Source organism: Ictalurus punctatus, unplaced genomic scaffold (assembly GCF_001660625.3).
Source record: "Ictalurus punctatus breed USDA103 unplaced genomic scaffold, Coco_2.0 Super-Scaffold_100046, whole genome shotgun sequence".
Lineage (NCBI taxonomy): Eukaryota > Metazoa > Chordata > Actinopteri > Siluriformes > Ictaluridae > Ictalurus > Ictalurus punctatus.
This window is the reverse complement of record NW_026521087.1, coordinates 670338-741283: the sequence shown is the minus strand read 5'-3', so window position 1 is coordinate 741283 and position 70946 is coordinate 670338. Positions and strand designations below refer to the sequence as shown.

The 70946-nt window shown below is 40.3% G+C and overlaps 5 protein-coding genes, 4 long non-coding RNA genes and 2 other non-coding genes across 12 annotated transcripts; 4 read left to right on the top strand and 7 right to left on the bottom strand.

Annotated features, from left to right (window-relative positions):
* The first annotated feature begins 6495 nt into the window (after positions 1 to 6495).
* LOC128630069 (uncharacterized) lies at positions 6496 to 13262 on the top strand. 2 transcript variants are annotated; one of them, XR_008394308.1, is made up of 5 exons: positions 6496 to 6671; positions 11229 to 11293; positions 11386 to 11768; positions 12731 to 12811; positions 12942 to 13262. It is a non-coding gene; the product is annotated as an uncharacterized LOC128630069 (long non-coding RNA). The 2 variants fall into 2 exon arrangements; XR_008394307.1 differs by lacking the exon at positions 6496 to 6671 and having other exon boundaries at positions 11103 to 11293.
* Positions 13263 to 13993: 731 nt separating this feature from the next.
* Positions 13994 to 15023, top strand: LOC128630021 (E3 ubiquitin-protein ligase UBR2-like). The gene is made up of 3 exons (XM_053678601.1): positions 13994 to 14387; positions 14475 to 14544; positions 14624 to 15023. The coding sequence occupies exons 1-3, from the start codon at positions 14273 to 14275 to the stop codon at positions 14814 to 14816; spliced, it is 378 nt and encodes a 125-aa protein (XP_053534576.1). The 5' UTR covers positions 13994 to 14272; the 3' UTR covers positions 14817 to 15023.
* Positions 15024 to 25624: 10601 nt separating this feature from the next.
* LOC128630079 (uncharacterized) lies at positions 25625 to 28186 on the top strand. The gene is made up of 2 exons (XR_008394319.1): positions 25625 to 25945; positions 27803 to 28186. It is a non-coding gene; the product is annotated as an uncharacterized LOC128630079 (long non-coding RNA).
* Positions 28187 to 45513: 17327 nt separating this feature from the next.
* On the top strand, positions 45514 to 45584 carry trnag-gcc (transfer RNA glycine (anticodon GCC)). Its single transcript has one exon. It is a non-coding gene; the product is annotated as a tRNA-Gly (tRNA).
* An 885-nt stretch (positions 45585 to 46469) lies between these two features.
* On the bottom strand, positions 46470 to 46551 carry trnas-acu (transfer RNA serine (anticodon ACU)). Its single transcript has one exon. It is a non-coding gene; the product is annotated as a tRNA-Ser (tRNA).
* A 247-nt stretch (positions 46552 to 46798) lies between these two features.
* Positions 46799 to 50747, bottom strand: LOC128630055 (uncharacterized). The gene is made up of 5 exons (XR_008394286.1): positions 50659 to 50747; positions 50105 to 50418; positions 49673 to 49835; positions 49451 to 49579; positions 46799 to 49250 (listed from the first exon to the last, which is right to left on the bottom strand). It is a non-coding gene; the product is annotated as an uncharacterized LOC128630055 (long non-coding RNA).
* A 2248-nt stretch (positions 50748 to 52995) lies between these two features.
* LOC128630074 (uncharacterized) lies at positions 52996 to 54877 on the bottom strand. The gene is made up of 3 exons (XR_008394314.1): positions 53914 to 54877; positions 53359 to 53514; positions 52996 to 53193 (listed from the first exon to the last, which is right to left on the bottom strand). It is a non-coding gene; the product is annotated as an uncharacterized LOC128630074 (long non-coding RNA).
* A 335-nt stretch (positions 54878 to 55212) lies between these two features.
* Positions 55213 to 55925, bottom strand: LOC128630009 (histone H3). The gene has a single exon (XM_053678589.1). The coding sequence runs from the start codon at positions 55718 to 55720 to the stop codon at positions 55310 to 55312; it is 411 nt and encodes a 136-aa protein (XP_053534564.1). The 5' UTR covers positions 55721 to 55925; the 3' UTR covers positions 55213 to 55309.
* A 226-nt stretch (positions 55926 to 56151) lies between these two features.
* Positions 56152 to 56846, bottom strand: LOC128630013 (histone H2A). Its single transcript, XM_053678593.1, has one exon. It carries the CDS (start codon positions 56761 to 56763, stop codon positions 56377 to 56379), a length of 387 nt encoding a protein of 128 aa, XP_053534568.1. The 5' UTR covers positions 56764 to 56846; the 3' UTR covers positions 56152 to 56376.
* Positions 56847 to 57139: 293 nt separating this feature from the next.
* Positions 57140 to 58686, bottom strand: LOC128629999 (histone H1-like). The gene has a single exon (XM_053678577.1). It carries the CDS (start codon positions 57943 to 57945, stop codon positions 57355 to 57357), a length of 591 nt encoding a protein of 196 aa, XP_053534552.1. The 5' UTR covers positions 57946 to 58686; the 3' UTR covers positions 57140 to 57354.
* An 859-nt stretch (positions 58687 to 59545) lies between these two features.
* On the bottom strand, positions 59546 to 61149 carry LOC128630025 (histone H2B-like). The gene has a single exon (XM_053678606.1). The coding sequence runs from the start codon at positions 60911 to 60913 to the stop codon at positions 60539 to 60541; it is 375 nt and encodes a 124-aa protein (XP_053534581.1). The 5' UTR covers positions 60914 to 61149; the 3' UTR covers positions 59546 to 60538.
* Between the last annotated feature and the right edge of the window lie 9797 nt (positions 61150 to 70946).

The following is a 70946-nucleotide window of genomic DNA, read 5'->3' as shown; positions in this document are numbered from 1 at the left end:
ACAGATTGGTCCAGTAGTAATTGAACCACTTCTAAATATAATCAATTCTTCCCTAAGCACTGGCTATGTACCTAAATCACTTAAATTAGCAGTTATTAAACCCTTGATTAAAAAACCTGATCTTGACCCGTCTCAATTTTCCAACTATAGACCAACATCAAATCTCCCCTTCATCTCTAAGATTTTAGAAAAGGTTGTAGCAAAGCAGTTATGCTCGTACTTAGATAGGAATAACATTCATGAAATGTATCAGTCAGGATTTAGACCTCATCATAGCACAGAGACAGCGTTAGTTAAAGTAGTAAATGACCTGCTACTGACTTACGATCAGGGTTGTGTCTCGCTGCTTGTGTTACTCGACCTTAGTGCAGCTTTTTATACTATAGATCACACTATTCTACTTGATAGATTAGAAAATGTTGTTGGTATTAAGGGAACAGTCCTCTCCTGGCTCAGGTCTTATCTGACCGATCGTTATCAGTTCGTAGATGTAAATGGTGAATTCTCCATGTGTACTGAGGTTACTTTTGGAGTTCCGCAGGGTTCTGTTTTAGGCCCACTGCTCTTTACTTTATATATGCTACCTCTAGGTCAAATTATTCGTAAACATGGAATTAGCTTCCACTGTTATGCTGATGATACACAGCTGTATGTTTCAGCGAAGCCAAAGGACAGACAGAAGCTTAGTAAAGTTGAGGATTGTGTAAAGGACATTAGATGTTGGATGTTAACTAACTTCCTTCTACTTAATTCTGATAAAACAGAAATACTTTTATTAGGCCCACGTGTAGCTAGAAGTATTCTTTCTGATCACATGGTTACTCTGGATGGTCTTTCTGTTTCATCATGTGCAGCAGTTAAAGACCTTGGAGTGATTATTGACTCCAGCCTATCATTTGATGCTCATGTAGAGAATATTACTAGGATAGCCTTCTTTCATCTCAGAAATATTTCTAAAATAAGAAACATACTGTCACTACATGATGCGGAAATACTAGTTCATGCATTCGTCACCTCTAGATTAGATTACTGTAACGCCTTACTGTCTGGATGTTCCAGTAGGAGCATAAACAAACTCCAGTTAGTCCAGAATGTAGCTGCTAGACTCCTAACTAGAACTAGAAGATACGACCATATCACACCGATATTATCAATACTGCATTGGCTCCCAGTAAAATCTCGCATTAATTATAAAATACTCTTATTGACCTATAAAGCACTAAACGGTCTCGCGCCACAATATCTAAGCGACCTTTTGGTTTTCTTTGATCCGCCACGTTTACTTAGGTCAAAAGATGCAGGCTATCTGACGGTACCTCGAATAGTGAAGGCTACAGCAGGGGGAAGAGCTTTCTCTTATAGAGCCCCACAGTTATGGAACAGTCTTCCTATTAGTGTTCGGGACTCATACACAGTCTCAGTGTTTAAGTCCAGGCTTAAAACGTATTTGTTTACTCAAGCCTACCCTGACTAGATTCTGTTCTACTACTTCGCAGTCATAATTATCTTTTTTCTCCCTCTCTCCTTTCGCCGAGCCCCACACGAATTTATGGAGATACTAGAGATCCAGATCCTTTCTGCCTCTGGATGGAGCTCAAATCTTCTGTAATTCCAGACTGCTGGGACTACGGCTGCTCCTAACGCCATACAGACTTCATATAAATCCATAATGAACTTTTTCACACTATCTGTTGTTACCCAGATGAGGATGGGTTCCCTTCTGAGTCGGGTTCCTCTCAAGGTTTCTTCCTCTTAAAACATCTTAGGGAGTTTTTCCTTGCCACCGTCGCCACTCAGTGTCTTGCTCAGTTGGGATAAATTCACACCTTTAATATCTGTATACCGTGTTGATATTTCTGTAAAGCTGCTTTGAGACAATGTCTATTGTAAAAAGCGCTATACAAATAAAACTGAATTGAATTGAATTGAATATCTCCAGTGTACGGTGTGTGTGGTGTGTGTGTGTGTGTGTGTGTGTGTGTGTGTGAGTGTGTACCTCAGTATCTCCAGTGTACAGTGTGTGTGTGTGTGTGTGTGCCTCAGTATCTCCAGTGTACAGTGTGTGTGTGTGTGTGTGTGTGTGTGTGTGTGTACCTCAGTATCTCCAGTGTACAGTGTGTGTATGTGTGTGTGTGTGTGTGTGTGTGTGTGTGTGTACCTCAGTATCTCCAGTGTACAGTGTGTGTATGTGTGTGTGTGTGTGTGTGTGTGTGTGTGTGAGTGTGTACCTCAGTGTCTCCAGTGTACAGTGTGAGTGTGTGTGTGTGTGTGTGTGTGTGTGTGTGTGTGTGTGTGTGTGTGTGTGTACCTCAGTATCTCCAGTGTACAGTATGTGTGTATTTGTGAGTATGTGAGTGTGTGTGTGTGTGTGTGTGTGTATACCTCAGTATCTCCAGTGTACAGCGTGAGTGTGAGTGTGTGTGTGTGTGTGTGTGTGTGTGTGTGTGTGTGTGTACCTCAGTATCTCCAGTGTACAGTGTGTGTGTGTGTGTGTGTGTGTGTGTGTGTACCTCAGTATCTCCAGTGTACAGTGTGGATTCTCCAGTCCAGCAGAGAGCAGCTTCACTCCTGAATCCTGCAGGTTATTGTGACTCAGGTCCAGTTCTCTCAGTCTGGAGGAGTTTGATCTGAGAACTGAGGACAGAACTCTACAGCTTTCCTCTGTTAGTTTACACTCCCACAGCCTGGAAGAGAAATGATGAAGTATCAGAACACTGACCTCAAACACACACACACACACACACACACACACACACACACACACAGACTGGAAGAGAAATGATGAAATATCAGAACACTGATCTCAAACACACACACAGCCATAATACATTTACTCTTTACCATATAACAGAAATGTGAGTGTGTTTCTCTCACACACACAAATCGGAGGACAGGACACCACATCAGCATTATTATTATTATTATTATTATTATTATTATTATTATTATTATTATTATTATTATTGAAATGAAAACAGAAGGGTTTTTGTTTGAATAAATACTTTATAATAATTAAAATCATTTTTAAGGGAAGTACATGTAAAAAAAAGTCTGTGTGTGTGAGAGAGAAAGAGTGTTTGTATGTGAGAGAGAGAGAGAGTGTGTGTGAGAGAGTGTGTGTGTGTGTGTGTGTGTGTGTGTGTGTGTGTTTCTGTGTGTGTGAGAGAGTGTGTGTGTGTGTGAGTGAGTGTGTGTGTGTGTGTGTACCTCAGTATCTCCAGTGTACAGTGTGTGTGTGTGTGTGTGCGTGTGTTTGTGTGTGTGTGTGTACCTCAGTATCTCCAGTGTACAGTGTGTGTGTGTACCTCAGTATCTCCAGTGTACACTGTGTGTGTGTGTGTGTGTGTGTGTGTGTGTACCTCAGTATCTCCAGTGTGTGTGTGCGTGTGTGGTTGTGTATGTGTGTGTGTGTGTGTGTGTGTGTGTGTGTACCTCAGTATCTCCAGTGTACAGTGTGTGTGTGTGTGTGTGTGTGTGTGTGGTTGTGTGTGTGTGTGTGTACCTCAGTATCTACAGTGTGTGTGTGTGTGTGTGTGTGTACCTCAGTATCTCCAGTGCACAGTGTGTGTGTGTGTGTGTGTGTGTGTGTGTGTGTGTGTGTGTGTGTACCTCAGTATCTCCAGTGTGTGTGTGTGCGTGTGGTTGTGTGTGTGTGTGTGTGTGTGTGTGTGTGTGTGTGTGTGTGTGTGTGTGTGTACCTCAGTATCTCCAGTGTACAGTGTGTGTGTGTGTGTGTGTGTGTGTGTGTGGTTGTGTGTGTGTGTGTGTGTGTACCTCAGTATCTACAGTGTGTGTGTGTGTGTGTGTGTATACCTCAGTATCTCCAGTGTACAGTGTGTGTGTGTGTGTGTGTGTGTGTACCTCAGTATCTCCAGTGCACAGTGTGTGTGTGTGTGTGTGTGTGTGTGTGTGTGTGTGTGTGTGTGTACCTCAGTATTGTTGGCTCAAATTTAGCCTATTACCCAAAAACATTTAAAATTTAACTTAGAAGCCAACACTCACATCTACCTCTGAGACCAGTTGGAGATAGAAAAAAGACACCAGCCGTGAGTGAGAAGAAGCAAGGGTCCAGCTTTATTGTTCCATTCCACCACACGAGATCCACACCGATGAGAATTCTCAGAAGTGATCCCCCTACCCTGAGCTTAAGCTCCAGTATTTATACTGTATTTATACACTAGATAACCCATAGGTTTCCAGAAAAGGCCTATTTCACTTACACATAGAATTGAAACCAGGGGTTTTAATTTACACATAAAATCAAGACAATGTCTATTGTAAAAAGCGCTATACAAATAAAATTGAATTGAATTGAATTGAATATTAAATGAAAACCTGACTGCCTCTGCCAGAAAGATTAAAATGGGCTGTGGTTGGATCTTCCAGCAGGACAATGATCCAAAACATACATCAAAATCAACACACAAATGGTTTACTGACCACAAAATCATCAAATGAATAAAACACCACAGAGTTGTTCTAGGAAAATATATTTACTGATGGGGTGGCCTGTTCTTCAGCTCAATGTGGAGTTAACAGCACATCCCAAAGTGTTTTATTCCACTTGCACCACAGCAACTTGGCAGCACTAACAATCTGTTAAAAAAAATAAATAAATAATAATCAGCCATAACATTAAAACCACCTGACTAATGTGCAGGTCCTCCTTGTGCCGCTAAAACAGCTCTTACTCGTCGAGGCATGGACGCCACAAGACCTCTGAAGGTGTGCTGTGGTTTCTGGCACCAAGACCATGGTTCCTTTAAGTCCTGTTAGATGCAAGGTGGGCCTCCGTGGATCAGACTTGTTTGTCCAGAACATCCCACAGATGCTCAACAGATGCTCAAATGATCTGGGGAATTTGGTGGCAGTCAACACCTTGAACTCTGTCATGTTCCTCAAACCATTCCTGAACCATTTTTTGTAGTGTGTCTGGGAACATTATTCCGCTGAAGGAGACCACTGCCATTAGGGAATTTTGTTGCCATGAAGAGGTGTACGTGGTCTGCAACAGTGTTGGGTAGGTGGTACGTGTCAAAGTATATTAACATCCACACAAAAGCCAGGACCCAAGGTTTCCAAGCAGAACATTGCCCAGAGCATCACACTGCCTCTGCTAGCTTTTGCTCCCCACCCGCATCAGTGAGCCTTGGGCGCCCTTGACCCTGTCACCAGTTCACCAGTTTTCCTTCCACGGGCCACTTTTGGTAGGTACAAGACCTGCCGTTTTGGCAATGCTCAGACCCAGTTATCTAGACATCACAGTTTGGCCCTTATCGAAGTTGCTTAGATCCTTACACTTGCCCATTTTTCCCCAACCGTTCGCTTGGTGCCTGATATACCCCACCCCTTCACTGGTGCTGTTGTAATGAGATAATCTGTGTTGTTCACTTCACCTGTCAGTGGTTTTACTGTTGTAGCTGATCGGTGTATAGTTGCATTTAATGTTGTAGAATGAAAACACATTCCCGCTCTCACTTGTTAGCATGTTGTAACAGCTGTTCTTCCCTCACTTATTGTGTTTTTTTTTTTTTTATTAAAAAAAAAAAAACGAAACTATTATTTTAATATAAAACAAAGAAAAAATGCTGCTTGTCATGTTACAGATAGGGCCACAAAAATGTCCTCTGTGCTGATGTCTTGGCTGTATCTGAAAACTTGTAGCTTTACCCCTGACTTTTACCGTGTTGACACTGGAGATTCCTTTCAGAAATGCTCCATTAATGTCTCCTAACATAAACCCACTAGGACTAAGATGATTTATGTATTGTAGCACCAAACAAAGGTTTCAGTCACTTTTCTGTCTGTAAATTGTCCATCACTGTGTATGGGGCCATAGTCTTGTGTCCTTTATTCATCTCCGTAAATAGTCATCATATTAACCTGTTGGCTGGTGTTTATCAGACAGGAGCCTGTGGTTTCCTACTCTGAACGCTGTTCGAGCCAGGAGGCCCCACTCCCCCCTTCACCACCCTGTCAGTCACCCACCCAGCCAATCACATCACTCCTGTAGAGCTGCACCGACCAGAGAAACGCAACGCCATGAACTAGGCCTACTGGAGGTATGTTTTTCCATCAAATAAAGAACATAACTACTGGGTTTTCCAAAAGTCTCCACACATAAGGGACCATGTCTGCCAGTACCAGGTTGGTTGTGCCTTCGTCAGTGGACGTGCACTTCTCGGTTGGCCTGCAACACTTGCAGTCTTTTTAATTTGTTAATAAGTTTGGAAACTGTGTTGTATGTTTGCTGTGTTCGCCATGTTTCCTGTTAGTCCATCACAACCTTGCCACAGCTTCCTGATCCAGGCATGAGAATGATTTCAGAACATTCTTCTCTTGTCAAAAGCGTTCTTAAAGACTATCTGGGGGGAAAAAATTAAAGTATGAAAAAAAACAAAACTTTTTTTGGAAGAAATTTAGGTAAAAAAAAAAAAAGTGTTAATTTCCCCCATGTATAATTCTGCTTTGTCTGCTTTTGTTGGACGTCTTTGTTTTGTTATATAAGGTGTTGGCTTTATACTCCGTTATAGGCAACTTTGCATAATAACATTAGTGCTTTTTTTCCCTACAGTGAAATGATCGAATGCTTTCTTCAGCTTTGAGTATTGCTGAAGACTCAAAGTGCCGTGTGGTGGTGTTCTCGGGTGCAGGGAAAATCTTCACTGCAGGTACAGCAGTATGTCTTTTTTTTTTTCCAGAATTAGAAGTATGCTTTAATTTTTATGTGGGTTTGCAGTGCTTTTACTCTCATAGCTGTTCATTATTATAATAAGCAATGGCTCCATGTGCTAAAACCACAACACTAAGTGAAGTTCATTTAATTTAACATTTTCCTTCCGGACCATGATGCAACACAGTTGTGTATTTGCACTTTATGTAGTCTTGCGTACTGTTCTGTGTGAGACGAGTGCAACACAATAAAAACACAAAACAGCAAATACACAGGACAGTAGATACACAGGACATGGACTGTACACTGTAAGCTACTGTGTAATGTAGCAGCACATGTATTGCAGTAATACTGGCAGCAGAAATAGTTCTCTAGTATAAAGTGACTGATGCAGCTACGTAAAGTCTTACTGGGTTAGTGCGGTGTGCAGTGGTATGAGTCTTACTGGGTGAGGTGTTTGACTAGCCCAGGTGAGCACTGTAATCTGACTTTTCCAGGGAAGAAACTGTTGCAGAGTCTGCTGGTGGTGGCACGGACGCTCCTGTACCTTCTGCCAGATGGCAGGAGGGTGAATAGTCTGTGAAAGGGGTCGTCCACAATACTGGTGGCTTTGCGGATGCACCGGTAGTTGAAGGAGGTGTGTGGTGGGTAGAGAGACCCGATGATCTTTCCAGCTGTCCTCACAATTCGCTGTAGGGTCTTGCGGTTGGAGGCGGTGCAGTTCCCGTACTACACCGTGAGACAGCTGGTCAGGACGCTCTCGATTGTCCCACTGTCGAAGGAGCATATTATTCGAATATTCAGGTGTCTGGGTATTGATTGTACCCTTTATTGCCATGAAGTCAATGAGAAAATCTGGTCAGTTCTAGCAGAACAGTTACCCCAGACATTGTGTAAGTTATAGGTGTTCATGTGCACTAGGGCTGCACGATTATGGCCAAAATGATAATCCCGATTATTTTGATTAATATTGAGATCTTGATTATTTATCACGATTATTAATTGATTTTAGTGACAACATATTTTTATTGCACTTTCACATTTAAGTTTTCTCATGCCACAATATAACACACAAGTAGGCATGAGAACTTGAGCTGGTCAATTATGACAGAATTTAGGAACATCGTGTGAGTCATGACATTAATTTATCTTCTGATAAACTAAATCTAATATTTTCAGTTCATCTTACAGACTGTATGCAAAAAACAACTGTGGACCTGTTTGAAGTTTGCTCCTCTTAAATATATTTAAAGCTGCACTATTAGACATTTCCACTCTCCTGGTTCTGGGCTGGAGTCAGTTCTCGAACCGCTCTGTGTGTATTGTGTAGATATCTGAATAATCTCATATAGGATGTGATTGGGTGAGTTCATTTACCCGTCAGATGCAGAGCGCTTTAGTTTAATGGTGTTCATTAGGGATGCTCTGATCAGGATATTTACAGCTGAAACTGATCCAGATACCAATCTTTTTTTATTTAAGCTTTAATCAGGAATTCTGTCATAAACAGTTAAATGTAAGCTCTCTGCTCATGGACACTGTTAACTGAATAAAATAATAGCAATGAGAAATACTGTTGGTTAATTGATAAATATACAGTATAAAATATTTATTTTAAAATATCTTGAACAATAAAGAGTCCTAATTAAGAGTAGACTAACACAAAAATGATCCATATTAGGAAAAAGGCTGATAGCTTTCTAAGGAAATAGTGATCTAAGGTTAAGGTCAAATTGATATTAAATGCAACCCATAGTAATTAAACATTATTTCATTTCTCATTTTATTTATATTTTATAAAGTTATTATAATATCTATTTTTTATATATTAAATGATTTATTTATAACTAAGAACATTTTCTGTCTTTACATTTTAATAGTTTTATTTTTGTTTCAGTTTTAGATCGGTTCCCCAGTACAGTGTCCATGTCTGCTGATCATATTGTGTTTTGGGGGGATAAATCAAAACATGGAAACTGGAGTTGACTTTTCTAGTGATATCTGGCAACCGTGAGTTTAAATGGAGTGAATTAGCGTTAGTGAAGGAGAGCTGCAGTGTACTGTATGTTTACAGACTGAACTGGTGCTACTCTTGATTGTGATTGGTGAGGAATTATTTAATAAAGAAGTCTGAATTAAACCCACCTTGTAACGTTATTATTAATTTACTCCGCCCGAAGCCGCTGTGGCTACACGAGCAGGTGAAAGTTCAGGTCATTTTGCGGGATCAATAAAAGATGGCGGTTGTGAGATCGGAGAGTTGAGAGAAGCAGATGATGTAGAGTTACTTCATCATAATGGCTTCTCTGCAGTATTTCCACACTTGTACAGTGGACTGAGGAGATGAAAAGCAGTGTGAAAGTAACTGTTGCGCGGTGTAGATGTATTTTGGATTTCCTGTGGTTTTAATTCCGATTGTATTATACAACTCCGAACAGGTCACTTGCACCGGTGTGAATAAATATTTATTCACAGTCGCACAAAGTACTTTTCAGTCACAATGCGAGTGAAGTGGTTGCACCGTAGAGTCCCGAGTTTATCTGCAAAGTTTGTTTCCCACTCAGCGTGATTAGGTTTAATGTCCCCGACAACCTCTGAAGTGCTATTTAGCATCGTGCTAATTTCATGATTTCCCCTCGCTCTGGAGCTCGAAGCGAAGCTAGCAACTCGAGGGCTGAAATGCTAATTCCGTTTCGGGGTTTTGGCACTACAAAATGACGTCATCCCTGGCCACTCTATGGTGATTGGCTGTAGTGTAGGAGCCGCTTGATTTGATCTGCAGTGGAGTTTTCTGTGAGCGGAGGACGGAATTTAAATGTCAATATCGCAGTCGATCATGTTCATTTAATCGTGGACAGTCAAAATCGTAATCGCGATCGATATTCGATTAATTGTGCAGCCCTAATCTGCACTAAAGAAGTTTTGGGAGCAAGCAGTTCACATTTTCAACTATGAAGTCTGCAGGACAGACAAGTGCTACAGTGCATTTACAATAGCTCTCAGTATAGCTCCATTCAAATATTCAGTGACAATGGACACATCAGGCACCTTGCATTTGCAGATTGAGCTCATTTTAAACCAGACACTAGAGAGGGACATTAGCTGAGAGACATGATGTCATTTCCAGTAAGGGAACACAGTGAGTATCGATGCTCACTGGTTTTTGTGGTGCATTGTGGGATTATTTAGGGAGCAAACGTTCCAGTGCACTGGAAGGATTTTGCAATTGAGACAACACTTAAAATGGCTGACTCCCTGGTCTCTTGAACCCAAACCCTAAACTCAACAGGAAGTCAGCATTTTGATTTTTCTCTTGATTTTTTCCTATGTTTTTTTTTTTTTTTTTTGCCATTTCCAGGCCTCGTACTTTAACGTACTCCTCCTGGAGCTTTCATCAGATCGGCATCACATTCGGTCAGTCTCATCTACAGGTATTGACGATGCTAAATTCCGAAGCTTTTGAATTTTTATTGCTCGCCATGGGTGTGGCGCTCTCACAAATTTAGAAGTTTCACCATGAAAAAGGAAGTTGTTATAACTCAAACATAGAATGTCCAATCTGGGGATGTCACAATACCAAAAATCTAGTAGTCGATACCAGCAAAAATACACGATACTCGATACCACTTTGTGTATAAATAAATAATACTTTTAACTCCTTTATTTAAAGACTTGAGCATTATAAAAAACAATACTCACATAATATAAAAAGCAATTACAAAATAGATATATAATAAATATGTGGGCATAAAATGTTTTTTCTTCGAGATGTTCTGAAATAAGGTCTGGTTTCGGTGTATAGTTTGGGGATCTCTGTATACATGAAGTAATTTTTGCCTGGTATCTGGGGTTGAACCGCTGAAGCAGAGGGAGGGGAGCAATCACATTTTAGCCCAGAACCTTTAGCTTGCCTTTGCCAGGAGGTTCAGACATGGCTTTCAACAAGATAAAGAGCCAAGCATACTTCCAAATGAACACACAAATGGTTCAAGACTCAAAATCAGTGTTTTACAATGAGCTTCAAATGTCCTCCATGGTGGCATGGACCAGGACCCCTCGGTCTGCAGCATTACAGGAAGATTTCAGGTTAGACATTACGGGAAGAGTCTCGGTGCTGTTATTGTCTCTGGGGCAGACATCAGTTAACATTGTGACCCCTTCCCTGGAGAGAACAGCATTACAATTCTGAAAACAGTTTTTGTAAATAATAATTCACTACTTAAAGCATGTACCTGAGCTCCTGCTATGCAGTAACTAAAACTGTCTGCAACTCACGTGTTACTTCATTCTTTAGTTCCTTCTCTTAAGTGTAGAGCCTCTGTCAGATTGTGTGATTGATAAAGAAAAGCACATAAATGACAAAATACCAGTTTGAGTGCCTAGTGGTCTAATCAGGAAATGCTCTTTGGAAGCTCAGTATATGCACTTATCCATTTGCATTTTGATTCGGCTGTTAGTGCTGAGGATGTCCTTAAGGTGATGTGCTGCTTTTGGCAGATTTAGTAATTCTCTTTAGTCACATGAGCACTAATGGTTTTTCTAAATTTTTATGTAGTTTATTTTGGATACAGGCAGAGGAAGCTCAGCGAAAGCTTAAGAGACAGAATGGAGAGGACCCAGGTAAGCTATTTCTTCAGTGATTGTAGTCATATCTGAAAATGATTGGTCAGTTGAATGCAGATTGCTGAAGTGTGAGTGTCTGTGTGTCGTAGCCCTGCCTCCATTCTGCCCACTGTTTGCCAGCTTGGGAAACATTCTGCAGTGTGACGTGCCGCTTGGCATGTTGGGAGCTGTGCTGCAGTGGGCTATGGAGCCCAGTGGAGGACACTGGTCTGAGTCCATGCTGCAGAGGGTAAATGTTTGGATGTTTTGTTAAAATGACATGATAGTGTAGTAAATTCAACAAAATTCCACTTGCTATGCTGTGTTCATGAGCATCACTTTTTAATGACTGAGTAGTGTTCACAATTCTGTATGTGTGTGTTGCTACAGGTGCTGCACTTGTTAGGCATGGCTCTGCTGGAGGAGCAGCAACAGCTAGAGAACATTGGGGATGACGATGAAGTTACTTTCAACTTCACCCTGAAAATCTCCCGTAAGTTTTGTACATCATCTCACACAATAGAAAGTCTCAAGCCTGTAGTTAGATCTGTGGTTCTTGTATCACAGGTCCCGGTGAAGCCCCCGGCAACACTCCAAGCATCCTGGCTCTGTTAGAGACCTTGCAGCATGCGCCTCACTTGGAAGTGCACAAAGACATGATTCGCTGGATCCTTAAAGTAAAATTACATCTTGATTATGTTTGCAATTTGCCTTACTCTCTCTATGCAGCACCTAATATGTCCACCAGGTGGCAGCCTAGCATGTTTTACAATTCGCTCACTGAAGGTAGGCGCAACATACAAAAGATGAGCGTTTTTACCATGAAGTTTAAAGCAGTGCTGCATCATCAAGACCTGTTTGAATTCCAAGCAGTGGATTTCAAACACCGCTCAAGGTGGCGTGGCTGGTAGGCAAAGCAGCACCTCTTACCACGGTGAAGCACAAATGCTTCACTGTCCCAAAGCGGTTTTGCTGCTGATCATCTGTAGGTGGCCCTAGGGGTGTTTTGATGTGGCTTATTGTGCGTATTACTTAAAAGCTGTATGTCAACATGAATATTTAAATGACATGTAAGGATTGCTTACTACACAAACTGAATTTCAATGCACTGTGATGTGTGCATTTTATTTTCCATATAGTGAAAACTGTCAGGACACCTGCACCAGGCAGAACATGTACATATAAAGGCCATGGTGTAGGCCAAGGCTAATGATGTATTGCAGTATGTACTTTGAAGACAAACAGGCAAATTAAATGTTAGTAAAATTGTAATGCATCTTCAGTATTTAATGGTATGGTGTGTGTGTATATACTTTTTAGTGCACAAGTGTGTTCTATTGAACATATGCTTAGTTTTGCAAGACTTTGATTGTGTGTGCATGTAGTTCTAACTGCACTGCTGTATCGTTTTCTTGTAAAAGTATTTTCCTAAATTATGTGTCTTTTTCTACACAGATGGTGGTTAGCATTAAAACGATGCGCGAGTGCACAGCTGCTGCACCTCCCTGTGAAGGAACAGGGCACTGTCACAAGGAGGTCACACTTTGAGCAACTTTCTATTCCACTGACATATTAACCATTACCCTTTAAAGTGCTGAAGAGCTTAAATCTACGTGTGTGTGTGTGTGTGTGTGTGTGTGTGTGTGTGTGTGTGTGTGTGTTGCAGACTGTGTGGGACAAAGACAAAGCATAGAGAAAAAGGAAAGCTGAACTGTGCTGGAAAAAGACCATGGCTCAAACATTATAGAGCCAGAGTCATTTTATCAATAAGTACATAGATCTGCTCACGCAGGATTCAGAGCATCTGGACGCCTCAGCCTCTACATCAGCAGAGCATAGGTACCTAAGCATGCTCGTAGTGACGCAGTGTTCTTAATAATTCAACTTGTATTGTATTCTCAATATCCAGTCAGTACATTTATGTCAGTAAATGCATGCATCAACACTTCATTGACTTTGCTGAGCAGTTGTCTGTTCTTTGTCCTAAAGGTTCTTGCATATAATGGTGGTCTTCACATAACATAAGTAAATTCCCATCCTTAAACTCTTTATCTTGCATATTCATTTAGAGCATTTTCTGTTGGGGTAAATGAGTAGAGAGGATCCTAGGCCAGTTTTAGCAATTTCCTGGTGAGTAAAAAAAGATGAACCCATTTATTCAACATTGATTATTTTAACAAATTCAGAGGGACCTTAACATAAAATTAAGGTTATAGTGTACTTGTAACCATCCGTCTCTGCTTGGTACAGCCCCAGTTCAGGTGACGGTGCTCTGGTGTGTGTGGGACCTCGTCGTTGGCGTGCCAGAGGAGGAGAGAGGAGGCAGATGGAGATGTGTATCCTGTGTCACGAAGCGCAGGAGATCCTACCTGATGGCACCGCCATGGTGCTCGCTGCCTTTGTCCAACGCTCTACGGTCATGTCCAAGAACCACAAAAGACCCCCTCACAATCTAGGTAAGGTTATGGTTTACAGTGTGCAAGTCAAGTAATTGGAAAGGTTTGAGTAGCCAGTGTGCTTATTTCTGGAGGATACATGTGTGTTCCAGAGAGCTATGATCCCCTCTTCATGCACCCTGACCTGTCCTTTGGTACCCATACCGGCAGCTGTGGCCACATCATGCACTCTCACTGCTGGCAGAGGTGAGGAGTTGGGCAAACTGTTACCAATACAGTGTTAGTTGTAGTGGCTCTGTAACCAATGCAAATTTGCCTATGAAATGCCATGGAAGGGTACAGAATGACATTGTAACAGTTCATACCCCATTCCATTATTCGTTTTATTTATTTATATATTTTATAGCAAGGGAATTGATATCATCTGTAGCTGAATTGCATGTCTTGCCATGTTGAGATCAGAGTATAGAGTTTCTGCTTATGTAAGATGGCTAATCCACTGCTGTTGCAAGATATTTAGTCACACTGACTCAGTTTATTACAGTAAATTTGCCAGTTGTCCCATTGAGGTGACATTTTCTCTGGTTAAATAGTAAAATGCATGCATGTTTGTAGTTACAGCAATAGTGAGCAGCCAGGTCTGGCTCATTGGCTGAATACAACGTGCCAGCAGATCAGAGCCTTGCACTCTGCTCATAAGAGAGCCAAGCCAACAAGTGAGTCTCATCATATATAGTGCGTGTGCTCCTTATTTGTGTGTGTATGTGTGCACAGGCAGTCATATTGTGGTGTTTGTCTTTTAGATGCTGGTGAGACAGAGACTGTGGAGGACTCTCCTCCTCCTGAGAGTTTCAGGCTGGACCACACACCAGTGTAAGCATACCCACGGTTTCCTTTCACAACTGCGTATCTGAGTGTGTCTTTAACACTGATCTGTGATGAGTTTTGATAGCACCCCTTATTCAAGCTCCATAAGGGAGATGCTGATGACATTTGGGACCGCAACTTATAAAGTTGGCCTTAAGGTGCACCCTAATGAGCAGGACCCCCGTGTGCCTATCATGTGCTGGGGCAGCTGTTCTTGCACCATCCAGTCTATAGGTCAGTCTGCACCCATTTCTTACGGACTAAGAATTCATGTATAAGATTTACAATATTCACTAACGTGTGTTAAGGGGTAGTTAGTAAAAATGTTTTGCTTTTTGGTAAAGAACATTATGATATGCATTTGTTGTTTTTCTGTGCTTGTACAGTGAGGGAAAAAAGTATTTGATCCCCTGCTAATTTTGTACGTTTGCCCACTGACAAAGAAATGATCCGTCTATAACTTTAATGGTAGATTTATTTGAACAGTGAGAGACAGAATAACAACAAGAAAATCCAGAAAAACGCATGTCAAAAATTTTATAAATTGATTTGAATTTTAATGAGGGAAATAAGTATTTGACCCCTCTGCAAAACATGACTTAGTACTTGGTGGCAAAACCCTTGTTGGCAATCACAGAGGTCAGACGTTTCTTGTAGTTGGCCACCAGGTTTGCACACATCTCAGGAGGGATTTTGTCCCACTCCTCTTTGCAGATCTTCTCCAATCATTAAGGTTTCGAGGCTGACGTTTGGCAACTTGAACCTTCAGCTCCCTCCACAGATTTTCTGTGGGATTAAGGTCTGGAGACAGGCTAGGCCACTCCAGGACCTTAATGTGCTTCTTCTTGAGCCACTCCTTTGTTGCCTTGGCCGTGTGTTTTGGGTCATTGTCATGCTGGAATACCCATCCACGACCCATTTTCAATGCCCTGGCTGAGGGAAGGAGGTTCTCACCCAAAATTTGACGGTACATGGCCCCGTCCATCGTTCCTTTGATGCGGTGAAGTTGTCCTGTCCCCTTAGCAGAAAAACACCCCCAAAGCATAATGTTTCCACCTCCATGTTTGACGGTGGGGATGGTGTTCCAGGGGTCATAGGCAGCATTCCTCCTCCTCCAAACACGGCGAGTTGAGTTGATGCCAAAGAGCTCCATTTTGGTCTCATCTGACCACAACACTTTCACCCAGTTGTCCTCTGAATCATTCAGATGTTCACTGGCAAACTTCAGACGGGCATGTATATGTGCTTTCTTGAGCAGGGGGACCTTGCGCGCGCTGCAGGATTTCAGTCCTTCATGGTGTAGTGTGTTACCAATTGTTTTCTTGGTGACTATGGTCCCAGCTGCCTTGAGATCATTGACAAGATCCTCCCGTGTAATTCTGGGCTGATACCTCACTGTTCTCATGATCATTGCAACTCCACGAGGTGAGATCTTGCATGGAGCCCCAGGCCGAGGCAGATCGACAGTTCTTTTGTGTTTCTTCCATTTGCGAATAATCGCACCAACTGTTGTCCCCTTCTCACCAAGCTGCTTGGTAATGTTCTTGTAGCCCATTCCAGACTTGTGTAGGTCTACAGTCTTGTCCCTGACATCCTTGGAGAGCTCTTTGGTCTTGGCCATGGTGGAGAGTTTGGAATCTGATTGATTGATTGCTTCTGTGGACACGTGTCTTTTATACAGGTAACGAGCTGAGATTAGGAGTACACTCTTAAAGGGAGCCAGAAATCTTTCTGATTGAGAGGGGGTCAAATAATTATTTCCCTCCCTGTATGATCATGACTATTCCCTAGGGTCACTACAAAGGCACAAGGAAAGATTGAATGAATGATTTTATGGTACAAGTGCTTACTTAATAATGATCATGTATGCTGTTTAATGATGTGTGTATGCTGTTTAATTATGGTGTACAATCTAAAATGTGTTAATCATATAAAGAGGCGTGGAACGAGAAACCAGAGAAAGAGAGAGAGGAAAAGAAGAAACAGAGCTTGGAGAGAAAGCAGCATTACTGTCGGACCTACCCAAAAGCATCTTACACCCTACCGCCAGATCAAGAGGAGAGTTACATAATCATTCCCCAAACCTGGTCTTCCCTCACAGAAGCTGTTCAAGAGATATGGGCCTCAGCTTTCTGGAATATCTCCCCAACAAGTGTAGAGTGAGATCGAGTCCCACGGCAAAACTTTTGCGTCGTAAAATTTACTTCCAGTGTAAATTTTTAGCAGTGCAGAGCTTACAGAGATTACAAACTGCAGTTTTATTATTCCACACGAGACATCATCTTTACACACAGCACAAAGACCATGTGTTTTCCCGCCCTCTTTTGATTGACAGGATATAATCGGCCCTGATCATCGGATGTTTTTAAACTATTGGCCGAAAGCCCATAGCATGAAAAATAGCCTTTATCGGCCGATACCGACTATCGGTGCATCTCTAACATAGTCAAGTATATGCCAAGAGTTTTGAAACTGAGGAATGTCTTATGTTCTGTAAATGATGTTAGACAATTTCTTAAATGTATTATTTTCTTAATTTTTTAAAATAATAATTGACCAAGCTTAATAAGGGTTTAAATTTGTTAAAGCAGCAACATTTTCCATTTAGCCCAGTCTATACGCTAAATGGAAAATGTTGCTGTTGATGTTGCGTTTAGGCTATCTAACATTTAAAGGGTGTTTAAAGGAAACACAGAATGTTCCTTTAAACACCCTTTAAATGTTAGATAGCCTAAACGTCTGTGTCAGTATTTATATTATCCAAAATGTTTTTGCAGTTTGGTCTTAAATTTTCCCTCCTGGCAAATGCTGTGATTTCTTCCGTCAGAGGTACTACCTGAAGTGCTACATGTACCTCTCACCTGGTGGACCTCAACATTCCCTACAGTCTGGAAAGGTCCCTGTAGACCTAAAGAGGGAATGATTAGGGCTTATGGAAAAAGCACAGCAACGAACCTCAGGTAGAGACACCTCATTTTCTTCCCATCATATTTTAGTACAGATTCAGGGAAAAAGACTAAATGCAAGGGCTTCTCTATCATCTCTCTTGAAGTCTGTAGTAGTAATAATAATAATAATAATAATAATAATAATAATAATAATAATAATAATAAATTTATAATCAATGTTTGTCTCTACTGTATGTGTGTAGGCTGTGCATCTAGTTGCAGATTTGTGTTTGGTGTACGAGGTTCCACGCTATCAAGCGAAAATATTTTATTTTGAATAACACTGGATACTGGTAATATGTGTACAGCAAACAGACTTTTATTTATATCTGCAGAAATATGACCTAAAACATCATCAGATTTTCACAGAAGTCCTAAAAGTAGATAAAGAGAACCCAGTTAAACAAATGAGACAAAAAGATTGTACTTGGTCATTTATTTATTAAGGAAAATGATCCAATATCACATATCTGAGAGTGGCAAAAGTATGTGAACATCTAGGATTAGCAGTTAATCTGAAGGTGATATTAGAGTCAGGTGTCTTCAGTCAATGGAATGACAATCAGGTATGCGAAGCTCGATCAGATTTCCAAGTTGGAATGTAAAAGGTCTGAATGGTCCCATTAAAAGATCCAAGGTTTTGACACATTTAAAACTACAAAAACCTGACGTTGCATTTCTTCAGGAAACTCATCACCATCTCAGGGATCAACACAGACTCCAAGCTCGCTGGACATCGCATATGTTCCACTCCAATTTTGATTCCAGGTCCAGGGGAGTTTCTATTTTGATAAGTAAGACTTACCCTTTTCTTCTGATAAAGTTATTTCTGATGTAAATGGTAGATATGTGATTGTGGAAGGGAAAATTTCACAAACGCCAGTAGTTTGGGTGAATGTATATGCCCCAAATTTTGATAACGCTCCTTTTGCTCAGAATTTGTTATCAAAAATTCCTGCTTTGAACACACATCTCTTGATATTTGGGGGGGATTTAAACTGTGTTATTGACCTGGTTTTGAACAAATCTAGCGCTGTTGCAAAGGCTCCCTCTGCAATGGTGAAGGTGTTCTCTGAGTTTATGGTTCAGAATGGTTACATTGATCCGTGGAGGTATTTTAACCCCACAGTGAGGAAAATACTTTTTTTTTTCTCATCGTTTTCTCGCATTGATTACTTTTTTATTAATAACTCTCTAATTTCTCGGGTTGTAAACTCTGAATATCTACCAATTGTTATTTCAGTCCACGCTCTTCTACCTTCACATCGTGCCATCGTCCACCATGGAGGCTTAATTCTCTACTTTTTCAGCATTTTGCAAGTATATTTCTACTTCAAGAGATGATTTTCTTCTTACTAATCAAACTAATGCAATCTCTTACTCTTTACTTTGGGAAACTCTAAAGGCCTTCTTAAGGGGACAGATAATCTCTTATTCTGCTCATGCCAATAAGCAACTCAAGGATAAGAAAAGAGATATCGGATAACATTCGAGCTATTGACGACCAATATGCTCTCAACCCGACCCCTGAGCTGCATGAACAAAGGCTTTATTTGCAGGCGGAGTTCGAGTTGTTATCGACAGGTGAGGGGGAGAGGCTGTTACATACGTGTGGCAATTATTATGAATATGGGGATGAGGTCGGTCGGTTTTTGGCTCACCAACTACATAACCGACCGGCTTTGCACTCTATTACTCAGATTATGCAGTCCAGTGGTGCATTAACCTCGGATCCTGTAGAAATTAATTCAACTTTTAAAAGTTTTTACTCCTCTTTATACACAGCTGGAGCTCCTGACAATTCAGGTAACATGGACCATTTTCTTAGAAATATTGATTTTCCCAGAGTTGACCCTCTATTGGCATCTGAGCTTGACAACCCCATCACCTTAGATGAGATCACTAACTCAATCAATTCACTGCAATCTAAGAAGTCACCTGGCCCGGACAGGTTTCCTTCCGAATTTTATAAGAAATTTCATGTTGCGTTGGCCCCATTACTTCTGGCTGTATTCGAGGAATCCTTAGAACTAGGTACACTGCCACAAACATTGAGACAAGTGTCTATAACTCTATTGCTTAAAGATGGGAAGGACCCAACATCATGTAATTCATACAGACCTATCAGCCTCCTCAATGTTGACGTCAAGATTTTAGCCAAACTTTTGGCCTCTCGTTTAGAGGGGGTTCTCCCTAGCATTATTTCAGAGGAGCAAACCGGATTTTACAAAAGGACGGCATTCCTTTTCTAATATTCGTACTCTACTTAGTATTTTATATTCAAAATAAAACAGCAACTCCTCTGAAGTGGTCATTTCTTTGGACGCAGAAAAGGCGTTTGATAGAATAGAATTGGAAAATCTATTTATGGTGCTGAAGAGGTTCAGCTTTGGGGATGTACTGATATCGTGGATCCGTTTATTATATGTGGAACCACAAGCTTCCATAAATACCAGCGATACTAAATCTGACTATTTTACTCTGTCACGGGGTATGCGCCAGGGATGTCCTCTGTCTCCCTTACTTTTTGCCATAGCAGTTGAGCCTCTCTCTCGAGAGCGCTTAGAACTCTTCCTGTATTTCAGGGTATAATCCGCAAGGGAATTGAACATAAACTAGCCCTATATGCTGACGACTTACTACTTTGTTACAGATCCAATTGCAACTATTCCAGAGATAATACGTGTATTAAGTGACTTTGGGGAAATTTTCAGGGAATAAACTGAACCTACAAAAGTGTGAATGCTTCCCCATAAACCAGTCTGACCAAAAAATAAAACGGACTGAAATACCTTTTCATTTGGAGGATTCAAAATTCAAATATCTCGGAGTTAATGTCACCCGTTCTTATTCTGCATTAATGGTGGCGAATTTTACACCCATCTTTTGAAAGTCAGCCTTTCAAAGATGGGCAGCTATACCATTATCTCCTATTGGTAGAATAAACTCAGTAAAAATGAACATTCTTCCAACATTCCTCTACCTTTTCCAGTACATCCCTTTGTTTTTACCCAAATCTTTACTTCAAGAATGTAGACCAATTAATCTCCTCTTTTTATATGGGCAGGAAAAACTCCCAGAGTTTCCAAATTTTCACTTCAGAGGAGTCAACTAAGTGGTGGCCTCTCCTTTCCCAATTTCATGTATTATTATTGGGCGGCTAATATTTAGAAACTGGTGCTCTGGGTGCAGGCCCCCTCTCTTCCATGGTGCCACTTAGAAGCGAAGTCTTGTGTTTCAAAGTCCCTTCCAGCTATGGTGTTCTCCTCCCTTCCTATACCCCTTTCACACTACACAGATAATCCAATAGTACGTACCTCTCTAAAAATTTTCTATCAGTTTCACCATCATTTTAAATCTATCTAATAACCTATCATTTTAAATCTATCTAATAAATGTCTAATAACCACCCCTCCCCCCCTTTATAGATTCCACATTCTCTTTGTGGGAAAAGAAGGGTCTGAAATGCTTTGAGGATCTTTTCATTAATAATGTGTTTGTGAAATTTTCTGAATTATCCTCGTTATTCAGCCTGCCTCCGTCTCACCTATTCCGTTTCTTTCAAGTTAGGCATTGTGTCTCCTCCCTATTCGCTGGTTTTCCCTCCTTACCTACAAAGTCTGCATGGGAAGAGGTGTTCAAACTGAATCCTCATAAGGGTGGCATTATTTCACGGATATATGTAACAATCTGGTCACAGGATGATTCTTACAATATCAAACCCATTAGTGCTTGGGAAGAGGAATTGGGCCTGGAGCTTGAGGATGATTACTGGGGCAGAGCATTAGATAATATACGTACCACCACGTCCTGTGCTAGACTTAGTTTCATACAGTTTAAAGTGGTCCATAGAGCCTAAATCTCTAGGAGGAAACTGTCTAAAATATATCCCAATGTTCCTGACATGTGTGAAAAATACAAACTTTCACCCTGTAACCGCAGTCATATGTTTGCACTCTGTCCCAAACTGCAGAACTTTTGGAACTCTTTCTTCGAAATTATGTCCGACGTTCTTAAAATCAGATTGGATGTCTGTCCTTTAATTGCCATCTTTTGGGTTCCATCTCAGCGTCAGCCTCTGAACCATAAACAAGCTAGTGTTGTGGCTTTTGCATCGTTACTTGCTCGGCACAGAATATTGCTGTCTTGGACCTCTCCACAACCCCCCTCTATATCAGTCTGGATTAAAGACTTAATCTTCTTTTTAAAACTTGAAAAAATCAAGTACAACATCAGAGGCAGGGGTGACTCATTGTTGGGAAAATGGCAACAATTTATTACCTACTTCAATGATGTACACACCCTGGAGGTGTTTTGAGGAGAGGTAGATGGTAAATACTAATCATCTTCATTTTTTTTTCCTGGTTGTTATTGTTTTTTGTTTCCCCCTTTATTTTGGTTTTGGCTGTGATTGTTTTGTTGCGGTTGTTGGTTGGGGTGTTATGTAAAATTTCCAGTAAACAGTATGAATTATAAACACTGCCTCAAGCACTTCCTGTGCAGACTGGTGGAGCTCTACATCGCCCCGGGTCACGCGGTTGCGGGGCTGCGTTCACAGCTGCGTGTCAGCTCTTCCTGGAGTGTTCGTTTCCCCGTGTACATCGCCGAGGGAAACCTCAAATCTCCCTCCAGAGATGAGCAGAAAGGTCACAAACCAAAATGATTTTATTTAACCAGCACATATTAAACGGAACATACTCTCAGATTTGCATATTATTGTTTATTTGAAAGTTTTCTAATGGTTATTCTGGATTTACTTTTTTAATGTAATATTACTGATTTATTTATTATTTGCTGTTTATTATTACTAATTACGGTGTATGATTACTTCTAAATGAATATCAAGATCAACAATAATAATAGTTAATATGATTATTAATGGTGTGTGTGTGTGTGTGTGTGTGTGTGTGTGTGTGTGTGGTGATGGTGATGCGGCGGTGTGACTCCGCCTTCTCGGTGGCTCGAGTCTCTGATGAACTCCTGTTTCTCTGAGCTGGACTTCAACATCCTCTCCGTCCCCCTCCTCATGGATCTGGTGGGTCTGACTCAGTCTGTCGCCATGGCGACAGCAGAACGGGTGGACATGGCTGACTCCGCCCAGCCGGTGAGCCTGAGCCAGGGTCCTGTTGCCGTGGTCATCAGGCCACCACTCACACAGGGGATGTTAAATCACATCGCCGACAAAACTGACTTCAAGGTGACATGTTAATCTCTTTCTTCATTTCTTTCATCCCCCTCTCACTCTTTTCTCCTTCCTCTCTTTCCTTTTTAATTTATCTGTCTTCCTCTCTTTTTGCACGGTTTCTCCTGCTCTTTACCAATTGTGTCCTACCTTTTTATTCCTCTACCACGATTCTTTCATATTTATCATTTTTATTGTTCCCTTTTTGCTCTTTCTTTGTTATTTTTTACATTTCTTTCCTATCCTTTTTCGTTTTTAACTTTTTCTGTCAGTCCCTTGTGTACTTTGTCTCTCATATTTTTTGCTTTTTTCCCCTCCTGATTTCTGCTTTTCATTCTTTCTATTTAATTCTCGTTCATATCTCTCTCTCTATCATTCCCTCTCATCCTCTCTCTCACACACATTCTCTGTCTCTCCTTTTCCTTTAGTCTTTGTCATTATTTTATGTCCTTTTTTCCTAATCCATGTTAGTAGTTATATCATACACTTTCTGTCAAACTGTCAATCAAAGTGTTGTGTGTGATAATTTATGACCCTCTGTGCTTCCCTGACTGACAGGTCTATAGGGATGGTGAGGGGGGTAACCCTATGGAGTTTATCAGATGGTCAATCTGGCTCCTTTGTGTCTGGGGGTGTTGTGGAGAGGTGTGTGTTGGGGGGAGTAGTCCCCCTCCTGACAAAAGGTGTTTATGTTAATGAGTTTGGTTTTTGGTGGGGTGAAATACGTCTGAAAAGAAATAATGTTTTTAATATGGGGATGTGTTTGTGTTACTGTGTGGCGTTATTTCGTTTGTGTAAACACATTGTTAGAAAAGCATGATGTTTGAATGTGTACATATATGAGTAGAATATTTGTTTTGTGAAATAAATGAAAACAATTGTTGATTATGTTTTTTAGGGATCCCGTTTTAGCTTTGAATAAAAAGTTTAGGAGTTAAAGCGTCTTTTTTTTTAAAAAAAAAATCTGTTTAAAATAGAATCTGTTTAAAATAATCGTTTGTATTACATACATTCTAAACACAAACCTTCAGGATGTAAAAAAAATGATCAAAAGAGATGTTTAAAAAGAATCCGTATTACCAGGTTTCCCAAAAAACACATAAAAACTTTAGGAGGTAAAAATGGTTAAAAGAGATGTTTAAAAAGAATAGCGCGTATTACACGACTTCTAAACAAAGATCCTTACGAGGTAAAAATGTTAAAGTGCTGGCTAAAAGAATCTCCGTAATGTTTAAACTAGGAGAGAAGTATTTTCCAGAGATGTCTTCCAGTCGCTGTGTTAAGCAGTAATGAAGTTAAACGGAGACGCCTCACTCTCGCTAAACCCCGCCCACACATACGTGTTTTCAGACACGCCTCTCTCTCTGTCTCTCTAAACACATCCATTCACATGTTTTCAACGTAGCCAGTACGTTCTGTCAAAATGTCAATCACGGCGGTAGAACTAGAGGGCTAATTTATGGCCTCGTCCGTGTCAGGCCTGTGTTTCTCTAGGAGTGCCTAATTCATGGCCCTTTGTTTCTTCCTGACCAAAGAGTTTTTTATGACTAGGGGGGTCGTGGTGTGATCCTACAGATTGTTTATGATAATGAGTGTCTGCGGGGGTGTTAATAGCTTTACGACACACCCTACAATAGGTTTAAAAGTAAACCTTTATGTTTAAAAGTACGGCCAGTTACGCAGAAGTCTCTAAGATCGCGGCTGTGTATCAGAGCGCTGTGTAATTTTAGGCGAATCGTCGATTCTCGTTTTAACTCACCTTTAAAGCTTTATATATTATTTTTGAGAATACTTCAAAGAGGAGATGGCTGTCTGTCGCAACAGTAAGTGTTTTTATTATTATTATTATTATTATTATTATTATTATTATTATTATTATTGTTATTATTATTATTATTATTATTATTATTATTATTATTATTATTATTACACATAGTTAAGAATGTTTTTATTTATAAACGAATTTATGGGTTTATTGTGGTGAATAAAACAGGTATCTAACGCTACAGGTGATGCTGACATTGTGTCTATCCCGGACATCGTAGACGAAATCAGGTTTCTGAACAAGGCAAGCGGTACGTGCGTTGTTATTCTTTATAATTGTTCGATCCTATGTATGATGTGTATGTGTTTAATGCTTTTACTTCTTTTTTTCACAAAGGGTCGAACACAGAAGTCCCGCGAGTCAGGTTTGAAAACCCCATGCTGGGTAAGATCTGTAATAATGAGATGCTATGTTTAAAAAGCGGTTTAAGATGTCTTCTTACGTATTGTGTTCGTTTGTTTACTGTTCAAGGTTCAAGGTTCTTATAAGTAAGGTTCTTATGCTGGAATGTAGTGTTTGCTTTCTCCAAACATAACACTTCTTATTTAAACCAAAAGCTTATATTTTTCCACACAAAACATTTTTCCAAAAGACTTTAACACGTAATCATTAGCAAACTGCAGATGGACCGCGATGTTCTTTTTGGAGAGCAGTGGCTTTCTCCTTGTAACACTGTAATTCACTCCATTGTTGTTCAGTGTTCTCCTGATGGTGAACTCATGAACATTAACATTAGCCAATGTGAGAGAGGCCTTTGTTTGCTTAGAAGTTACCCTGGGTTCCTTTGTAACTTCAGGGACTTTTACATGTCTCACTATTGGAGTAATTTTGGTTGGTTTCTAATAAACATACTAGGTTCTCTTTTTTGATTAAATTATAGCTAATAGTAACTAGTGACCTAGACGTATTAGGTGTAATTTATGCACTAGTCAAATATTAACCCCACCCCATCCAGTTAATAGTTATAGTTGAAATGAAGCGATCTGGCAGCCCGACATTCAGGTCTCCCCCTCAGCACTTACTGTAGAACAGCGGTGCTACAGAGGCGCAGACCACATGCCGATTCTCTCTCTCTCTCTCTCTCTCTCTCTCTCTCTCTCTCTCTCAGTGTTCCCTAGTTTATAACTTATAACCTTGGTACCCAAAGTTTCCCCCTTTTTAATGTAACTTAGTTCCATTTAATTTTGTGCCAGATCAACAAAAAATCCTCCAGTATGTTTATCCCTGAAAAGAAAATGAAACAGAACACACACACGCTGCTTGTATAATAGAAAACAGTTGACCTGTGTTAAATGACTCAATGTTTTTAAGTCTGTTTTTACATCTGTTACGCTTCCGCCGGTGGATGGCGCTGCGGCGTCGAAGCGCAAAGACTGCTGCAGAGCGCGCGTGCACGAGACCCTGACATATGGACACGCGCGGCTCGTTTGTTTTGATTTACTTCCTGTCCAGGTATTGGCTTATGTTCGATAGTGTGTCTTTATTTCTCCAGGTGTCTATGCTTTAGATAATTATGTTGGTTATTTAAACCCCTCGTGTGGCTGCGCACTTCGCGCAGTATTATAGTTTGTAACGTTAGTAGTGTTTAAGGAGTATAGCTTTAGCACTGTGTTAGAATGCGTGTAGCATGCTAGCGGTCTCAGTTCCATGTTCTGTTTTCGAGTAATGCCTAGACTGTAGTTCCATGGTTGATCCAGCTAGTCCTGTTCAGCATAGACCGCGTTTCTTGTGTTCTGTTAGTTTGTTTATCAATAAAGACGGCGCTCCTGCGCTTACTTCCTGCTAACTGTCCTGTGTCGTTACATCACACTCCTGTCCAGTGAAGTGATTATTTGGTGATAATAATAATAAATTTTATTATTATTATTATTATTGCAACATAGTACATGCGGTCATGCACATTAGGGTTAGTGTGCTACATGGGCTACACAGTAGTCATTACAAAAGTCATTAATGTACTTTTTGAATTCTAAATGAATAGTTCAATTAATATTTTGCAGAAACTTAATTTATCTAATTCTAAAGCATCATTGCTATATTTTATTCTGTCAAACAGTGAGATGGCAATATTTTGATGGGTGTAGAAGGCCTCACTGGGACATTTTGTATTAGTAGTGTAAAACATATGCATTGGCTTACATATTGGTAGACATATGCAAATTAAAAATATATATACATGTAGGAAACACTTAAGAGACTTAATCTATATGTAACAAGAAAATGAAGGAATGGGATAAGCTGACTTAAACATCTAGTTATCTAGTTGGTGGCTGTGCTCAGGTGGTAGAGCAGGTTGTCTAATCGTAGGGTTGGAGGTTCGATTCCTGGCCCACATGACTCGAAGTGTCCTTGGGCAAGACACTGAACCCCAAGTTGCTCCTGATGTCAAGGTAGCACCTTGCATGGCAGCTCTGCTACCATTGGTGTGAGAATGGGTGAATGGGAAACACTGCTCAGGTTAAAAAGCACTATATAAGTGCAGACCATTAGTTATGTCAATAGTTGTGTAGGAAAGTTCCTCATATTCAGAGTAGGGCTAGGCAGGTGCTCAAGTTGCTATGATTTAATAAAGCAGCATGTCGGTTACATTTATGTTTTTAAATATGAAGTCATTTACAGTGCATATACACTATAAAGAAAACAGTCACCCACTATTTATTTGATAGCACATTGTGCTATTCTGTGTGTCACATTTTTATTAAAGAGACCAGAGTGGGGCGCACGGTGGCTTAGTGCTAAGCACGTTTGCCTCCCACCTCCAGGGTTGGGGTTGGGGGTTTGATTCCCACCACAACCCTGTGTGTGCGTAGTTTGCGTGTTCTCCCTGTGCTGCTCCCCCTGTCCAAAGACATGCATGGTAGGCTGATTGGCATGTCCAAAGTGTCTGTAGTGTATGAATGGGTGTGTGAATGTGTATGTGAGTGTGCCTTGCAATAGACTGGTACCCTGTCCAGGGTGTACCCTGTCCTGTGCTCTATGATCTCTGGGATAGGCTCAAGGTTCCTGTATGATAGGAGATGTAGAAAATGGGGTTGGATGGAAACGAGAGTGAAATTTTATTATCCTGAGTATCCAGTTACACAAATGGAGAAGTGAGTTTAGATTTGGCTAAATAAATCATACAATCTAGAAACAAACAAGTGGGATATAATCAGTGGTTGATTTTAGACACAATCATTCCTGATATTATTAATAATTCTGCTGTTGGTTTGAGTTGAGCACTGACAATCAAATTAAAAGAAGATGAAGCTAGCATTTAGTGGTTTGTTTTTTTTTTTGTTTGTTTGTTTTGTTTGTTTGTTTTTACAGTGGAGTGATGAGAAGAAATCCTCAGAAACTGCTACAGTGTCCTCCCAGGAATCCATGGCTAATCATAGGCTGAAGTGTTTCAGAGACATTCTGGACATTTTTTCTGTTTCTGAAAGCAGGACCTCGCACTCGCCGCGCAGTACTGGCCATTATCTTCTATGGAAAGTAGCTAAGGTTTGTCCAAAAAGTCGCTCGATATGTCGCTAGATGATTTAAAAAAAAAAAAAAAAAAAAGTTGCTAAAGGGGTCTGATAAGTGGACCGAATCTGTCCCTGTTAAAATGAATGAGTGAACGGCAGGAGGAGGAGGGGCTGCAGCGGGGAGTCTTATTTTGAGTGAAAGGATTGTATTCGTGTTCTTTTGAAAATAAACCCTTTAAAGTGATTGTTATTTTTTATTTATTGATGTTTTATCATTCAAGCACTTTTTAACCACTTTTTTAACATAAAAAAAGATTGGCTATTTTCAAGGTTTTCCAGTACTTAAATTTCCAAATGCCAAATTCAAGCACCTTGTACAAACCCTGTGGTAATAATTTTTCATGGATACATTTCCCAAACAAACAAACTAAAAAACTTCTAGTACTTCTAATTAATAAAGCTATAACATCAGTTAGCTAGTATTTTCAAGTGCTAAACCCAAACCTCACACATTTGATGTTTTTTCTTTCTTTTTGTTCTTTGAACACTTCTTCTTCTTCTTCCGCTTCTTCTTCTTCTCGTTTCAGATATATTTCTGCCACCTGTAAGTCAGAATGACAAAATTCTTGACTGTAATATCACTCAGGTAAAAGAAATAAATCAATGAATTAATAAATAAGTAACAGTAAACTGATTTTCTGCAAATTTCATGGAACTATTAATAGACATTTTAGTGTATTTAATACAAATTATATCACACTGCTGTTGCACTCTGGAATCTGATAGGTCAGAAGGTCTGAAGGTTGCAATTCATATCTCAGGTTTATATTAATGTTCTCATTGTAATAAGTTATCCTTTCTATGATAGCAAATCATTCACAGAGACTTCTCTGGCAAACATTCCACATAATCAAAGTCTAATAATAAACAGATTTGTGCTGTACTACTTTAATAAAAACTTTTAGTCGTTGATATGGTGAAGCTATCTATAAGGAGGTGTTTATTTAAGATTTATGGAAAGAGACTCGGGCCACAGATTTCTCCAGATTCTGAATTTTTTCATGGTATCATGTGCTGTAGATGATGAGATATTCATAGCCTTCACAATTTTACATCGAGGAGCATTATTCTGAAATTGTTCCACAAATTGTAGATGTAGTTTTTCACAGATTGGTGTACAGAGGCCCATCTTTACTTCTGAAAGACTCTGCCTCTCTAAGATACTCTTTTTAAACCCAATCATGTTACTGACCTGTTGCCAGTTAACATAATTAGTAGCACAATGTTCTTTCTTTTTAGTAACACTTACTGTTCCAGCCTTCTGTTGCCCCGTCCAAATTATTTTGAGCCGTGTTGCGCCCATAAATTCAAAGTTACCTATTTTTTTCCTTTAAATGCTACATTTCCTCAGTTTACACATTTGATTTGTTTTTTATGTTCTACCGTGAATAACATATCGGTTTATGAGATTGCAAATCATTGCATTCTGTTTTTATTTACATTTTTCACAACGTCCCAACTTTTTTTGAATTGGGGTTGTAGTACTTCCTCCCATTACCCAGGAAAGTGAGATGTTGCTGTTTACAAATGTCAACATGTTTTTGATAATTATTGAGCATCACACCAAAAATTAATTAATGAGGACTGTCACCAAATTTCTGAAGCTAGGCCAAACATCCTAGCACTAGTTGGCAAAAGTTAGTTTAGCATTTTTTGCTATGTGCCAAATTTGGTCATACAAATGGAACAGAGCTAAGATCAGATAGCTGTTTATGAGGAACTGTATGTCTGATCAAGCTGAAATTTGATATGGTAGATATACCGTATGTGCTAATCTATAATAGATTCTCATGATGACTTAATTACTGAAAAAACACATGCCTGTCATTGGCCAATCAGATATCAGATAATTGAAAAGTTTCCCATTGGGTTATTGTCACAAAACTTGAATAGAAAGTTCAGGGATGGACCTCCTAGTATCCAATGCAATCTCGCTCAAATTGGCTACCTGGGGCGTGCTGTTCATGTTTATAAGGGTCAGCGTTAAGTTCAAATAGCTGTTTCTCAGGAACCAAAATGCCAATTTAGCAGAATTTGCTGTGCGCTTTCTGCTAATCTGTAACTGAATTACTTCAAAAATGTCTGCCTTCTGCCAGTCGGCTTTCAGCAGGTAGGTTACACAACTAGCATTGAGCCATCATCACAAAATGTGATATGCATAAGTATGTTCACATATGGTCTCTTTATTGTTCTATGAATCTTGACAAGAACTGGCCACTGGGAGTGCTATATGCAGGGAGTGTTTGGACAGATTGCCTCTTATCGCTATATTACTATTATTATTAGCAGTAGAAGTAGTTGTATTATTATTATTATTATTATTATTATTATTATTATTGCAGTAGTAGTACTGATTTTTCCTACCGTTTTTTAAGTTTCATTTTCCACCTCTGGTTCTGTAGTCCAACAGATCTGACGCACTGAAGGCTGGGCATTGGCAGATATCGTCTATGATGAAAAATTAGTATTATTTATTTATTTATTTATGAATCTACCATACATGTCATGAACACAAACCTTTTGAATAATTTTGTCCCTCACAGTAGGGTTCATAAGATACTCACTGATGTTAAACTTCAATCTCAGAAATGCCCTCTTAGTAACAGGCACTAAAAAAAATTAGCAATGTTGATATTTAGCAGCTGTTGTAAAACTTAATTTGACTTCAAATGTATATGAAATTGTGAACTGGATATAAAAGTGTAACCTGGAACCCCATAGACTTCCACTTCACAGAGCGTGAGAGCCTGGATAACATTGGGAATGATGATGTTCACATGACGACCCCTCATGTTGCAGGTGTAATTTGCAGAGGCACCAGCAGGGATGCTAGAGATAACAACACATCTGCAGGGGGAGAGAGAGAGAGACTTTGACTTTTAAAATATAATTTATTCTACAATTAAAAAAACCTTAACATACAGAACACATTGTTTTAACAACCATTACCAATTGAAAAAGAGATTCTCGCCTCTTATAAGTCACCCCTTTGTTTACACACCATTTCTTCTCAAACATTGGAAGATCACCATTCATTTGGTAAAATTCATACTTTAATCTAATCCTAGACTCAACCAAGGCCTTAAATAATTTAACCATGTTTACTTCTTTCCCTTCTGATCCCATTTTGTCAGCCTTCCAAATGGCTAATTTTGCTTGACCGACCAAAAAATTCGAATAGGTACAGATTTCCTGCCTGTGGCGAGAATATCTACCCCCATAAATAAACCCTGTTTTCAAGAAAATGATCCCCAAACTACGAAACATTGTATACAATAGATTAAAGAGCGGAGATAATTTACAACATTCACAAAAGACATGAAACACAGTATCGAGTTCATCACACAAAGTACACAGTGGAGACGGTGCATATTTACATTTAAACAAAAACACTTTTGTTGGTAATGCACAATGTAAAATCTGCCACTGTAAGTCACCAGACTTTTTTTGGTAGAGGGTTCTTATACAATAACCGCCATGAAGGTTCATTATCTCCCGACTTCAAGAAATGAATCCTCCATTTTGTATGCCTCCTCCCCCTTAGATGTCTGACAAAGTCGGACTTTACACAGGAAATATATGCATTTTGTTTGTTCACCATGGAAAACGGAAGACTTTGCAAGCCTTTAAAGGATAACAACATGTTTACATTGTCTCCATTGTTAATTTGAGCTACCTGTGGAGTTATGTACACTTCTGGAAAAAAAGACCTTTGTGTTACCACCGGACATAAATTTGGTTATATATTATCCCACAAACATGCAGGAAAAGATGTTTTCAAATCCTTTAATATGTTCCCGACTATTCTCTCTGATCTACCAGTAATTTTTCTAGTTAGATTCTGTACTGAAAAACATTCTCTATTCGACAAGTCAAACAGGTTTCCAACTTTAGTTATCCCAGCTAAAACAAAGTCAGAAATTTCGGTGTTGGATATAATGCATTTTTTTTTAGAAAACCAAGGACTGTGCAGAAGTGGTTCATCAAAACCAAAATGTTCTTTCCGCTCCGACTTAAAGTAACCCCAAGCTTCAAGAACCGATCCATAAAACCTTATCTTAAACATGTCTTTTACCACATTTCCCGAAATCAGAAACATTTGTTTATCAAAATCCATCTTGTTTTTTCCACGTAGAATGGCAAGGCCAAAGCATGGTAGAGAGTCCGATGAGTAAAGCAGTTTTTGGGCAGTCTGCAACCTCATGGATTTCACCTTAGAAGCTAAATGAATTAATCCCTGACCGCTATCAATTGTAGGGAGACACAGTACCCCAGGGGGGAAGCCAATGATGACCACCCCAAAAGAAGTCTACAAAGGCTTTTTGAAGTTGTGACAAAAGCTCTTTCTGAGGGTCCAACACGGTTAGACGATGCCACAGCATTGAGGTGGCTAGATTATTCACCAGCAGCACCCTGCCTCTGTAGAAAAGCTGGGCTTGAATCCACTTCCATCTCTGGAGCTTGCCTGTCACTTTTTCTACAAGTCCTTCCCAATTCTTGTTCATGTGCTGTTCAGTCCCAAAGAACAGCCCCAGTATCTTAACCCCCTCTTTATTCCAAGGGTGCTGATGTGGAAGCTGAGGTGGATTTTGGTGTGACCAATGGCCTAACAATAAAGTGTCAGTTTTTCCCCCAATTGATCCGTAAGGAAGAAGCACTCTAAAAGATGTTGAGGCATGAGGTAAGATGTTTAACATCATCTTCAGATCTAATGATCACTGGGATGTCATCTGTATACGCGGTGAGTTTCACCACTGCTGTGTTCGAAAGGTGAGATGTTGGAACTGTAAATCCTTGCAGCTTCTCTCTCAGAATCCTCAACATTGACTCAATGGAAATCGTGTACAAGAGACCAGACAAACTACACCCTTGTGTCACACCTCTACCTACAGAAGAAGGTCTGGTCAAAATTCCATTTATTTTCAGCATACTATAGACATCTTTATAAAGAAGCCTTATCCATGAAATAAACTGATTCCCAAAGCCAATCTTTCAAGTATTTTGAACAGGTATTCATGGTCAAATTTATCAAAGGCTTTTTCTTGGTCCAAACACACAAGACCAAGATCTAATGTATGCAGTTCCGTTAAGTACACCATGTCCCGCACAAAAAAAGATTGTGAAATATAGATCGCTAGGGTACACAGTAGGACTGATCTTCATGGATGATGGACGCTATAGATTTTTTAAGATGATTTGTCAGAGTTTTAGACAATATTTTATAATCAGTTCCTAAAAGAGAGACCGGTCACCAGTTCTTCAATAAACCAAGATCTCCTTTCTTGGGTAAAAGAGTCACTACAGCTCTTCTACAACTGATGGGTAGGATATTTGACTCAAAGCTTTCGAGAAACACCTCATACAAATCCTGACCAATGAGGGACCAGAAGGCTTTATAAATTTCAGAAGTCAAGCCATCCAATCCTGGTGATTTTCCCAAAGATTGCTGCTGGACAGCTTCCGTTAACTCCTGAAAGGACAAAGGTTTCTCCTTAAGCTCTGCTTTATCTTCATGTCCAAGATGCGGCAGTCCATCTGAAAGCAGATTAATTGCTCCAAGGTCACAGGGTTGTGCAGTATATAATTCTTCATAAAAAGATAGAGTTTGCGAAAAAAATTTCTTTCTTTTCCGTTATTTCTTTCCCATTTAACAATTTAAGATGATTTATATTCTTTTTTCTCTGATGTTCTTTTCCAATGAAAAAAAGAAAGTTGTTGAAGAATCCATGCTGTTTAACTGAAGATATCTTCCCCGTATGGATGTACTATGACTTCTCTCTTCATACAAATTTTTCAAAGTCATGTTGTACTCATCAAGCATTTTTGCAGTTTCCGTCTCTTCACCGTCACTAATGGAGCTGCTTAGCTTCAGAATCTGCTGTTCCAAAAACTTAACCTTTTCCTTTAGTTCAGTCAGGTGACTCCTTGTGTATTGTTGGCACAAGAGCCGGATCTGTACTTTTCCAATATCCCACCACGGGCTTAAAGTATTATACTGTGATTTTCTCTCTCTCCACTCTCCCCAAAACTGAGCGACTAATTGTACGAAAACTTTATCTTGCAATAATCTATTATTAAAATGCCAAATCTTATAGTATGAGTTACTCTGTTATAGTCATAGTTACTGCAATATAGTGGTGATCCAAAAATGGTGTTGGCGAAATATCACTATTGGAAAATCTTCCTCTGTCGTTCATCTGAACATAAAATCTATCGAGTCGTGCACCGGAAACTGTATTAGAATTCATTTTCACCCATGTATATTGTTTACTGCCAGGGAAAGCTTCTCTCCATACATCTACAAGACTATGAAACTGAACAACGGTTTTTTGAGTCTCAGACGAATTTGGATGAGGTTCAACATGATTCCGATCCATAGTGCAATCGAATGTACAATTAAAATCACCAGCTAAAATTATTATTCTATTCTGCGAAACTTTTGAAATAACGTCTTTTACTTTTTTAAAAAAAGAAGCTCTTTCTGCCCCATCATTCCGAGCATAAATATTAATAAGAGATTGCGGTAACTCAAAGCGTAAATTCTATAATTTGCATTCTGCCAGGTATAATTTCTTCAGCTCTACTGTCTTGAATTTGTAAATCCGATGAAATAAGAACTTCTACTCCGGCACTCACGTTTGAATCATGGCTCACTGAGCCATTGCACCTGATTGTCCATATATGTGTGTGTGTTTCTTGCAGAAACACTACACTTGCTTTTTTCCAACTAAAAAAATCGAACAAAGCGAATCATTTTTCAGCACCACGACATCCATTAATGTTCAAAGATCATAAGTTTAAGGATGCCATGATGCTGACTATTGAATAAATGACGAATGACATCGCAACACAGGTCTCATTATCTCCTCTCTTCATTACAACATATTCAAACCTTCTTTGCCTTACGGTTAATCATGACTTTTACCTTTGTTATTATTTTCCTGAGGCGATAAAGCTTCTGAATGCTAAGCTCTTCGTCAGTTGCTTTATTCATCGCCATTTTACACGACACCAAAAAGCGCTTTAAATCAGGGAAAAAAGTCTCAATTTGTGGTTTCCGAGCTCCTTTAGTCTCATCTAGAAAGTCATTAATTTGCTTTAATGTGTACAGTCTAGCGCTGAGAGACTCTGTTCCTTCAGCATCATCCATATCAGAACAACTCTCTATGCTCTCTAGATCAACATCTGAGTCATTTTCAGAGTGAGCATACTCTGAACTCATGGTGGACATCTGAGTACAAATATCTACAGCTGCTTCACTTTCACCATCTCCTTTATTACTTTCTATTTCTGTCTGTTCTTTTTCTGATGGTTTATCATGTTCATTTACTGTCTGAGTCAATGTTTCTCCACTACTTGCCTGACTTACCCGCTCCTCGTTGTAATCATGATTTTCTACATCTCCTGCATCAGGATTCCCTTTAGGTGCTGTTTTAACATCTGGAACAAGATGGTTCTGTCTATGCTCCTTTCACTTTGGATCTCTCTTCCTCCTGAACTCAGGGAAGTCCAGACTTTTGGCATTTTTAAAGCTCTTCTCAAGACACACTTTTTTAAACTTGCATTCGACTGCTGATGTCTTTTTCGATTGTTTAATAATTATTTTTTATTAGTATTAATGTTGTTATTTTTATTCTTATTAACCTTTATTTGTTTTATTTTTCTGTGGACTGTGATTTTATGTACATCGCTTTGAGAAGCTGCTTTAAAGGCGCTTTATAAAATGAAGTTTATTATTATTATTATTATTATTATTATTATTATTATTATTATTATTATTATGGTTATTTTGTCTGGCATGTCGCTCAGTTGTTTGAAGATTAGACGGTCTGACATGTCCTAGTTCTCCGCACAAAAAACACAGCATATGATCCAAACTAATAAAGATTGTGTAATGTTTGCCTTCATTAGTCAGCTTTACAGCCAGATTGAGCGGATCCTGTTGTTGATTCAGAATCATGTTCGTAAATCGCCGAAACGACACAACGTGCTTGATATCCGGATTTTTCAGACCGAGTGGAATCAGGTCGTGTCATTAATCGCGAGTCCGCATTTAACCAGGTCATCTACCATCTGAACCTCGGCGAGAAAAACAACAACAGCTTTATTCATCCTACAAGCTGACTGGATATTTGACCACCGACCTGTTCACTGACTGCAACCAGCACATCTTCCACAGATACGGAGTCATCAGGTGTACATTTAAATCCATGTCTCAGAGTCAAGCGTGAGAAATCTCCCCTTCACCCCATTTGTCAAAGTTTTCCGACCGAAGTCGGCGCTCAAAGAAGTTTTATGTCTAAGATTAATCTTTTTTTTTTTTTTTACATGAATCTTAAAAAAGAACTAAGAAATTGATTAAAATTAACAAACTCTCAAAAGTGTGCCGCAAAACTCTCGACTCCTCCCACTACCCACAATCCTGAGAGAGAGAGTGAGAGAGAGAGACAGAGCAAGAGAGACTTTTTTTTTTACTTTAAGACACCTTTAATGTATTCAATTTTGGTATATTTACATACCTACATTTTTTAAATAATTATTTTCATTTTTTTAAAAAGATGAAGAGAGAAGAACCCCCTCAGACCCCCCACCCCCACCCTCAACCCAGAAAACCCCAACCCTTTCAGTTCTACTACAAGTCCATTGTAGTCATATAGTGTGCAAATGTCCACAGTGCTATACATATTATAGCTTTTCTTGCGGCTGATGTCCATTTTCTCAGTCTGAACCGTCTCCGTGGTGACAGCACGCCCAGGTTTTCAGTTTTTATTGCTTGTTGTGCAGATTGAATTTTTTTTTTTCCCTGCCTGAGAAGTAGTTAGTTAGCAAGACGTTACGATTTCCTTTTGTTAAGTCTAGAAAACAGTTTAACTGTTCTGTGGTGTACAGTTCTTCAGGTTGTTCTGAAAAGTTTGAAGTAGGTGGGTTACCTGATCCTGCTTCATTCACCTCCTTAAACGCTGCCTCTGATGCCCATATCCCCAATCTGAAGCGTCTCGTTGGTGACAGCACGCCCAGATTCTCACCTGTTGTTGTGTGCTCCACAGATTTTATGAATTTTTTTCTATCCGGAAAGTAGTTTGTTAGTACGACATCATCTTGTCCTAAAATCTGCTCCAAGAACCAGGTTAACTGTTCTATTGTGTAAAATTATCCTGGCTGTTCGACCACATCCTCCTCCATGTCTGTGAGGGGTTCTCCTCCTGTAGCTCCTGCGCTGCGGTCTGGTTCTCCTGCATCACAACACTATGTTGTGGCTGTTTGGAAAACATAAAGGTAGTCGGCTGATCTAGGGTGACCTCTTCCTCCTCTTCCTCATCATCTGTAAACTGTTCTTCTCTACCAGCTCCTGTGCTGCTCTCTGGGCCCGAGTCCTCCTGAGAGAGAAATAGTTTGTATATAATGTACCCTTAGTTTTGACAGGTATAGGTCAAAGGTCAAAAAGATACACATTCTAACTCTCTATATCTAGATCAAAGGTCATAATCATAAAAATATTTATAGTTATGTTAAATCTGGATCACATCCATTGGTGACAGAAACGTTACCATACATGGTACGGCCATGTGTTTTTCACCCCACACACGTTGCACACATGATCTTTAACACTCTGTGGTAGGTCATAAAATATATATAGTTATGTTAAATCGGGATCCCATCCATTCCTGACACAAATGTTACTATACATGGAATGGCCATGTGTATTACACACAGACATCCAAACAAAAATATGACACACACAAACACACTTTATTTTCACATTATTTAAAAGGAATTTAAGTGTTATTTACTAAATTACCATAATTATGAACACAAGTTGTTAAGTTGACAATCATTTTTAAAATTACGTTTCTCCATTTAGATTGTCTGCAGTAGAATGCAGTCTTTTAAACCAGGAAAAATGACTGCCTTTAAGTTGTATAACAATAGTAAGTAAAATCCAGTGATTTAAATTACAAATCTCATACATAACATCTCTGCAGGATTTATAGACGTTAAAGCACTGAATGAAATGAGCAATATAGACAAAAAATAAACACTCTGTGTCTACTTTATCTCTCTCATAGTACATTTACATTTATTCATTTAACAGAGTGTTAGAGGACCTGTAGACTGCACAAATACTAAGGACATTACAATTTATCATTTCACTTACAATTAAATTCTACTACAGCAATGAATTTGGGGCATGTTCTCATTAGTGATATGACCAATAGTGGACTCGTGTATAGGCTACACCTGCTAATACATTTGATGGACTATTTTGCACTACTACACGTAGCTAATACTAGTCATATTTAGCAGTGTAATTTGAATATCACTCTTTAGTTTACTGTAGGAGTGGATAAGAAGGAAAAAAATTCATTTGACAAATCTGCTCATCTAGAGAGGGCTTTTCATTTGTGCTATAGGAAAGATAAGCATGATTACATTTCTGCTTATTCATGTAAACCTCAACTACATTGTGTAATCTAATTTCATGTATTGATACATTTTTTAGTTTATTTTTTAAATCTTTTGTCATTCGCACACGTAGCCTTCTAGCTCCACAGCCTTTGGACTGTGGATAGTAGATAAAAGTAGTAGACACAGTGTGCAATATGTGCAATGTTCAGTACGTCATATAATAATAATAATAATGAGTCTTTATTGATCACATATACATTACAGCACAGTGAAATTCTTTTCTTTGCATATCCCAGGTTGTTAGGAAGTTGGGGTCAGAGCACAGGGTCAGCCATGATACAGCGCCCCTGGAGTAGAGAGGGTTAAGGGGCTTGCTCAAGGCCCAACAGTGGCAGTGCTGCCCCCATCTTGAATCATATTACCGTAAATACTTAAATGTGCAGTCATTTGTTTCTTTTTTTCACTTTTTTATTCAATTCCTGCTTATTCAGGCTCAGAGTCATGTAGGCTGCATTGAATTTTATTTTCAATTCCCTCATCTCTTTCTCAGCGACTTTATCACTAGCACGTTGCACTGCTTTCACGATTGGGGTGGCACGAGGGGCAGACCTAGCAATGACACAATCCCTGGCGTTCTCATGTTTTTTACTGTCAGCATGCTTCTTTACGGTTTCTTTTTTAAAATGACTCGAACTGGTAATGAACTCTGTTTTACCAGCAATATCTTGTCCTGCTTTAGCACAAAAGGTGCAGTACATTTTCCCTTTGTCATAACGTAACCAGGCGAAGTCTTGTAGCCAAGCTGATTTAAACTGTCTTGTCGGGATGAGAGCCGCAGGGACGGGAGAAGACTCAACTCGCTGCGCTTGGCTGTCATCATCTATAAAAGATTGCACACCGATTGAAACGGGCTGGGATGACTCAAATGTCACTTGAGAACTTTCACTGGTCGAGTTGGTCTCAACATCGTTGGCATCTGATGTAGAGGAGGCAGGGTTTGGACAGGCAGGGAATGAGGAAAAAGTCTGATATTTTTCTTGTCAGCTGACTAACGTTAGTTAACTACGCAGTTAGCTAGCCTACATATAACGGATAAATTCACATTCTAACAAACTAAACCACATCAAACTAAATTAAACACCTTTAATGAAAAGGCTCAGGCAGGGTTAGGTTAAGGGATGACTCAACCCAACACTCATTGGTGTGGGAGGTGGCACAGGCACAAAACCTTGTCCTTCATTCTGTATATATTTCTCTATATGTATTTAACATTCTATGAGAAAATATCAGTTGTATAAAAAAAAATGGAAAATAAATTATATATATATATTTGTAATCTATATATTGTGTTACAAATGAATTCTGCCACTTTAAAAAAAAAAAAGAATTTTCATGAATCTCATGAAAATGAATCACATGTAAATGAATCACATGAAAATGTATCACTTGAATATGAATCTCATGAAAATGAATCATACGTAAATGAATCACATGTAAATGAACCATATGAAAATGAATAAATAAATTAAAGACTTTAAAAGAAAATCTGTCTAAATGTAAGACGTTTTAGGTGAGGTTAACTATTGGGGGTTGGAGGATCAGTTTAGAGAACATATTATTTGTTTCTGATGGTTAAGTTCAGGGTTAGGGTTGGCCCCTAAGTTTCAACATTGGAAAAAGGAGTTTTTATTGGTTAAAAATTAGGTGATTAGACTTTATTGTTTGGGTAAGCCCCTAGATTTCAAGATAAAAAATGGTTTTAATGGTTGGAATAGAAGTTCTAACTGGGTTTAAGGGTACTGGATCTATGTTCCCCATCCCTATTGTCCAACTTGTACAGATGAAATTTAATCTGGCCCAAATTTAGGGCCGAACCAGGAAAAAGTTCCATTAATTTTGTCCATGTTCCCTCTCAGATCCTTCTTCCTACTGATTACTCCCCTCCCCCCTGAGAAGAAATGCCTTTCTCTCTATTAATATATACCCCCACACACATTTATATATAATATTATATTATATTTATATTTTTGTGTCACGATATGGAGGTTGAGATGGATGCAAGTGCAGATTTTTCAAGTTTAACAAAGAACTAAACAAAATACAAAAGACACTGACATTGGGGCAAATCACTGTGGCAAAGACTAAACATAAACCAAAGAGAAAAACACAGCACCAGGGACAAAGGTAAAGAAGGACAAACGTGAGACAAAGAGTGCAGTGAAAACTGTGGCTGAATACACAAGTGCTTACCAGGAATGTGATCCAGGTGCAGGTGGTCATGTGACTGTGATGCAGTGGCTGCTGGGAACTGTAGTTCAGATTTCCTTCTCTGATTACATGACATAATGGTGTATGGTGTAATATGTGGTAATGTACGGGTATTACTCTGTGCGTGTGTGTGTGTTTATACAGAAGCTGAATGTGTTGGCCACTCTGGTTCAGGGTAACTTACCCAAAATACATCAGAGCATCATCACAGCTCTCATTACTGTAGATGGCCAGCCAGAGACATCGTCACCGAGCTCATCAATGAAAGGGTACAGATGGCTACACATCTTCTCTTCAGAGCGAAGGGAATCATGGGTGTGGTCAGATCTGATTGGTCAGAAGCTGTTAATAAATCTTTTAAAAATAACTGCAGCTCTGACAGCAGTGCATATGCAAATCAGTTCCCAGGTTTATACAGTATGAACACACTCATTATAAACTATCCACGCTATATCGTCAGTGAGAATGCCCAATTCGTATACAGTGAGACCGTATATATATCACATGTCTTTGTGTATGTGTTCATGTAGGTGGACTTGAGCAGTAACTTTGATTGGCAGAGGCAGCTGTGCTAATACTGGGACGTGGATCTGGATAAGTGCGTGGCCAGAATGGCTCTGTATCAGTACGTCTACGGATATGAGTACCCGGGAGCCTGTCTGCATCTGGTCATCATCCCGCTCACAGTAAAGACGTGTTAACAATACATTAAGAATTCATAATGTAGTGTAGTGCATGTTATTATAATAATATTTATTTAAATACTATGCATAATGCATTACGGAGGCTTTATAACATGCTTCGAATGCGTTTATCGCTCATTATAGGCATGAAAGTGTGAAGTCTTAAAGATACGTTCGTGTGTGACCTTTCCATCAGGAACACGTTTAATGTAAAAAAAAAATCTTCTTGGAAATGACATGCTTGTGCTTGTTTGTGATGGTTTTTAGGACCGGTGCTATCTGTGTCTGATGGGTAACACCTCGAATAACGTGTGTAGAAGGTGTGAGCTTGATCCTTTCACCGTTAGCCAGACAGAGCGTCTTGTTGTTGTCCAACACGGGGGTAATTTTCTCAATCCACAGGCACGTCCACAGGTACGTCACTCACCACCCACTTGTGCGTGTCGGCGGTGTCACTGCCGAGGGACGGTTTGATGGCACTCCACTCCAGTGTGAGAGGGTCGTCTTCACCATACAGCTCGTCCATGCTCACTGACTGTGGGTTGAGCACGTCGGTCTCGATGGGCTTGTATAAGGGATTCACCTCACAGCCCTCTGTCTCGTGGAGGGTGCGCAGTGCGTCAGCGAGGGCACGGTACGCCGTGGTCTAACCGCCTCTTGTAGGGCCCACCAGCAAGACGCCCTGGTGCACCAGCATGGTCTCGTACAGCTGGATCACCTTGGCGGTCATGCTGGAGACGGGCTGCAGGGAGTGGGCGCATAGAGCTGCCTCGATGTTCGACTGAAGCGCGCCATAGTCATGCTCGGGGACGCCCACACAGGAAAGAGGTCCGACAGAATACCGCTAAACGCACACAAGAAAGATTGGATTGACTCGATTGACACTAGGTTCAAGATTTTCAGATTATGGATGTTCAGATGTTCCAGGATTCTTTACTTTTCATCTAGTATAACATTACAAGGTGCTAATGTTATATACTTTAAATGCTTTAAAAAAAAAAGAAAAGTTATATAGTATATGATTACAGCTTTTTAGTTGCAAAGAATTTGAAAATGTCAGTTAATTGTATTTCCTAATTTGTCCTGGAATTTCCTCCTAGTGCCTGATTCCAGTGATCCTGTGATAATGACCTTTGATACTCCATATGTAAGCTTTGGCGTTCTTTACTATTTATCAATTTATTTTATTTTAAGTTCTGCGTCGTCCTTGAGTAACTTGGATTAACCCCTGAATGTCTGGCTAGAACGTTCTGGAACTGGGAGCTAATGCTAAATTTAATGTTCTGTTAGAAAAGACAGCTTGATGTGTGGTTTCATTAAATTTATTCAATTTAAATATCTTGTCTTTCTAAGAAAAACTGCTGATTAAGCAATGCACTATACCATATTCATGAGAAAGTAGAATGTTGTATTTGTTATTTGACGTTCGTGTAAATTCAATACGTCGTTTTCAGCTAGTGATTAAAGAATTGGTTCATGAGTCATCTTTGTCAGATATGCTAGTAGCGCTTTCTGATTTTAGTCACTTAAACATTCAAAAGTTATTTGTGTGTGGAACAGTGTTGCATTGCACCCGTGAATACCTGCAACCTGGAATGGAAAATAAGATTTATTTTGTTCCAACAGTTTTTTGTTGTTGTTGTTGTTGTTGCTGTTGCTCCAAAACTGAAAAGTGTTACAATGGAAGCAGAAGTAAGTGTAGCTTCTTAAATTGTGTAGTGCAACGCAGTGTTTTTCAATCTTTTTTGAGCCATGGCACATTTTTTACATTGGAAAAATCTTGTGGCACACCACCAACCAAAAATGTTACAGAATGGCACTCTGTAGCCTAATACAGTATATGTAATTACAATATAGTTTCTCAATTTATTTATACTCACTCAGTGTGAAACCTGGGCCTGTTTAGATGAACACAAAGCCGATATCCTGGCAGGAATTGAAGAAAGGCATCTTTTGTTGAAGCTCTTCTTCAACAGCTTTCAGTCTCTCTCTGTTTTTAGTTTTTATAGCAGTTAGGCTTGAAAAGCTCAGCTCACACACATATGTTGTGGAAAATGGGAGCAATGTCAAAACTTTGTTGGCCGGAATGGGGAATTCCTTGGCAGCAGTCAACCATAAACTGTCCAAAGGAAGTTCAGCAAATCTTAGCTTTAAACCACGATCTTGTTTCAGTTCAGTTAGTTCCTCCTGCTCCTGTAAAGTCATGTCCGTTCCAACAGCAGTCAAGGCATTCAGTGGAGGCTGAAGAGAAATAAAATGACAACTTCTCCTCAAGAGTTTTCAGATGTTTACCTATTACCTCACACAGTGCAGCAGGGTGATCTTGCCGTTCCTCTGTGAGTGGGAACATCTCAAGGTTGGCACTTTGCACATGTTGTTGCCAGAGGTGCACCTTTAAATGGAATCCATTTATTTTATCCATGCTTGTAAGCAGGTTCTCATTTCGGCCTTGCATCCGTGTGTTCGGTTCATTCAGATGATGAAATATATCTGCCAGGTATGCCACCTTTGCACACCACTCATCACTTGCAAACAGATTTGAGTAATCAGACCTCTCATTTGTCAGAAACACTTTAAGTTCCTCCCGCAGCTCATACACACGGGCCAGCAACTTGTCACGCTACAACCATCGGACCTCCGTATGGAGCAATAAGGCTTTATGCTCCGCTCACATTTCCTCACTTACAAAGTTCCCTATGTGCACAACATCATCCAACACAGGAACTAGTTCTGCTGGTAAAGTCTTTGCAACGAAGGTGTCACGGTGCAGAAAACAATGTGTAACAATAAGATCTGGGTTGCTTTCCTTCACTCTGCTAACGAAGCCTTAGGTGTGCCCGACCATGGCTGCATCTCATCAGTGCAAACACTTGTGCAATTTTCCCACGTAAGTCCTCCCTGGTCAAGATATTCCGATTTGACCCAAAAAATTTCCTCTCCTGTTGTTTTTTCTGGCAGTGCCTTACAAAATAGGAAGTTTTCTCTAATGTCATCTCATCCACAAAATGCACATTGGCCAAGAGCTGAGAATATCCGTAGACTCTTCAAGTTGCAACGTAAATTTCCTACTGATGCGTATCTTTTCCAAAACATGGCTTTCGATGTCTGTAGACATGTCATCAATACGTCTGGCGATTGTGTTATCTGAGAGCGGGAGTTTAGATATGTCTTTAACCGCGTCAGGGCCGAGCATCTCGATGACAGTGTCTTTGTGGGCAGGTAGTATTAACGTCTCTGCCGCAGTGTGGGACTTTTTTCATTTAGCTACAAGTTCAGCAACTAGTTTTGAGGGCTTTGTAATTTACCTTTGTGGTTTTTCTCATTAATGTTGCCTGTTTCGGTGTTTTCACGCAGGCAAACAAGATAGTCCATCGGCTTGTTTTGAAGCGACGGGTGTTTTACTTGGAGATAGCGTTTAAGCTTGCTTGGCACCATGGCGCTATTGGACAGCTTCTCGCCACACACCAAGCATAATGGAGTCGGGGTCCTCTCATCACTGGTGAAAGTAAATCCTAATGAAAGATAACTTTCGCTGTATTGCCTCGAGCTCACCGTCTTTGCTTTCTTTTTACCACCACTCATACTAGGCCCTTCACCTGGGTCACAGTCTTGTCCAGGGCCCAGTTCGGAGTTTGCATTTTTCCTTTTTAAAAACTTCTCCATCACTGCCACCACGACCTGTCGCATGCGTCACTAATTCTCTTGTCTCTAAGAAGGTAGGAGGCAATTACCTGCTGCCACCTAGACGAATATTACATTACTCTGCCAGTCACTATATTACAGCACAGACACTCAACCATGGCTTATTATTTGCAGATAATAATGAATAAATTTTAATAAATAAGAATTTTAAGACTAAGTGAAATTGGACAATTTCTCAAGGCACGCCTGACGATCTCTCACGACACACTAGTGTGCCACAGCACAGTGGTTGAAAAACACTGCTCTACGGTATGTAGACTGTATTACATGCGTGTTGAGCAGAGAGGAGATATTATAATATTATACAGTATCTGGAAATATAGTGTGTGACTGCTGCTGAAATAAGGAAGAGACTTAGGATTCTCCTTTTCAAATCTGAAACCAAATTGCTGAACAGCACAATACTTACCTGAACAGCACACTCTGCGAAGTCTTTAGTTATTTAAACTAAGCATTGGTGGTTCAGTGGTAGAATTCTTGCCTGCCATGTGGGAGGCCTGGGTTCAATTCCTGGCCAATGCAGAAGTGAGTTTTGAAAGTTAAGCCTTCACCAAAAGAACATTATAAGCCTTATCATTTCTGCCCAAACTAGACCAACTCCATAGGGAGGGTAACCATGCTCGTGAATTTCCTTCATTTGAACACAATCTGTCTGACTGTGGATTGGTGGAGTCCAAACACTTTAGAGATGTTTTTTTTTTTTTTGAACTTTTCCAGCCTGATGAGCATCAACAACTCTTTTTCTGAGATCCTCACAAATTTCCTTTTTTCATACCATGATACACTTCCACAAACATGTGTTGTGAAGATCAGACTTTGATAGATCCCCGTTCTTCAAATAAGACAGGGTGCTCACTCATACCTGATTGTCATCCCGTTGATTGAAAACACCTGACCCTAATTTCCCCTTCAGACTAACTGCTCATGCAGACGCCAACAATGTCTGCACCATGCACGCTTCCTTTACAGAATGCGCTTAAGCAAGGTCTTTACGAGAAAAATGGGGTCCAAACCCACATGGGCTGTGCACAGCGGATTGGCAGTTCATCACCTTAACCTCTTGCTGACATAGCTCACGCGTATGAAATTACATCCCGGTGTGTGGAGCAAAAAAGAGGTTTCGGTGCAGGTTCTTTGCCACTGTCGTCTGCACTGCGGAATGCGTTCTGCGTTGACGGACCTCCAGAGACGCCAGAGCCTTACAGCAGCTGTGGCCAAAAAGCATTGAAATACAGTTCACGGTTGCGAAACACATAGCCACAGTGCTAGCTTTTCACATTTCTCCGCCCTCTCTAGTGCTAGCTCAGGGACCTGTACAAAGCTTCCCATTTGTAGGCCTTGTAGGTGTGAGACAGACTGCAACAAAGCCAGATATTGCTGGAAAGAGGAGGCAAAGTAACAAATTTGCGACAAGGATGGGATTCGCACCCACGCATGCAGAGCACAACAGATTAGTAGTCCATCGCCTTAACCTCTCGGCCACCTCGTCCAAGGCCTGCTACTTTAATGTTCGCTGACTAGATGACTGCTTCTCAAATAGATTTTATTCAAGTCTTGAGGTATGAGCTGTGCTGTCATATAAACTGAAGGGTGACGATGCGGCGAGACAGCCCAAAGGTCTCACAGAACGGGACAATTCCATAGTTGAGCCGTCACAATGCAATCCAATCCTTGGGCGGCTAGGTACCGACTACCTATGGACTGCCCATCTCAGCGAGTTAAATTTCTTTGGAAAATGTAGCTTTTACCCGTGACCCTGAGAAGGATTACGCGGTATAGAAGATGGATGGATGGAAATGTAACTTTTATCCTTACCTGGATATACACAACGACTGTGGAAAAGGGGGGCATGAATTGGGACGTTTGTGAGGCAGCATGCTGTGGCCAAAAAGCGTTGAAATACAGCTCATGGTTGCGAAACACATAGCCACAGTGCTAGCTTTTCACATTTCTCCATCTCTCTCAAGGATATTCAGCTGGCCTGCCGTATTCGCGGAGAATGCACTTAAACGACAACTCCGTCTAATATACACAAAGGCTCTTTTAAGAGTCACTTCATCGTCTCAGAAAATAGCTAATTTTATTTCTTGGGCTGTTTGAATATTTAGATAAGAGAAGGGGACACACACACATACATATATATATAAATGCTTTATATTTCTATCAACATATAGAAATGTTTATTATTCGTTATTAATGAGTACATCCAGTGCATATGAACACACCAACCTGATACTCAGTACCATAATGTCTGACCCACTTTGTACTTGTAACACTCAAACAGGCTTCTAAATATAATGTCTGACTGAGTTCTTCCCCACCTTGCAAGTTACAGATGGTTTTTGATGTAGGACCAAATTCAAACCTTCTAAAACAATCATTTTCACAGTTAAATGCCAATTGACGTTGATGTTGCTTTACTAATGATTTAATGAGATTCTTTAAATTTTTGCCACATCTTTTGAAAATATGGTGCTTAGCTTCAAATCGCATTCACCACATATGGATAAGAGGGCCATTTTTTTTTATGCATCTCAGATAGTGCATCATCAAGTGGTGCTTGGGAATCGACGTCTTGTCAGGAATCAATTCTTTGAATAGAGTATGGTGATCACAGATCAGATGTTTTAAGTAACATATCATCCCATCAGTTATGGTGTAGGAGAACACTATATTGACAATCTGTATCAAAAGCAGGAGAAAGTTCCAGTGATTGTTATTCCTTTCAATGACCACCAAATATCAGTGGAGTGTTGTGCAGAAGACACCATGACTGTATGGCATTCAAACCCAGGTGTTTGCCCTTATCATCCATTTTTAACCCACTTGGTTTGTTTTTACGGTCTGTGTAACCATAATTAAAGCTGTGCACCCTGTTTAACAAGGTACTCAAAAACCAGTTTAAGTTCATACTGTACCACACCCTCTAGCAGATCATGCATGATGTCAACAGCATAGTTATCAGTACAATGGAAATACTCTAATGAATTGAGCGCACATGACTTTTTGACACCATATATTGACCGCAGTTCAGGATTTTCATTTAGTGCCTTACAATGTTCAGTATGAACCTCTTTGGAACGAAAAATTAACCCAGGATGATCTCCAGTAAATATAGATTGAACTTCTTCCTTACTAATTAAACAAAGCCTACAGAAATTAGTTGCACTGTAAGATTCCCAGCAAGCCATTTAAAGCCAAATTATTTCCTGTTACTTGAATTACTGAGCCAAACAATGGTTGTTCAAAACAAGGAAGCTGTATGCCTTCGGTTTCTAAGATTTTCAGGTCATCAATAAGGGGCTTTATTATCACATCAAAACCATATGTCTTAAGATCTTCCGTGTAGAATCAAGCTGCAAGATGTACATTAATCAGTACAGAGTTACACTTGCGTGGAAGATTTTTTAGAGTAAAATAGATTCAACCAAGTTTGTGGATCCCCCTCTTGGAACCTAGAGGGTTAGCAGTTTCAAAATCGTTGTAATAGAATAGAATCTGAAAAGCGTGCTTTTGCTGTGAGAACAGTGCATGGTTTTGGAAACACGACCCATCATTAATGTCTTTGTAAACTCCAACTTTGTAAACTTGGGCGATCATTTGAACATTCCGCCTCATATTCTCCCTGAGTGGAAAGATCCTGATTAGTATCAAACTCCTGATCCATAGTGTGACTATGTACCTTGCTGAGGTGTTTTCGGAAGCCACTATAAGTACAAAATGATAACAGGCGACCTGGCTCTCCACATTTTAAATGTAACTTTTTGCTAGGATATAAACCATGTTGAAATTTTAAATGTTGACGAAGAACCAAACAAGTTCTGAGGTGTGCTTTACATACAAAACATGTGAACATCTTCAAGGCAGTTAATCTCGCTGCAGCAATCGTGCTCAAAGTTCTTTAACACGCAGGCTCTCCATTGCTCTTCCGACATCGATGTTATATATAGTGGTTTGGATAAATGTGTAGAAATCACAAAGAGCTTCATCATATCAGAAACTGAAGACATAGTGAGCTTTGAACAGTTCATCAAAAGCTGCCACTGATGTGTGCGCCTTACATGGGATCGCCTTTTGGTCGATAATAATGTAGAACTTTTGGATATCCTTCTTTCGCTCACCGATGCAGAGGAGAAATGGTTGTCTTGTGTCAGCACTCTCAATGAAGGTAGTCACACTGGCTCCTTCCTGAAGGTCAGCAAAGGGACATAAAATAAATATTAAAATAAAACTCTTTGCATGTTTTTTACATTATCACTAGCACCGTCACATCTTGTTTGCAGGTGGTGTAAGCAAAATGAGATGCAGGTCTCAGAATCCCAAAATAACCTACACCTCAAGAGCTCCTAAAATTAAGATCTGATGTTTAAATATTAACTTTTGCATACCTTAAGGTAGCTCACAAGATGGCTGGTTGCTTGAGCTGAACTGATCTTGGATATTTTTTTTCTGGCCTCTTGAGGTTAGAGGGAGCAGATGCAGCTGCAAAAGGATTGAGGACATATCGCTGTCCCATCCTAAAGACATCACAAAATAATTAAATGATCTCTATTTAATTATTTTTTTTAAAGACTGGAACATTTTTAAAATACAAAACAGTTTATACTGACCATTGTAGTCCTCAGATTCAGGTTCAGTTCCTGACAGCAGCTCGCCCATATTCTTAAGAGTCTTGCAGTCTGCAATGATTTTTGGCTTGAAGAATGTTGACCACTTTGCCAGGAACTTCTGAGACACTTCGTCACCAAACATCATGGAGAAATCGTGGTCGATCTTTAAACAAGGTTTATACAGGTTTAAACATAACGGACATAAATGGATAAAAGGTCAAATACTAAAAATTAAGATCTGCTGTGTTATTTATGCATACATTTGGGATATAAAAGATTAGAACGTTGAATTTCTCAGTTTGGACCGGCCTGTTGTTGTTATGGTGATCACTGAACAACTCCTTTCTCTACTGTACCAGTAAACTCCTTTAATAACTACAGAGAAGGTCATTTCCTTTTCAAAACTACTTCCAAAGCTAAATATTTTCTTACCAATCCAGATACAGCAAGGAAACAAGTGAACAAATCCAGGACAGAAGATGATGCATCCTCACCCACCATCTTCTGTCAATACTGGAAAGTCGCTCATCTTCTCATCAGTGGAATATCGTATTGTAGATATCGCCTCCCTGCACTCCTCACCAAATCGCTGTTGACAAGTTAACAGAGATTCTTGTCTGTTTTTTGGACCATCCTGAAGAACAGTCTTGGAATGACACCGGGAGCCAGCACAGGTGTTATGTTGAACTGTCTTGATCCTCCATGCAATGAAGCCAGTATTACCCTAAAGGATCATAGTAGTGTTCCTGTTTAAGAAAAGACCCAAAGAGAGGCATCTCGTTCTTGGCTTCAAGAATGAATTACTCAACACAATAAGTTCACACAATGACTATATAAAATTACAAAAACAAGTGGAAAATACAAAGCTGAGCAACCTATAAACACTCATCTAAAACAAGATCATTTTTAACTTTAAAACTATAAAAGGGAAGAAAATATAAACACACACACTGGTTTGGGTTTTCAGACAGAATACAAGAACTTACATATCCATGTTTGGAGAAAGGATCTTGGAGGTATGGAAAAAGAGTCACAATTCCCAGTGCATAATTGGTCCTCACACTTGACCATGGAATCCTCCTTTCAAAATAAATCAATTTACTTTGCAAGTGTGTATGTTTTGCAAGAAGTTAAATGATAAATTCCCCTTTTATAGCAACACAGAATATCATTCTGTGGAACGGTACTGGACTACATCAAGTTCTGTATCGGAAATGTGACTGTGGAAAAAAACATCCGGGTTTTCCAAAACCAGAAACCATGGATGACCAAACAGGTCTGCACACTACTCAAAGCCCGCGACGCTGCCTTCAGGTCTGGTAATAGAGCTCTGTACAGAGCTGCCCGTGCCAACCTGAAAGGCGGTATTAAGGAAGCTAAGGCGGCCTATAAGAGGAGCATAGAGTCCCACCTGTCCAGCAAAAATAAACGGGAGGTGTGGCAGGGTATACAGAACATCACAAACTACAGAGGCCGTGAGGCGACAACAGGAGTCCTGAGTGCGATTCTGGCAGAAGAGCTAAATTGCTTCTTCGCTCGCTTTGAAACATCACAACAACAGCACTCATCTGCTCCAGCCCCACCTCCACCCTCATCTGGCCCCCGTACCAGTCCAGCCCTGCCTCCATCCCCATCTGGTTCCTGCACCACTCTACTTACTGTGAGGGAACACGATGTTAGACGGATGTTTCTGGCAGTGAACCCCAGGAAGGCTGCTGGCCCAGACGGTGTACCTGGTAACGTGCTCAGATCATGTGCCCACCAGCTTGCCCACATCTTTACCAGAATTTTCAATCTCTCCCTGGCCCAAGCAGTCATCCCGTCCTGCCTAAAATCAGCCACAATCATTCCAGTGCCAAAGAAATCGCCCACCACTAGCCTGAATGATTATCGTCCTGTAGCCCTCACTCCAGTTATCATGAAGTGCTTTGAGAGATTGGTTCTTCAGCACATCAAGGACTACCTCCCCCCAGATTTCGATCCTTTTCAATTTGCTTATCGTGCAAACAGATCCACAGAGGATGCTATCGCCGTAGCTGTCCACTACGTGTTGAGACATCTTGAGCAGCAACAGAGCTACGTACGGATGCTTTTTGTGGATTACAGTTCGGCTTTTAATACAATAATTCCGGACATTCTCGTCACCAAATTGGTCACCCTTGGTCTCCCCCGCCTCACGTGTGCCTGGATAAAGGACTTTGTGACCAACCGGTTCCAGACAGTGAGACTCGGGCCCCACCTCTCCTCCACTCGCACGTTGAGCACAGGTTCTCCACAGGGCTGTGTGTTGAGCCCCCTCCTGTACTGTCTCTACACATATGACTGTAGACCAGTCTACAACAATAATATTATTATCAAGTTTGCTGACGACACCACAGTGGTCGGACTTATCTCAAAAGGAGAGGAGGCAGCCTACAGAGAGGAAGTCCTAAACTTGGCAGCCTGGTGTTCAAAGAACAACCTGACTCTAAACACCAAGAAAACCAAGGAACTTATTGTAGACTTCAGAAAACACAACACGGAGCTGGCCCCCCTCTTCATCAATGGGGAGTGTGTAGAGAAGGTCCACACCGTCCGGTTTCTTGGCGTCCTTATCTCTGCTAACATCTCCTGGACGGACAACATCACAGCGGTCATCAAGAAGGCTCAAACGCGGCTACACTTCCTGAGGGTTCTCAGGAAGTACAATCTGGACTCCAATCTGCTGCTGATCTTCTACCGCTCGTCCGTCGAGAGCTTGCTGACATACTGTATTACGGTGTGGTATGGTAGCTGCACCGCAGCAGACAGGGAGAGGCTTCAGAGGGTAGTAAGAGCAGCACAGAAGATCATTGGCTGCCCTCTCCCCTCCCTGATGGATATTTATACTTCCCATTGCCTCAGCAGAGGAAAAACTATCATTAAGGACAGTTCTCACCCTGGCTTTGATCTGTTCAATCTGTTGCCCTCAGGGAGACGTTACAGGTGCATCAAAACAAGGACTAGCAGATTTAAGAATAGTTTCTTCCCAAAAGCTATTACCATGATAAACAAACACATGTACTGAGTCCACAGCATATGTATATATTGTCACAAACTGTGCATTTCATAGTACCTCCGCCATCCACCCTAATATCTATCTATCGTGCATATATCTTGCATATATTGTATATCTTGTTTATTTATTTTGTTTATTTATCTTATTTATTTATCTGTGTATTATCTGTTTATTCTTCTTGTGTATTGAATGTATATGTTTGCACGGAACAAAAAGGAGTGGCTCTTAATTTCATTGTACATGTGTATAGTGACAATAAAAGGCATTCATTCATTCATTCATTCTTTAGCTGCGTCACATGAATCTGTTGTGATGACAAAGGGAGGGAAGTGACCTCCAATTCTTACCCATGTAGCTCTAACATATGCCACACGTAAACAGATGGTGAACGTCCTGGTTGCAGACATGTTAGTGTTTTGGACTTTTCATACTCCTTGAAGATTTCCTCACCCTTTGGATTGACCCTCAGAACACAATCAACTTTCTGCCAAAACATCTTACATCGTTATGACGCTCATGGAAATTTAAGAGGATTTTTAATGCCTTTCCTTTATGTCGAGAATACATTTACAAAACACTTCTACAGATAAGTATCAATAATAAACAATTACGTAATTGAGTATTTTAAATGCATTTATTCAAAGCTTACCTGTCTTGCTTCATTCTGCTCCATTAACTGTTGGGTTCCTTCTCTTTCTTCTGGACTCCAGGACAATTGTGGAATCTGATGAATGGGATGAAGCTGGGGATAGTGGAGTCAATACAGAGGAGGATGCTTGATCTGAGACCAGCTGAACATCCAGATCTACAAAATCACAGACAGAACAAAATCAATTTAAATGTACATGTATTTATCAGTAACAAAAGCATTTCAACAAATACTTAAATGGTTACATAAAAAAATCTAAAGTATATTATCTTCATTAAGTACTTTCCATATACGAATAAGATGTACGTAATGTAATGATCAATAGTTTAGCAAATGATAATAGTTTGAGGTCCCTCAAAAAGATATTTTAGACTCTGCTCCTAGGTAACTTCATGTGTTCCCTACATGGCCTCGTCTATTTCACTCGAGAATATCCACAAATATGGGAGAAGATTACAAAAATAAAGGTAATGTATACAATAATTATCGTGAACAGGTTTTAAAAAGGGGAGAGAGAGAGTAATGGTAATCATGTAATATTTCTTGGCTAACTACCACAAACTTGGAACAGAATACCGCTTCAGGGAAACTGCCGTTCCTGAGTTTGGACACACGAGGGCAGTCAAGCTCCATCCAGCACAACGCCGCCTGAAACAGAAGGTAGGTTTGGGCTATTTTACACTGACGCAGCTCATCAGCGTTATTACTGTGCATTGTCTAGTTTTCACGTATCAAGGACAATACACGGAGCTTCTGAACTGTTTCACAGCATCATCATTATGATTTATTTTTTAAAGAACGCACCCTCTTCTCTAGACATTGAAATGTTGGTTTTTTTTTTTAAAGTTTACATTGTCACAAAGCAGCTGTACAGATATCTGGATATATTATTTCAACGTCCATTCTTAAACACGACAGATGAACAAACAAAGAAACTAAGCACATGAAAAGGTTAGATAGACCAATGATTAAACACTACTCCGTTCAAATGAATACAGAGGCCAGCTCAGATACCACAACGTTTAAAAACCTCGACATTCGCGGCGTCATAAAGGGAACAACCGTCAAGCATACCATCAGGAAACTTATAGAACTCTGAACGTGACGTCATAACAGATCTTATGGCTCGCTGCTCGGATTTGACTATATGTCTGTGCGCGCACGCCAGGGAGACTGACCTAGACACGGTATAAGGACAGAACACAACACACATTTAAAACATATCAACATTATATCATGTACATAGCAGTATAGTTATCATAATAAATTACACAAATTAATTGCTAATATTAACATTATTAATGTCTTTCTTAATATTATTAGTCATTTCATTCTCATCACTGCTCCTACATAACTTCATGTGTTCCCTAGGTGGCCTCGTCTATTTCGCTCGAGAATATATATGGTTATTACCATTTTATTCCCTATTTATTCATTTTAACATGAGCTCATGTCTACAATTGTTAAATAACAACAATAATTATCATGGACGGGACAAAAGGGAAGAGAGAGATTAATAATAATATCATGCAACAGTTCTTGCCCAGAAATCCGCTTCTAGAAAATCGCCGTTCCCGAGTTTGGCCACACGAGGGCAGTCAAGCTCCATCTAGCGCAACACACAACGCCGCCTGAAACTGAAGGTAGGTTTGGGCTATTTTACAGACACAGCTCATTACTGTGCATTGTGTTGTTCGGACATAACCACAATTAACGGCTCATCTATATAAACACACATTAATATTCATAGCACTATATTTAATATAAAACCTTGTACATACACACACACATATATATATACACACACACACATATATATAAATAAAAGTGTCATTTTATCTCTGTACCACGTTCTAACATTGAGACTGCCGAATAAAGAAAATTTTCCGTTTTCTGAGACGGTGAAGTGGCTCTTAAAAGAGCCTTTGTGTATATTAGACGGAGTTGTGGTTTAAGCGCGTTCTCCGCGAATACGGCGGGCCAGCTGAATATCCTTGGGCATGATGGTCACTCTCTTGGCATGGATAGCGCACAGGTTGGTGTCCTCGAACAGACCGACCAGATATGCCTCGCTCGCTTCCTGCAGGGCCATGACGGCCGAGCTCTGGAAACGCAAGTCGGTCTTGAAGTCCTGAGCGATTTCTCTCACCAGGCGCTGGAAGGGCAGCTTGCGGATGAGCAGCTCAGTAGACTTCTGATAACGACGGATCTCCCTCAGAGCCACGGTGCCGGGCCTGTAACGATGAGGCTTCTTCACACCGCCAGTAGCCGGCGCACTCTTGCGGGCAGCCTTAGTGGCGAGCTGCTTCCTTGGCGCCTTGCCACCGGTGGACTTACGGGCGGTCTGCTTGGTTCTTGCCATAGCGTCAAACTCTGCACTTCGCGGTTAGAAAAACAGAATAAACTGTGCGCGCGAACGCGGCCTTTTTAAGCCATAACGCCGCCCTGCGCTGATTGGGCGTCTCGAACGCGCTCGTCTGCTATTCGATAGAACGTTTTACGTCACCTGTTGACTATTGGACCGTCTTCTCTGCCACCGTTCGGATCACAAGACGCCCGCCACTATTCTATTGTATTGGCGCGCTCTCTAACACAAATGCTTTGTTCATTACGAACACACACAACGCCGTCACAAACCATTTTCACTCCTCAGACTTCATTTAACCAGCACGCTAACTGCTATTGTTCTTATAGTCATTACTTAAATATGGTATCAAATCATGACTACAAAATCATCGTCCTTTTTTTTTTTTTTTTATAAATATGCTGTCTTAAAAGTGCACAATTTCACCCCTCAGATTTCATTTAGACAACACGCTAACTACCACTATTACTACTACTACTTAACGTTATCACATAATTATTAGCAAAGTATAACGCTTCTGTTTTCATTTCAAACGTGCTGACTTTCTAGTGCACACTTTCAGTAGTAAAACGGGTGTAAAATTGCACTTTTTAAGCAAAGATGGTGGCTCTTAAAAGAGCCTTTGGGTACTGACAAAGCAGCAGTGGACGAGTTTACTTAGTCTTGACGGCCTTCTCGGTCTTTTTAGGCAGAAGCACAGCCTGAATGTTGGGCAGCACACCACCTTGAGCGATGGTCACTCCGCCGAGCAGTTTGTTCAGCTCCTCGTCGTTACGCACGGCGAGCTGCAAGTGGCGGGGAATGATACGGGTCTTCTTGTTATCACGGGCGGCGTTACCGGCCAACTCCAGGATCTCAGCGGTCAGATACTCCAACACTGCGGCCAGGTAGACCGGAGCGCCAGCACCGACGCGCTCGGCATAGTTGCCTTTACGCAGAAGCCTGTGCACACGTCCCACGGGGAACTGAAGTCCAGCCCTGGATGAACGAGTCTTGGCCTTAGCTCTAGCTTTTCCGCCGGTTTTTCCTCTGCCACTCATCTTGATGCTCAAATCTGTTCTAACAACTCCTAAATAAACGTTACACCCCGAGCTCTCCGTGATATAGACAAAACGGCCACTCTCTTATTCGCTAAGAACGCAATGGCAGATTAGCCAATCAAAAACAGGCCGTCGAATTCCAGCGTCACCCCTCCCACCCCTGTTTGTGCATGTGTGTGTGTGTGAGTGAGAGAGAGAGAGAGAGAGCGCGAATGAAAACAGACAGAAGGGAATATTCATACAAAAGCACGAAGTAACAACTATATACTGAATTGATTTATTCTTATCATTAACATTGATTTATTATGTATCAATATGTTATCCTACATATTCTGTGATCGTTTTGGAGATCAGGAATGACGTTTAGGAATCACGATCAGGATTTATTCTACTGTACTAAAATCAGCATCGGCTTGTGGTTATGTGTACATGATATGTAGTAGATATGTGTGTCCATACTATTGTATGTTTCTAACGTGTATTGCTTTGATTACATAAAGCTTGACTGAAAATGTTGCTCTTTAAAGGAAAATATGGGTGGCTCTTAAAAGAGCCGTTTAAGGAACAAAAGCATGAAAGAAACAAACGTCTTTACTTCTTTTTGGGTGCTGCCTTCTTCGCCTTTGCCGCTTTAGGCTTTGTGGTCTTGGGCTTGACAGCTTTCGCTTTCTTGGGGCTCTTGGCTGCCTTTTTAGGGGTCGCGGGCTTTTTCGCCTTCTTCGGGCTCTTGGTGGCTTTCTTTGCGGCGGCTGTGGGCTTCTTCGCCTTAGGAGACTTCTTGGCCGCGGCGGCGGGCTTCTTAGTAGCGGCGGGCTTTTTGGCGGCGGGCTTTTTCGCTTTGGGCGCGGCTTTCTTCACGGGCTTCTTGGCTTCGGTCTGCTTCTTGTTCAGCTTGAAAGAGCCAGACGCGCCGGTCCCTTTGGTCTGCACCAGAGTGCCTTTAGTCACGAGACCCTTAACAGCGATTTTGACGCGGGAGTTGTTCTTCTCCACATCGTATCCGCCGGCAGCCAGCGCTTTCTTCAGAGCAGCGAGAGACACGCCGCTCCTCTCCTTAGACGAGGAAACGGCTTTGACGATCAGTTCGCCGACGCTAGGGCCGGCTTTTTTTGCTCTCGAAGCTGCTTTCTTCTTGGGCGCTTTGGCCGGCGCGGCGGCGGGAGCGGGTGCGACTTCTGCCATCTCTCTTGGAACTACGTAGAATACACGAGTCGTACGCTGTACGTTAGTGTGTAACACAGGATCCTCCCCGCGGCCGGGGGCTGGTCTTAAAAACAGATATGAGAGCGTTGTAGACTCAACTCGCGCGCCGCTGAATGAATGCACGGACGCGGCGCGCGCTCAGATGTGTTTTCTCATGGCATTTCTCGGTGAAAATCCCACTCGCAAAACGAGATTCAAAACGTTGAAGCACACGCTGAGCGAGGATGGGCTTTCTCGTTCCTCCCGTGGCCCGGCCTGGCCGACTAGAGAGCAACAGTCTCGCGTAGCGCACATGAAAAGGCGCGGCGCGCGTTGTGCTCAAGCCGGCGGGCTGCGCATTTGGTGCGATGTGGTGTGTAAAAACGGGCGAAAAGCAGGCACGGCCGTCGTATGCGTTCTGGGCCGAGTTGAAGAGGAGCCTTGTGAACGAGCCTGATGTCTTGGCAGCTGTCGAGTGGTGTGTGTAGTATTTGAAGCAGAGCGCGTTGGGGGACTTGTAAAGCACAGCGTGCCCGGCCTCCTCCTGGTTAGCTCGGTCGCTTCCTCCCTGACCCTAACGAGCACAGGCCTCGGCGCTACCCTAGCCCTTCTTTCTTCCACCCCGAGCTCGGCCCTAACGCTAACACCGCGAACCCTGAGCTGTGCTCTAACCCTAACGCCATTAATCCCAACTCTGCTGTCACCCTAATGCCCTTTATCCCAGCTCCGCTATAGCATTGTGTGTGTGTGTGTGTGTGTGTGTGTGTGTGTGTGTGTGTGTGTGTGTGTGTGTGTGTGTGTGTGTGTGTGTGTGTGTGTGTGTTGTATTCCATGCTGCTAGAACATTCTTTCTGGAAACGTTCTCAGGAGATTTTTTGATCTGCGTGATGAGATCGGAGCTTTTCAGGAAAGCAAGATTGGTAGTATTCAAGAGCCCATGGATAAGAAATGGTTTTCTGACCTGGCTTTCCCGGTTGATGTCACAGAGCTGCTCAATGTTTTAAATGTTCAGCTCCAGGGAAAAGACCAGATTAACACCCAGCTTTTTTTTTTTTATCACGTCAGAGCCTTCAAACAAAAACTACTGCTGCTCAGAAGACATCTCTCAGCAGCTAACATTCACAATTATAATATTCACCATAGTTTTATGTGCAGTTATTGTTATTATTAATACTTATATTTAGTTAGCATTTATATCCAGTGGTGTCAGCTTTGGGTTTTTTTGTTAATCAAGCTGATAAATTTTGTGTCAAAGTTCTCTTAAATTATCATGATTTAATTTCCTTGTTTTGTCAGTTATTTATTCTATTTGCCTCCCTCTCTCTTCTTTCACTCCCCGTCTCACACTGTTCCTCTCTCTCTCATCTCGACATCCAGGAAATTTAGCCCATTTTCCCTGTTTTAGAGAGGCAGGCATGATGAAAGAGAAGGTACCTGAGTATGATGCTGTTCTCAGCAACCTTTTCCAGGAGTTTGACAGTCGCTTTGAGGACTTCAGACACAATGCTTCTGACTTTGAGTGGTTTGTTCAACCCTTCACCATCAGTGTGGACACAGTTAGTGATGATCTACAGATGGAACCAATTGAGCTTCAGTGTGATTCAGAACTCAAACACAAGTTCAGGTCCCTTCCCTTGACAGACTTCTACAAATGTGTCCCAGCAAACAGGTACAGATGGGCAAACAGGCACAAGTGATGCTGTCTCTGTTTGGCAGTACCTACCACTGTGAACAGACTTTCAGTCTGATGAACCTAAACAAGTGTAAACTGAGATGCAAAGTAACTGACTCTCACCACCATAATATCCTGACTTTGACAGTAAGTCCACTGCATCCCAATTTGGAAATACTTTTGAAAAATAAGGACCAGCTTCATGTGTCTCATTAGAGGTCACTGATATTGCAGACATGTGGCTGTATTGCTTATAGCTTGAATAGTTGTATGAGGTATTGAACATGTATTATAAATGGGATTGGTTCTATGTTTTAATTATACTATAAGTTTCATTGAACTATAGAACTCTGAAAATAAAACTGCATTAGTGAAGCAGATACAGACTAACGTTTTCTATTAATTTATTTATTTGTAAATATTATGAAATGATAAATAAGAACCATGGCAACTTTAATTTTAATATAATACAGTTTGGTATAATGCAACATTTACTTTTGGCCCACAGCCCTCAATCAAGTTTGATTTTTGGCCCTTCACAGGAAAACGTTTGGGCACCCCTGATGTAGAATGATTATGTGCTAGTAGAAAACCATTTTCAACTACTTCCTGTTGCTACAATCTTAATACAAATAACTTTGTGCTGCTAACGTCCCATTTTGCATTGCTCAGATTATACAACCCCCGAAACCGTGCTACAACCCTGTTTAGATTTACTCATCTCTGCATTTAGCAGACTGCTAGAATTACCCAAAAAGCCTGAACATCCGCGGGAGTGCAGCGCTTCAGAAGTTCCCCTCCCGCTCTCTCTCACACACACACAGCGAGAGAGAAAACGAAAGAGAGAAAATTACTCTTTGTATGGAAAGTGGGTGGCTCTTAAAAGAGCCGTTGGGTTGATGAAGACGGCGGTAACGCGCTTCACTTGGAGCTGGTGTACTTGGTGACGGCTTTTGTACCCTCGGACACGGCGTGCTTGGCCAGCTCGCCGGGAAGCAACAAGCGCACGGCGGTCTGGATCTCCCTGGAGGTGATAGTGGAGCGCTTGTTGTAATGAGCCAGACGAGAAGACTCACCGGCGATGCGCTCAAAAATATCATTCACGAAGGAGTTCATGATGCCCATGGCCTTGGATGAGATGCCGGTGTCAGGGTGCACCTGCTTCAAGACCTTGTACACGTAGATGGCGTAGCTCTCCTTCCTGGACTTTCTGCGCTTCTTGCCTCCTTTGCCGGCCGTCTTGGTCACGGCTTTCTTTGATCCCTTCTTGGGCGCGGTCTTGGCTGGATCGGGCATAATGCTGCTTCTCGTGTAAACAAACAGAAAATGACTGGCGCCCGCTTCGCGCCCGCTCTATTTACAGTCCCACATGCTAATGACGAACAGACAAGACACCTTTTTTTGATTGGCCAAAATTCAATACCTCCTCCTGCATGGCCCCTCCTACTGCACTCTGCTTCCTCCCTCCTTCCATACCTCCTCCTCGTCCTCTGCTACGCTTTGTTTCCCTTCCCGCTCTTGTACTTTCAGCACAACGTGCACTAAGAAAAAACAATTGGCTTGCGAAAAAATCGTTTTATATTATATATGCATGTGTATGAGAGAGAGAGAAATATAGAAGTAGGTTTCTACTAAAATCATCTTTTAAATTGTTTTATAATATTGATATTACATTGATTTAAAGTTTATAATATTGAACACTGCATATATGAAGTTTATTACAAAAAATACAAATAGATCTACCACTTATGCTACTTCTGTACAGCGTTTGATGCCTTATGCTTCATGAAAGAAAAAGCCTTTTTCCCCCCACACGGAACAGCTCTTTTTCTAGACATGTGGGTGGCTCTTAAAAGAGCCGTTGTGTTCGCGTTGTTCGGTGTTAGAGCGTTTAACCGCCGAAGCCGTACAGGGTGCGTCCTTGGCGTTTCAGAGCGTACACCACATCCATGGCGGTCACGGTCTTTCTCTTGGCATGCTCGGTGTAGGTGACGGCGTCGCGGATCACGTTCTCCAGAAACACTTTCAGCACACCGCGAGTCTCTTCATAGATCAGACCAGAAATACGCTTTACACCACCACGGCGAGCCAGACGACGAATAGCCGGCTTAGTGATCCCCTGGATGTTATCGCGAAGCACCTTGCGGTGACGCTTAGCGCCTCCTTTGCCGAGTCCCTTACCACCCTTGCTTTTTTTTTTTTTTTAATGAGTTTTATTGAAATTATACAAAATTCACAATCTTACACAAGTCATATTCAGAAAGAAAGGGAGAGAAAAAAAACTTACATAGTCAAAGTACAATTACACGCAAATAGAGTCCCACACTGAAGAGTCTTTAAACCAAGATGTGCTGCTTTTTAGTCTTCTTAGCTCTTTTTGAATGTCCTTGAATACAACATCACTGGATATAAACGTTTGATTTATAGTCATTTTGGCTCTTGTTTTCCAGAGTTTAGATTTAGTCAAACATATTATGAACCAAATGAAGTCATGCTGAGTCTTGCTACAATTTTCTTTAAAAATACCATAGAAAATTGAGTTCATATTTATTTCTATATTGAGACCAATGATTTTTAATTTAGCCCATGTTTCTTTAGAGCGATAACACTCTAACAGGAAATGTTCGAGTGTTTCCTCTTCATTACAATTAGGCATCGGGCATTTACTGGTTTTTACAAAACAGCTCCATTTTACAACCGCTCTTACTGGGAGCCTTCTTACAGCGACTAACCAAGTTGTATCTCTCAGGTGTTCAGATAGGATTTTATTCTGTAAGTTTTGGAGACATTCTTTGTTTTGGTCTTCCTCCAAATTTCTGAAAGCCACAGGGTTACAATAAACTCGATCAACAATTAAAAGATATATTTCTTTGCTCGAGTCTTTCACCCAATCGATGTTTAGATCTTTAAATTTGTCAGTGAAGTCGGAAAACATCAGTTTATAATACGGAATTCCTTTCCTCGATGGACCTTTTTTAGATTTCCAGTTAGAGATGTTCCCTATCCATTCGGTTTGCCTGGCAATACCACTCGCGATGATTTTGCACACTGCTATTTTAGTTTTTAGGGATATATCGACAGCCCCAAGGCCTCCCAGTTCCCTTCTCTTAAAAAGGAGCTCACGTTTTGTAACCTCACGAGTCGTATCCCATATGAAATTACAGCATATTTTATGAAGTCTTTTTACCCAAACTTCTGTCGGAGGTAAGATGCATGATAAAAACAGTATTTTTGATAATAGAAAAGTTTTAATAATATTTATTCTAGTTTTATAACTTAGATTACATGATTTCCATTTATCAATTTCATCTTGTATTATTTCTTCTTTTTTTGACCAGTTATGGTCGACACAGCCATTATTATCTATATATATACCTAAAACCTTTAATTGCTGAACTTCTGGGACATCTATGGGAAATTTGTTTTTTTCATTTCCAATCCAGACACATTCCGTTTTAGCTTTATTTAAGGAGGCTCCAGAGACTTGCTCATACTCGCTAAAATATTCAAAGATGATGTCTAATTCTTGTTTAGATTTCACAAATACAGTTATGTCATCAGCATAAGCAGAGATCACGACTCTGTTCTTTCCTATTTGAAGACCTTTAAGTCTATGATCATCTTGGATTTTTTGTACAAGTGGGTTTATAGATAAAATATACAGGGCTGCACTCAGAGGGCACCCTTGCTTTACACCCCGCATAACTTCAAATGGTTCAGTCAAAGAACCGTTAACATTTACTTCAACCGTCGATTTAACATAAAGGCATTTAATCATGTTTATGAAATTTTCAGGGAATTGATACAGTTTTAAAATCTCCCACAAATAGTCTCTTGAGATATAGTCAAATGCTTTCCTTTGGTCCAAAGCCACAATGTAAAAACTGTCACCATTTTTATCAAAAACTAGTTCTCTTAATGTGTTCAAGTTGTCCCACATAAATCTTCCCTTTATTGCACATGTTTGTTGTTTAGCTATTATTACATCCAAATAGTCACTCATCCTGTTCATAATGGTCTTTGCAAAAATCTTATAATCGACATTCATTAGGGTGAGATGTCTCCAGTTGTTGATATCACACATTTCACCCTTTTTATACAACAAGGATAAAACGCCTTCATAGAACGAGTCATGCATGTAACCTCTAGCGATCCCATCATTGAAGGCTTGCGTTAATATTTTAGCCAAATCTATGGCGCATGCATGATAAAAATCAGACGGGAGACCATCTTTCCCTGGAGACTTTTTTAGATTTAATTGTTTAATGGCATTAACAACCTCAGCCTCTTTTATTTCCTCACCTAAGCTCTTGGAAGGCGGGTCAACACTATTTTTTACATTCAGAAAGGTTTTTAGGAGTTTATTATCTATTTCAATTGAGTTGTACATGTTTGAACAAAGGATCCGAACAGCATCTCTGACGTCTTTAGGATTTTTCACTATAGTTCCATTATCTGTTTTAATGGCTTCGATATATTGGGCTTCTTTCCTTTTATTAAATAGTGAAATTGCTTTTGTTTGATTTAGAAGTTCATCGGAAATTATTCCTGCTCGGACTTGAATGTTCAGTAAAAACTCACTATTTAAAGTTTCTATCTCTTTTTTCAAATCCTTTAAGTTGTTTTCCTCACTTTCATTTCTTGTATTTTTCAGTTTTAGGTTTATATATTGTGTCATAATTGTATTGTACTTCTCATTTTTTTCTTTATTAAAACATAGACATTTGTATTTAAGAAATTTTTTAATCTGAATCTTAAAAACTTCCCACAAATCACAATAATTGGTAGTGAGGATATCTAAAGTTTTAATCCTATTAATTTCTTCTTTTAATTCTACAATCAATAAAGGACTTTTCAAAATTTGCGTGTTTAATTTCCAATAGTTTCTTCTTTCTTCATTTTTAAATCTAATGCCACATATAACTGTCAAGTGGTCCGACTCAACCAAGAGTTTTGTTGTATAAAATTTTGCCTCAAAATTATTATTAATATATATCCTGTCAATTCTAGTTTTACATGTTTTATCAAACCTTGTAAAGTCCACTTTCTCTGGATATAATGTCCTAAATATGTCGGTGAAATGCTGTTCATTCATTATAGATTTAAGGACACCACCTTCTCTCCTAATTTTACATATTTTGGAAGAAATTTTATCATTATCATCTGTGATTGTATTAAAATCAACGCATACAATGGTATAGAAACCGACACACAGGAGCATTTTAAGCTTTTTAAAAAGCCGGATTTTACCAACAGTATCCTGTGCTGTGTATACATTTATTACTCTATTTTTTTTTGTGCAATAAAACACATCTATAAACATTAATCGACCAGGAATTATTTCACGGCTCTTAATTATTTTAAATTTATTGTTATAAAATAAGGTCGCAATACCATCAGCTTTACTTTCACCTATTGAAAAGATTGAAGGACCTTTGATCCATAAACTTTGAGCGTCCTGTACGTCTGCAAAACTGCTTAATCTGGTCTCTTGTATACATAAAATATCAACATGTTCTCCACTCAATATATTTAACTTTTTCACTTGATTAATTTTTGCCTGAATCCCTCTAACATTACATGTGGCAACAGTTAAATTTGAAAAAACCATAGAAATTAAGATAAGAATCTTCTCCGATAGATATTATTGCATGTCCATTAGTCCACATTTTCTCAACATTATCCACATCATTTAACCTTAATTCCTGCAGACATATATCACATTTCTTTTTAAATGATATAGGAATTGAAGTTAAAATCAAAGACATTATGTCAAAAAAAAAGGGAAGAAAAGTAGGCGATATACATCATTCCTTAACCTTTTTTGCATTGTCAACATTTCCAGGAGAATTCCTCTTTCGCCTTTGGCGTTTATATGGATAGTCTAAAGTGTTTTTACCTTTCGCCAGCGTGGGAGTGTCCGCAGTGTCACCTGTGTTGTCGGCGATTGTCTGAGTTGTTCCACTTTCACCAGCTGGATGCGATGACTCCTCTCGGCCCTGTAGGCTTCCTGCAGGTGTAGAAATGATCTGGGTCGCTCCGGTCTCTCCCTCTGAGCACGTAGGCTCCTCTGGGGCTTGTGGACCTCCTTCAGGGGTTGAGCCGATCCGAGTCTCGCCGACTTCTACAGCTGATAGCGCAGGAAACTCCGATGCTTGCCGTCTCTCCACAGACGAAAGACTGGGCGGAGATGCTCCGCTGCTTCCAGCAGGTACTTCCGGTGTCTTCCGTCTCCCTTCCGGGATCAGAGATTCGGCGCTGCTCTCAGAGTCCTCGCTGTCTTCGCTGTCGCTGGTATCGGTGCTGCTTGAGTCACTCCCAGATGTCGAGTCGTCCTCACTTGTGTGTAGTTTATTTTCTTCCCAGTTGTTATCCTCTTTATTGTTTGTTTTGGTTTCTGTGTTATGTGCGTTTTGTGTTGCATTCTGGTCAATGTCTTTTTGATTTTTCGGCAGTCTTAGTTTATAGCTGTAAGAATTTGGGCATTGAAAATATATATGCCCAGTTTCATTACATAAATTACATACTTGTGTATTTCTACAACTCTTTCCTTTGTGGCCAAAGCTTCCGCATTTCCAGCACTTTGTTTTCTCACAGTCCTTTGCCTGATGGTCGGAATCGTTACATATGAAACATCGCTTTGTTTGGCCGGGGTATGTAATCGTTCCATTGTATGGTCCCATGGAAATGGAATTTGGTATCTGGAATATACTTCCGTCGGGGTTTTTCTTGAGTTTTATTTTATATCTCCTGACTCCATACCATATCCCGAACTGGTCCAGCGGCTTGTCAACAGGGTTCAGTATCTCACCAAACCTTAAGAGGTATTGTTCTACATCCGAGTCAGCGATTCTCCCAGTCCAAAACTTTACTACAATGCTCTTTACGTCTTGGGGAGCTGATGTAGTCATCTCCCAGTTTTTCCAGAATTCACTTCCTGTATTATTATTAAAAATTTGAGAAAATGTTTGAAGTGCCTGTTCTTTGGTAAAACATATTTCATACTCTTTTCTGTTAGGCATTGCAATAAAAGAGTATACATCTGTAGTCGATATCCATTGACTACTTAAAAGGTTTACTCCGACTTCAGACCTGTCTGGCGCTTCTCCTTCTCCACTGTAACGTAGTCTGACCCAGTGCCTCCCCGCCGACGGCGAGGAGGCCACACGGGGTGACATACCGAACCCCGGGTGGCGATAATTATCACCTTGTTAAAGGTGTTTTTGTTGTTGTTGTCGTTAAAGTCTTTAGTTTCAAATTACGAACGAGGGTACCACTTGCAAAAAGAGAGTATTAATTACCACCCTTGCCTCTTCCAGACATGATGCTGCTCCCGAAGTCAAATCGCTCAATAAAAGTTCTCGCGCAGCGCCCACCTATTTATCCACACTCGACAGGACCTAGTTGAGAACAGGCGAGGAGGCGGGCCTTACACCAACGGTCACACAATAGCTCTCTTTTTCTAAAACAAACACTAGGCACTGCTTTTCACCTGCTAACGTCTTCTTCTTCCCCATTCTCTCTCTCTCTCTCTCTCTCTCTCTCTCTCTCTCTCTCTAAATACACACACACAGATACAAAACATTATTAGTATTATCAGTACTGATATTTTGGTTCCATTAGTAGCAGCAGTAGTAGTAGTAGTAGTAGTAGTACAACACAATAGTCAGGAACTTTGGGTAAAACATACATAGTAAAGCATACAGCCAAACACTCATCAGCATAAGGAGGTTAGAAAAAGCTGTCTGGGTTTGTACAACATTGACATTACTGTTTCAAACACAAGACGTTCCTTTTGAGCACGTCCTTGGACTCGAGGCCCGTATATACTACAGTCCTACGTCCACTGCAACTACAGGTCACACATAGCAGCACAAGCCTTTATTAGTAGGCCCAGCATTCAGCGGATCAGCACCAATGTCTGTGTTCACTTTGAAGCCAGTCCACATTCTACCACACAAGTACTTCACTAACTTACAAGCACCACAGAAAGGAATGCAAACACAACTATCAGGCCTTGCTTCATCAGCTCTCGCAAATGCACGATATAATGGACTCTCGAAGGTCGAAATTAGCTACACTGTCTCAAACCCTCATCTCATTCTTAAAAAGTGTCACTCACAAGGAAAGCATATGCACTTCGACAGTTGTGCAAGAGAAACTAACATAACAAACATCACACACAAGTAGGAATACAAAGTCAGCCTTCACACTGTCTAATCACAAGAAATGGCCTTCTCTTTTCCCATACGCACTGTGTTTGAACCTAAATGTCATGCATCAACCAAAACTGCACCTCCAGAATGACAGCTGAGTTTAAGATTGGCAAAATATGTCACAGCAGTTTCATTCGTCAAATAAACTATGAGCAATTAAGTAGTGCCAATGAGATAGTTACAGCAATGTGTAATGTCCAATAAGCTCAAAAAGAATGGGACACTTTATTCTACTTGGCCAATCAAACACAATCATGAACTGGGATTCTGATAGTTGTGCGCCTTTAACTCACTGTGTAGGAAAATGAGGTCAGCTATATAGACAACACCTTTCATTACGTATTTAATTACTTTGATTGACGTCATTACTAGAATCAGTAGTAGTAGTACAATACCTACAACCTACCTTCTGTTTTAGGCGGCGTCGTGTGTTGTGCCGGATGGGACATGACTGCCCTCGTGTGGCCAAAATCGGGAACGGCAATTTCCCAAAAATTGCAGTATTCTGTTATTAAGCTTTTATTGGCGGTGTTCAGAAGTCTATATTTGTAGTAGTTAGAAAACAGTGGGGTAAGAAGTAGTAAATGCTATGAAAACTAACTCTCTCTCTCTTAATGTAGCTAGTTCGGTCTCTCTAAGCGGAGCAAAACACTCTAAACATTGATCTGATCGATCGATCTCTCTATCTCTCTCTCGCTCTCTCTCTCTCTCTATCACATCTCTCACCCCATACCCCCTCTCACTCCCACACACTGGGGCAGTGGTGACTTAGCGGTTAATGCGCTTGCTTATTGATCAGTAGGTTGGGGGTTCAATCCCCAGCACTCTCAATCTGCCCATTAAGCAAGGTCCTTAACTCTCTGCTCCTGGGGTGCCATATCATGACCCTGCACTCTGACCCCAGCCTCCTGACATGTTGGAGTATGTGAAGAAAACAATTTCACTGTACTCTACTGTACATGTGACCAATAAAGCCTCATTATGTAGACTTATACATGACTTTTTTTATTCTAAAAAAGCTGCTAAACTAATAATTATGTGCAGATGTAAAAAAAAAAAAAATGCTAAACACATTCTCTATTTGTGTGTGTGTTTTTTTTTTGTACTGTATGTGTATTTCATCAGTGCTGCTATGAGCTTATTTCTCAGTTTTGAATATTGAGCCTTCACCCAAAGAACTCTACAAGCCTTATCAATTCTGTCCAAAAAAAGGGTAGCAGACACAGTCCATGTTGCTCAAATATACAAGAGCCTTAGGATGCTCCTTGTCAATTTTGAAACCAAATTGCTGAGTCAGCACAATACTTACCTGGAAAGCGCCCTCTGTGAAGTCCGGGTTAGATTCCAGGCCAATGCACAACTGAGTTTTGGAGACGTTTGTGTTGCTTGAGCCTTCACCCAAAGCACTTCACAAGCCTTATCAATTCCGCCCAAAACTAGGGTAATGGACAAACTCCATGCTGCTGAAATATGGAAGAGATTCTCCTTTAGAATTTTAAACCAAATTGCTGAAGCAGCACAATACTCAGTTTTAAATCGCACTCTGCGAAGTCCATGGATTTTTAAGATAAGCATTGGTGGTTCAGTGGTAGAATTCTCACCTGCCACGCGGGGGCCAGTCACACGTAGGTGTAGAGCGCTGACTAGCCAATAGAAAGCGAGGATAATCCAGGAGGAGGGTCGGACGAACCTAACGTAAAAACATTGGTTCAAATATTTATATTATATTATCTGTTACATATTGTATCTATGTAATTTTTTAAAAGCGGCATTGTCAACATTTACTATTCCGATACTCTCAGTGTGTAAAATTAACTGTTAAAGAAGAATGTGAAATTAACAGTTTGTCAAAATTAAAATAACTATCTAAATAATATATGCAGGGTGTGTTACAGTATAGTAAGTTATTGAAAATGTATTCTAAATAAGGACTAAGATTTTAAAACATTTACAAATACAAGCTAGATAAAACATATTTACAAATGCACAGGACAATTTTGTTTTGTTTTTTTAAATACAATGTTGTCTATACACAATTCCACAATGGTATACAGAGAGAGAGAGAGAGAGAGAGAGAGAGAGAGAGAGAGAGAGAAATGAGGGGAACCGTATTTAGTTTTACATATTAAGTTAAATCCGAAGTTAATAATGTTTAATAAATCTGTCACCACCCTGAAGTTGATTATTTTCATACCAGAGTGTGCAGAAGAATTTCTTATTTTATTAAAGAATGACACATCATACTTTTTCTCAGTTTATAGTAATGTCTAATGTTACAGAACACCTGTGAGACAAGTTAGTTCCTGTTATCCCTTACATTATAGCAGCTATAGACAGTCATTCATGCACCACCCTCTATTTTTTTTCTCCCCCAAAGTTAATAAGAAAAATGCAGCCCTCCATTCTAAAGAATTTCCCATGAAAGGAAAATAAAATGAAATAAAAACCTTCCTAATTAAACCCTTCTGTGCTTCATACTGTGTCACTATTCATCCATCCATCCATCTTCAACCGCTTACTCCTTTTCAGGGTCACGGGGAACCTGAAGCCTATCCCAGGGAGCATCGGGCACAAGGCGGGGTACACCCTGGACAGGGTGCCAGTCCATCGCAGGGCACTGTGTCACTATTCCTTCTAAGAAATAGACGGATTCCCCATTGACTGGAGGGAAGATGAGAAAATTTATTATGTAGTTAAGTTACTATGTAGTTACTGTATAGCACACACACACACACACACACACACACACACACACACACACACACACACACACACACACACAGAGATAGAGAGAGAGCGACAGACATACTGCAGTATTCTAATATCCATCCATGTCCTTGAATAAGTTTTAATTATAGGACTAACGTATTACAGTGAGAGCATTCATTTAAACCTGCAATTTGGCATGTAGCCAGAACTACTTTCAGTAAGTAGTAATTCATTCCTTGTAAATTTACATGTCAGAATTACACAATTTATACAATTAAAAATGTCCTTGCCAATCAGATAAAGATCTGCAGTAATATATTTTACCTACATTTTCTGTAATAAGTTTGTTTAAATGTTGCTGAGTCATACTTCAGTAAAATAAAGTGTACAGTACTAAATGAGCA

What these genes read in the sequence shown, in the direction of transcription:
- LOC128630021 (XM_053678601.1), top strand. Translation starts at nt 14,273, where the DNA reads ATGCATGTTTGTAGTTACAGCAATAGTGAGCAGCCAGGTCTGGCTCAT. An exon ending in TAAGAGAGCCAAGCCAACAA is followed by an intron (nt 14,388 to 14,474) that starts GTGAGTCTCATC and finishes TTTGTCTTTTAG; the next exon opens with ATGCTGGTGAGACAGAGACT. An exon ending in AGGCTGGACCACACACCAGT is followed by an intron (nt 14,545 to 14,623) that starts GTAAGCATACCC and finishes GAGTTTTGATAG; the next exon opens with CACCCCTTATTCAAGCTCCA.
- LOC128630009 (XM_053678589.1), bottom strand. Translation starts at nt 55,720, where the DNA reads ATGGCAAGAACCAAGCAGACCGCCCGTAAGTCCACCGGTGGCAAGGCG.
- LOC128630013 (XM_053678593.1), bottom strand. Translation starts at nt 56,763, where the DNA reads ATGAGTGGCAGAGGAAAAACCGGCGGAAAAGCTAGAGCTAAGGCCAAG.
- LOC128629999 (XM_053678577.1), bottom strand. Translation starts at nt 57,945, where the DNA reads ATGGCAGAAGTCGCACCCGCTCCCGCCGCCGCGCCGGCCAAAGCGCCC.
- LOC128630025 (XM_053678606.1), bottom strand. Translation starts at nt 60,913, where the DNA reads ATGCCCGATCCAGCCAAGACCGCGCCCAAGAAGGGATCAAAGAAAGCC.